Source organism: Propithecus coquereli, unplaced genomic scaffold (genome assembly GCF_000956105.1).
Source record: "Propithecus coquereli isolate 6110/MARCELLA unplaced genomic scaffold, Pcoq_1.0 Scaffold2, whole genome shotgun sequence".
Taxonomy (NCBI): domain Eukaryota; kingdom Metazoa; phylum Chordata; class Mammalia; order Primates; family Indriidae; genus Propithecus; species Propithecus coquereli.
The window spans coordinates 7,279,211-7,351,299 of record NW_012144966.1 but is presented as its reverse complement, the minus strand read 5'-3'; the positions used below and the strand labels follow the sequence as shown (position 1 = coordinate 7,351,299).

At 45.1% G+C, this 72,089-nt stretch overlaps 1 protein-coding gene across 1 annotated transcript; it reads right to left on the bottom strand.

Annotated features, from left to right (window-relative positions):
• Nucleotides 1–22,618: 22,618 nt before the first annotated feature.
• GDF6 (growth differentiation factor 6) lies at nucleotides 22,619–39,007 on the bottom strand. Its single transcript, XM_012643602.1, has 2 exons — nucleotides 38,490–39,007; nucleotides 22,619–23,811 (listed from the first exon to the last, which is right to left on the bottom strand). The coding sequence occupies exons 1-2, from the start codon at nucleotides 38,911–38,913 to the stop codon at nucleotides 22,850–22,852; spliced, it is 1,386 nt and encodes a 461-aa protein (XP_012499056.1). The 5' UTR covers nucleotides 38,914–39,007; the 3' UTR covers nucleotides 22,619–22,849.
• Nucleotides 39,008–72,089: the final 33,082 nt, after the last annotated feature.

Genomic DNA, 72,089 nt, shown 5'->3' with positions numbered 1-72,089 from the left:
TGACTGTCTTCTTTAACTTAGCTTATTGCCCTCCAGGTTTCCACGTCGTAGCATGTCTCAGAATTCCCTTCCTTCTTAAGGCTAAATAATATTCCATTGTATGTATTATACATACCACATTTTTTTAATCCATTCATCTCTCCATGAACACTTGGGTTGCTTTCACATTTTGGCTATTGTGAATAATGCTGCCATGAACATGGGTGTAGAAACATCTCTTCCAAGTTCCTGCTTTCTATTGTTTTGGGTGTATACCTAGAAATGGAACTGCTACATCATATGGTAATTTTATTTTTACTTTTTTGAGGAAATGCCATACTGTTTTCTATATCAGCTGCACCATTTTACATTCCCACCCACGATGCACAAGGGATCCAATTTCACTATATTCTGTCCTATGCTTCTTATTTTCTGGGTTTGTTTTTTTTTTAGGTGGTAGTTTTTCTTTGCATTTCCCTAGTGATTAGTGCTGTTGAGCACCTTTTTATGTGCTTTTTGGCCAATTGTTATCTCTTCTTCTTTGGAGAAATGTCCATTCAAGTCCTTTGCCCATTTTTAAATCAGGTTTCTTGTTATTGTTCAGTTATAGGAGTTCTTTTTATTAATATATTCTGGATATTAACCCCTTTTCAGATACAGGATTTGCAGATATTTTCTCCTATCCCATGGGTTTCCTTTTCATTCTGTTGATTGTGCCCTTTGATGCACAGAAGTCATTTACTTATTTATTATCCTTATTGTTTTATTGTCTGTCTCCCTCTCTAGGATGCAATCTCCATGAGGACAGGGCCATATTTATTTTGTTCATGGCTGTATTGCCAGTGTTCCGAACAGTGCTTGGCACTTAGAGGGATGTCAATAAATATTTGCCGTATAAATGAATGGGTGAATGAACAGATTGTGTGGTCCAGATTTTTTGCAGTTCCTAAAACCCGTGTGCAGTGCAAAAGTGAATGAAATCTGATACATAATTAATAGTTATTAAAAAAAGAATGCTCTAAAATAATAACTTACAGATAGGCGTCCTGAATGAAGGGCTTTTTAAAATATCCTTCCCTAGTATGCAACTGCTTTCCCAGGCTAGTTGGAGAGCAGGTCTGCCTCCTTCTTTGGAATCCATTAAAGTGACAAGTGACAACTCCGCGGATGTATGAACACAAACCGGGCTTCCCCTCAGCGCATTTCCCCTACCCCGGATTATTGGCTCTCTGTGCCCCCACCCGGCCCCTTAATGCCTGGCTGCTCGCCCGTCCTCTTCCCTTTTCTGAGCTGCGCCCTACGGCCCTCTCTCACCTTGCCCCCATATCTGTTTTATGTCGCAGGTCCCAGCCCGCTCTGTCAGGGATTACTTTGCTTCCATTGTTCCGCCGGGACCACACACCGGGGCACAGCTCAGGTACCCTTCACTCTAAGGAGGCCTGTGGGAATCTCTGAGAAAGGAATGAAAGGGGGCAATGATTGAACAGTACTTAGGAGGGGGCAGTTAAATGTCAACCCCGATTAATGATAATGGTAATTTAGAATCTGCTTATGGTTTCTATTGTTAGGCTTTGCCAAGAAGTTTCCAGTGTGCTGTTTGAAAGGGTTCCGGGGCTGGCTGATGCTGCAGACTTACTTTCCACTGCAGGGAGATCAGCGAGCAGGGTGTGAGTGGTTTAAGAGGCAGTGGCTTGCCTGACACTGTGCCCTGTCATTAACGCGGGTCCTGTCTGGTCAGGTGCAGCTCTTCATTCATGTTCCCCAGGACCCACCCACTCCAGTGCAGCGATTTGGAGACAAGAAACTTTGATTATTCTCATTACGAAGACAAATTGTTGAGATTGTCCCGACTCCCTCTTCTAGGTTTCTATGTTCATCCTAGACAAAAAAGAAGGAACTATACCGCCCAACTAAGAACAATGGACTTCAGCGAGATTTGTTGTCCAGGGCAGAGGTAAATATGCACTTGACCCCAGGCTGCTGAGATTTGGATCCTGACCCATCTGCTTTCTAACTTTGGGACCTGCGGCACACCACCTCATCTGTCCAGGTCTCATTCTCCTCATCTGAAAAATGGGGAGGATGGCCACCTAATCTTTGACAAAGCAGACAAAAACATACACTGGGGAAAAGAATCCTTATTCAATAAATGGTGCTGGGAAAACTGGATAGCCACATGTAGAAGACTGAAGCAGGATCCACACCTTTCACCTCTCACAAAAATCAACTCAGGCTGGGTAACAGATTTAAACCTAAGGAGTGAAACTATTAGAATTCTAGAGGAAGATGTTGGAAATACTCTTCTAGACATTGGCCTAGGCAAAGAATTTGTGAAGAAGACCCCAAAGGCAATCACAGCAACAACCAAAATAAATAAATGGGACCTGATCAAATTTAAAAGCTTCTGCACAGCCAAAGAAACGGTCACAAGAGCAAACAGACAACCTACAGAATGGGAGAAAATTTTTGCATGCTACAAATCCGATAAAGGGCTGATAACCAGAATCTACTTAGAACTCGGGAAAATCAACAAGAAAAAATCAAACAACCCTATCAAAAAGTGGGCAAAGGACATGAACAGAAACTTTTCAAAAGAAGACAGAATAATGGTCAAAAAACATATGAAAAAATGCTCAACATCTCTAATCATCAGGGAAATGCAAATTAAAACCACAATGAGATATCACTTATCTCCAGTGAGACTGGCCTTTATCAAAAAGTCCCAAAACAATAAATGTTGGCGTGTATGCGGAGAGATAGGAACACTCATGCACTGTTGCAAACCAGTGCAACCTCTGTGGAAAGCAATATGGAGATATCTTAAAGAGATACAAGTAGAAGTACCATTCGATCCAGCAATCCCATTACTGGGCATCTACCCAAAAGACCAAATGATACTGTATAAGAAAGACACCTGCACCCGAATGTTTATAGCAGCACAATTCACAATTGCAAAGATGTGGAAACAACCCAAGTGTCCATCAATACATGAGTGGATTAATAAAATGTGGTATATGTATACCATGGAGTACTATTCAGCTTTAAGAAACAATGGTGATATAGCACCTCTTGTATACTCCTGGATAGAGCTGGAACGCATTCTACTAAGTGAGGTATCCCAAGAATGAAAAGACAAGCACCACATGTGCTCACCATCAAATTGGTATTAACTGATCAACACATAAATGCACATATAAGAATAACATCTATTGGATGTTGGGCTGGGGGGGGAGAAGGGAGGAGGGGATGGGTATATGCATGCACAAAGAGTGCAATGGGCACCACCCAAAGGATGGACATAATCAAAACTCGGACTTGTAGGGGAGGGGCAAGGGCAACATACGTAACCTAAACATCTGTACCCCCATAATATGCTGAAATAAAAAAAAAATGGGGAGGATGATAAGACCAACCTCATAACCTGTTATGAGAAGTCAATGAACTATTGCATGTAAACCCTAAGAACAGCATCTGACACATAGTAAGAGCTTGACAAATGTTCATTATTACTATCATTGCTCGATTACGGAAGGCTCCGAGGTCTCTTCCATTAGAACACGGTTTCCAACCTCAGCACTGTTGACATTTGGGGCCTGATAATCCTTGGTTGTGGGAGGCTGTTTGTTTATTGAGGGATATTTAGCAGCATCTGTGATCTCTACCTACTAGATACCAGTAACAATCACCCTTCCCTTCTCCCCACCACCACAGTTATGCCAATCAAAACTGCCTCCTGCCAAGTGTCCCTGAAAAGAGAGGAGGGAGGGGGAGGGAGGACAAATCCCCCCTGGTTGAAAACTACTGCTTTGGAATAAGCAGTAAAAATCACATAATTGTGTGTGTTTGTGGCTATCTCCCACTGGATGAAGGTAGGTTTCCTTAAACTGGGAATTTCAATACTCTCAGAGGGGCTTGGAAGAGTTACAAGATCACTGAAAACGATCCCAACACACAGGTTCTATCCTTGCGGTCCTGATTGGCCACTCTGAGCACTTCCATACATCCTTGCTCCCTGCCCTCCAGAGGGAGATCCACCATTCCATCCACTGTTCCACTGTCAGTGCTGGGGGGGTTCCACACTGTGCTCCTCCCTGAGCACCAGCCAGAACTTGGTACCCACTTGATTGCCACCCTGGGCAGCTTGGATATACAAGATTTCCCTCAGGGCTAGAATTTATTTTTATTTTCTACTCACCTGAAAGTATGTGGAGAACAAGAGAGTAGTACATATTTTCTGCTTATCTCCCACCTGGCTCAGCTCTCACCTAAAGAGGAAGCAAGATCGGCTGCTGCAGGCTGTGCACCATGCCTGCCACACGCTGGATGCTTAATGAAGGTTAATTGAATGAAAACAACAGAGTTGAGTCTTGAGTGCTTTAGCTCAGTGTCTTTTCTTTCTCCATTTTCTGTTTGTTTTCGGCTTATAAACAACATCACCTTTTCAAAAAGCAGCAAATTTCACATGAAACAGAAATGTGAGTGGCAGAACAAGAAAACAGGAGGTAGAAAAAAGGTCCCCAGCATAGGAAAAAAAAACAGAGAGAGAGAAATTGACCAAGGAGTGATGGTGGGGTATCCTCTGATTCTCCTCTACCCACCCCTGAGGGAAACTTTATTCTCTTTTTAACTGACAATACCTTCGTTCCCATGTTTTAGGGATCTAATAAGCAAGGGAAGAGAAGGAAGCTCAGAGACCAAGGCTGCTATCTCCCTCCCCTCTTCCTGGCTGTCCCAAGCAAGGAGGCAAAGTATGGGAGCCACCTTGGCAGAGCGGGACAGTCTCCTCCAAAGGAAAATGCAGGCTCGGAGCAGAACTTAGAGACCTGAGCAACGCCATCAGCGCTGCACTCTGAAGCTGAGGTGGGCGAGAAAGGCAGGGGGTCACAAGAAAACCAGGGAGACACCGGGAGATGGTCAACGAAGGAGAAAGTCAGAATTAACCAGTGGCTTCCACTTGCTAAGAGACAATCATCCTGGTCCTCTTTCTCCTTGGATATCATCTTGACTCAGTGTCCATCTGAATTGTAAGGACTTGGTGGTAGACTTCTGGATGGAAAAAAGATCCAGAAATTCAGTTCCCAGGAGAAGAAAGAGATAAGTTCTCCTCTCTCCTCTGCAGAAAAACAAAGCTAGGGACCAAAAAAATGGTAATTCCTGCGGGGAAAATATGGTCATGTTGAAAGCTGGGTGAACCAAGCAGACCAAGGTGTTAGGTCAGGGAGCTTCCCTTGGGCCTTCTTCTTGGTCTCTTTGCTGAAATTCCTCCTTATCTTTCTTGGGACATCCTGATACCACTGACCTTATGAGACAAAGGTGTTCTTATTGCTCTCATCCTCCAGGAATTGCATTTCATCCATTCCTTCCCTGTGTTGCGGTGGAGGAAGCTTCAGATGGGAAGTAGCACTGAGCTCTCTAGATTGGGAAATTCACTGGAAAAGCTCTTGGATGGTGGAGTTTGCTAATGTCCGTTGTGAGCCCATGGATCGGAGTATTATAGAAAGTTGTCTTAATGTTGTTGGGATCCATTCTTTGTAGTAGCTGCTGCTCTTGTTTCTCAATTAGGCATGAGTTTATCCACTGCCTTCATAGATGCCTGCCCTCAGAAAATGATGGTGATAGTGACAACAGCCTGACACAGGTCACATGGTGCCCTCTGGCTTTGGCATTGAGAGTTTTCTGGGAGGACTTTGGTGCAGTCAGGGCTGAGTACTGCCAGTTTCCCAGGCTGGTGAGCGAGGCAAGGTCTGGCATAAAGAATTCAGATAAGGAATGGATACTGGGCAGACCACCAGTTTGTGGAAGTTAGTATTGAACTGGGCAGGGAAATGGAGACAGGCAGACCAAGATGAGGTGGCTCAGCTCACTTTCTGTTAGAAGAGTCAGCTTGAAGTTTTAGGAAAAATTAGAGCACCTCATTATTGCTGGTCTCCACTAACCAGTGGTGAGAGAAGACAATATTTGGCCATGGTGTCTAAACTTCGGGTGAGGGCACCATGCTAAAGGTTGTCATGAGGTGATGAAGGGTACCCATGTCGGAGCCCAGCCAGTGAGTCAATAGGAAGCCCTGAAGCCTGCAGTAGCTCAGATGCCTTAGATACCATAGCATGATGGAGACTCTCAGCTCTGCATCTTTCTGTGGCCCTAGTCTACTCCAGACGGACTAAAGACAAAGTTGTCTGGCCTGAAGATCTGGCCAGAAAGACTTGAGCAAACATTTTTCATAATCCCTGATTTATAATAATTCTAGATGGCAGGAGAAACAAATCAACTACCTGTAGCTTTATTGCAGCACCTGGAGATCTGGGCTGGCTACAGATCGCTGTTCCACTGTCAGTGTTGGTGGGTTCCACACTGTGCTCCTCCCTGAGCACCAGCCAGAACTTGGTACCCACTTGATTGCCACCCTGAGAAGCTTGGATATGCAAGATTTCCCTCAGGGCTAGAATTTATTTTTATTTTCTACTCACCTGAAAGTATGTGGAGAACAAGAGAGTGGTACATATTTTCTGCTTATCATACACTTTAGGAATGGCATATGGCCCAGAAAGCTGCAGTCACTGTAGCTGAGTCCAAAGATCCTGAAACTGCTGCAGGTCTGGTTCTTCAATTATTTTTCTTCTATTTCCTTTTGCCCATTTTAATTTAGAAACTTTTGAAGGGCAAAAGAGAGTGTCTTCTCCATTCTATTAATTGTCACTGTACCTAGAAGAGTGTTCAAAACTGGCCAAAAATTCAATGTTCATTGGCTATTTAAAAGAAAAAAAACTTTGCGGACTGTCAACAGATATTTCTCGTGCTCTTCATTTCTCAAACTTGATGCGTGGGTGGATTTGGCCTGAAAGAAGGAGAAATTTCAATGGTATCAGGACAGCAATTTTTCAGGGCTCCATTATTTTCTCTTGCTCACTTTTCTTGTTGTCAGAACTGAAGAAGCACCAGCTACACATACATCAAGATAAGAGCTGTGCTTCCATTAATGAAAGGGGAGGGTTTGCTGGGAATCAAGTTTTTTACATTGCAAATGGTAAAAGGGAATTTGTTTCAGGGCCTTATCTGGCTTTTGATCATCTGGACAGGCTTACAAAAGAGAAAAGTTGGTGTTTATTTTAAAGACAAAAATTGCTTTTTCATTGCATCAAGTATGTTTTGCAGCTGCTTAGACACACTGCTCTGAGAGGCAAACAAGGTGGACCTGTTCAGCCTAGGTATACAAGATAGTCAGTACATTAATAAACAAAACTGTACTCAATGCAACCAGTTTGTAAAAGGCAAGAGGACTTTCAAAATCCATGTCCAACTGCCTAAATGAACAGCATCCTACAATAACCAGAGGGTACCACAGTTAATAAGCAAGTGTCCATTCACATTAAGAGAAACAAAACAGGAAAACAGAGAGAAACGCATTCATCTGGTTCCTCTTTTCCAATGGGGGACCAAGACTCCAAGAGAGAACAGAGCTCATCTAGACTGCCAATGCCAAAACCCGGGGTCGTTTGAAGCATCCATTAGCTGCACAACTTTTACTAACCTTTTCTGTCTGTGTAGTTACCTCCCTGTGGCTCCCTCTGAGCTCAAATTCATGGACTTATCTGTAGTCTGCAGACCACCCAGCACTATAATTATAACTGCCTGATGCCATGTCTCAATGAAGTGCCTCTAAGGAGAAGATGCTGTCTTTTCTACCTTCTGATCCTTAACAAGTTGTTTTGCAGATGCTAATAAACTTTTTCTGAGCAAATAAATGAAACAATGAATGAATGAATGAATGAGCATCTATCAGTATTCCAGGGTGTGATTATCATCCCTACAAGTTGTTCTCTTTATGTACACAAGAAAAAAAAATTGAACACCTAGGATGGTTTTGATTCCTAGGCTAATTAATGTCCACCAGTGAAATATACTATGGCAAGAGCACCCCTGCACAGATGCTAAACATCTGGCTAGCCCTAGTCGGCAATTCTTTCCTCTCAGTTCCTATCAACCTCATCTTTATGGGCTCCAACAATCTCCTTGCTTCAGCCCCTCTTCTGTTCCTACACACAAATACCTCCTTTCTTCACTCACCTTTTTGTGCTTCCATAACATTCCCCCTACATCCTTTTATCAGTTGTAATTCTTCCTATAAAAAATAAGAAAACCCAATCCAAATGGCTTAATCAAAAAGAACCAGTCTAGTGCTCATGTAACTGAAAATCTTGGACCTAGGGCTGGCTTCTGGATTAGGGCTCAGATGATATCATGAAGATCCAGTTTCTCTCTCCCTCTAGTAATTGTGCATTCCACCGTGTTGTCTGCATTCTCTGATAGACCCTCCCCTTGAGTTTGTAAAATATCTGTAGTAGCTCCAATTTACATTCTTCTAAATTCAAGTCTAGCATAAAAGAAAGATTCTTGTCCCTCCTCCATAGCTCAATAAAAATACAAGAATTGAGCCTCCCTAGCTCTGACTTGAGCTAGGTGCATACTCAAGTACAAATCACTTGAGTATGTGAAATACACTATTAGAATTAGACCAATTTACTCCAGTGCTGGAGCCCAGAGTAATGAGCTAACCTCTAAGCGCTTGGGCTAAATATTGAATCAAGGTGGTTTTCCCAAAACAAAATCAAGGCATTCTGGCTTTAAGACATGTGCATGAATGTTGAGTGGCAAAAACAACAAACACACACTACAGTCCTAAACTCTGCTTTTCTCATCTCCTCTTGTGTCATTTGGCACCCACGTGAACCCAGACATTCCCTTTCTTCTCTTCCACCCTCTACTAATATCTCTATTGATACTTTGGTCCCTACCTCAAACACATTAGTTTGGTTTTTGTCCCTGACTGCTCTCTGCCTCTTCAGTAATTTCTCTCTTTCTGCCTTCCCCTAATTTCTACTTGGATTTTAACTTCCCATCATTATCTTCAAGAACTGGAGTACCTGCTGTAAGAAGCCTACTATCAAGAACTGTTACATCTGCTGGAACTGTTTGCTTTCTCTAGTGACCACGGAATCTCTCTCATTTTTCATCAGCTTTTTCCTTCTGTTTCTATAACCCCATCAAAACCAAATATACCCAGGCTTCCCCATCCATCTTAGGAAACAAGACAAAACCACTTTCATTTAGCCTTGGCAGCATGCCCGCCTCCACCTTTCTCCTTCCTGTTCCCTGTCCCCTCCCCACCATCAAACTATCACTCCATCTCAACCCTCCCCTCCAGGCTTAAGTTCTGTGAACTTGTCTCTGCTTTCTTTCACCAAACTCATTTCTTACATCCCTGCAGTTCTGTTTCTGGGCTGCCTCCTTTCACCACCCTCCCGAAGATTTCCTCATAGTCAAAATATTTGAGTCCTCTCTCTCCCTAACCTTCCACAGCCAAACTGCCCACAAGACCTTCCAAACGGATCCTACAACTGTCCCTTAACTCCATCCCCTCCTCTTTATCCCTTCCACTCCTGCCAGACCAGGAGTTCTCTCCTAGCTCCTCTGTGTCCCTCACCCCATCCAGTCTCTCATCCTTCCATATCCTTCCAGCCAATATCGGCGAGTTTGTGAAACACTCTCCTTCTCTAGCATCTGTCCATGGTGAGCCGTGGGGTAACATGCCTATGCTCTGGCTTTGAAGGCAAGACTGCTCGTCCAGTATCCTCACCTGCCCTCACAATCCTAAAGACACCATGTGTCCTCCTGCACGTGCTGACATGATCTTTCCACCTGGAAGAAATCTCTCATCCTCCCGCTCCCCACTTCTGCAACTGGGTAATCAGTTCCTGGGCTTTCTTCAAGGCCCCCATCAACTCTTTGACAAGAGCTTTGACCCCTCCCCAGGGGGATCCCGCCCCCCATCATTTAACCCCTTCCTGACTGTGCTCCTCTAACATGTGTCCCTAATTTATAACTATTTATTTGTGATTGTCTTAAAGTGCCAGACCAGGAGTACCCTGAGGGCCACCTCTGTGCATAATCATCTCTGTCCCCAAGCCTCGAAAGGTGCCTGGCACGCACTGCAGGTGAAATCTTCACCACTCCTCCACTCCTGAAGCTTCATCTGCTCCACATTTCTCCCGTTCTCAAAACCATTACCTCTCCATTGTCTCTCCTGTCCCTCCTATGCGACCCACCAGGAGCCAAAATGCACAGAGCCCTCCAGACATCTTTTCCCTGGAAAATGGAATCTGCTCCCAAGCGCTCACTCCCAGGCTTTGCTCCCTGTGCTTTCTTCACGTCAGGGGCTGCTTCCTCCACCTGCACAATTTCGTTCATCTAACAAGTACTGATTGTTTACTCCTCATGGTTTTATGTAACAAATATCTACCGGCCCTGGGGATCTTGCTATCACATGGTGGTCCCCCTCAGGGACTGCCCACTGCCCTTTGGACAGGGCATAGCCAGTTAGGACACTTTTCACTATTCCTATCATCTTGCTTTTTCGTTTCACAACAGTCTCTACAAAATCTATCCTCCCCCTCCACGTGTATTGCTAAGTATGTGATTTATTCCTTGACCCAAAGCCATATGTAAACTAAGGCTAGGGTGACTATGTCATTTACCGACAAACCAGGGCACTTGCATAGTGACCAAGAGAGCTATTGATAGTTTCACCTTGGCAGCAGGTATAAACTGGGACCTTCCCTGGCCAACCAGTGTACCTGGCCTCCCCGACTGTGCCCTTATGACTTGAATTGTCCCCCATCAGGAGCCACCACTTTAAATGTGCTACTACCATTATGTGATATTGCCCACATCATCTCCTTACCCTTCTTTCTGGCCTCAGTACTTTCTAGTAATTCCCACTGTTTTTGGCCTCAAGTTCGTACTCTTTCTCCTAGAGTTTGCCACAGGCTGTCTGATCCAAAGTGTTCGTTCCAATCTGCTCCCAGTCCTCACCTGTAGGAATCACCTCCTCTCCACAGTTCAAATTTACTTTTCTCCTCCTAATTAAAACCTACCTGGAAGTTCACCTTCACCAGAAATCTTGTCATGATTGAGAAAACTTGGGAGAGAAACAATTCCTATCCAAAGCCAAACGTTAATCTCCCCTTTTATTGCATTCTGCATTATCTTTAAGAAAGAGAAACAGAGAAAATGAAGAAGGGAGGAGATTACAGTGTTTAGCCACATAATCTCTTTCACATTTTAACCTGTAAGTTTCTTGCAGATAGAATTCATGCCTTCTACATGTTTCAGACACCAGCATCTGAATTAGCACCTGCCTATCTTGATAAAAATAATATCAAGGATGTTGAGGGCTTTCGAGTAACTAATGTATGCTTGGGGACAGCTTCTGCATGTTTTGAAATAACGGTGCCCGAAATGATACCTAGGGTCCCAGAGATGCCAGAAAACATTAGTATTTTCTGTTCTCAGTGGCATGTTTTAATTTAACAAATGTTTTTAGTCCTAAGAGACAGAGCCTTTTTGAAGATAGGTGCCCATTCCAACATGTGACTGTCCATTTTTCACCTTCCAACACAAGCTGCTCCCTCTTCTGGTCAACATAGACAGAAAGTGCAGAGGAAAGAAAGACCTCCCCCTTTCCTGGGAGCCCACAGTGTGAGAAAGTGTGAGTGTGAGAAAGGCAGTTCCTCTTACTTTCCAAGACGAGAGATAGGCTCATCTTCAACTCAGTTATCACATTTGGTTTAATCAGCTTTGTGAGACTTTCATTCTAATCAGAGAGTCAGAAAATGCCCACCATCATTCTCAGCAACTCCAGAGAGTGAGAACAATCACTTCCTTTCTCCCAAAGCCTGCAGCCCTGCCAGCGCGCTGCATCCATGAAGTTCTCGCACCACCCCGCTCTCTGTCAGCTCGACACCAGGGAGTCCTGCCAAGCCCAAAAGGAAGGAGATAGCAGTTGGGGTCATTAGAAAGAGTTGCCAAAAAGTGCTCAGAAAATGAACAATTAATTTCGGCTGTCAAAACAGATACTAGAGGAGCCCAGTTAGATTTCAAGCATTTTTTCTCTACCAGCAAATCCAAGGCTTTGTCGGTGATAAGAGATGGAGCAGATTCTGGGGATGTTTGTGAGACAATATTACACAGTGGTTAAGACTGCCCTGGGCTTTGCGATCAAATCGCCTAGTGTGGGTCCCAGCTGTACCTTTTTCTAGCTGTATCCACAGGCATTTTATTTAACCTCTCTGAGCCTCGGTTTACTTATCCGTAAATTGGGGATAGTGCAAGTAGAGAGGAGGAAATGCAGGAGGGGGTGTGGAATGTGTGAAAAACACTTGGTAGTGTAAGAAGTGAATAAATGGTTGCTGTTTGTTATTATTATTATTGCCAGTGGTGATATTATGTTGCAAAACCTCCTGCTCCTCTTGGAAGTTGATAGGTTCAATGTTGTTTTTGATCCCCCTTCCTGGATGGCTAGTGCCTTGCCCAAATTCAGAAAATTTCTTGAAGATCAATTCCTTTGGGGGAACACTCACTGGTAAGCAGCAATTTATCGACTCAGTAAAATTGTTCCACGTGAATGTAAAACCTCAAAGTAAAGAGAAATATTCTCTGTTGTTGCTCTCCCCCAGTGAGTCTGCAGTGTAGATGACACATACATAAGTAAAATGGAATTTGTAAAGCAAGAAGTAGAGTATTTTGAAAAATTAAAAGTTTCTTATAAATCTTTAAGAAAATGCATCTGTGTCAACATAATAAAAATAATATCCCAGCCTACTGGTTTTCATCTTCCAGTCCTGGGTAAGCACTAACTCATTAACCCTTCCACTGCTATTCTGTGGATGGGAAAACCCACTGCTACTGTTCTTCAGGGATATAAGTGAACACTCTACTCTCATCTCCCAGGACATGAGCTTTCTTCCCTCATGGGGGTCACAATTTTCTGGATAATTTGAGAAAGCAATATCTTAGAAGCATACTATGCAATAACATTTGATAATATTAAAGATAAGCCATCTTCATAATTGAAAATAGTAGGCCATGTTTTCTGGTTTGTTTAAACAAATACAAAAAATTCACCCTTCATTCCTGGATCCTCTTCCCTTCTCTGTTACCATTGACATGTCCCAAACTATTAGGAAGAATTTATGCCAACACTTTTCTTTAAAACTGTGGAGCCTGGTAATCTACACTCATGCAGATTGTCTCACAGGCTACTAGTATGTTTCCAATATCCAGTTGTCTCCCTGCTTCCATGGTTACAGAACCTCAGTTTTATTTGCAGCAATAATGTGTCCAGGCAAAAGACTACATTTCCCATCCTCCTTTGTAGCCAAGTGGGGCCACATGACTTAAATTCTAGCCAATGAGATGTAAGTGAAAATGTTAGATGAGATTTCCCAAAAGGCTCCTTAAAAGTGGCTGACTCTGCTGGGATTGGGGTGCCCCCTTTTTGTCTTTCCCTCTTTCTCATTGTTGCTTACTGGAACATGGATATAATGACCAGCACTCCAGCAGCTATGTGGCAAACTTGAAGTTGAAAATTATGCATTTGAATGATGAAAAAATTCTCTGATGGCTAAGAAATCACCATAGCAAAACTGAAAGGCCAAACTCTAGGCTTTGTTTTAGTTTTTGTGTTTTACAAGAGAGAAATAAACTACAAATGCTCCTCAACTTATGATAAGGTTATGTCCCAATAAACCCATCCTAAATTGAAATATCTTAGGTTAAAAATATATTTAATACCTCTATAAACCCATCATAAAATTGAAAAATCTAAGTTGAACCACCATAAATCAGGGACTGTCTGTGTCTGGTTTAAGCCACATTTGTTGGAGGTGGGGCTTTCTGTCTTAGGCAGATTAACCTAATCCTAATTGATACATCTCCTTTTTTCTTCTTTTTTGGACCCAGCGTGAATGCTCTGCATTGGCTCATTTGAATATCTGTTCCCTTGGTAGTTAATTCTACCGAGGGTAACATAGCAAGGTTAATCACAATGCCCCCTCCATAACCTTTAAGATAGCTTACTAAAATGTAGTGTCCAGGTGAGTTTGCTCAGCAGGGTTAATAAGATAAAACTTTGATTCTCCAAAGACATAGTTCATTTTAGGTAGAGAAAAATAATAATTTTGTGATCACACACTACACACTAAACTTGGCAAGTCATCTCACCAGTGTGAGAGATTAACAATGAGGGAAAATAGCTCACTAAAAATTAAGGGAAGGCCGGGTGTGGTGGCTCATGCCTGTAATCCTAGCTCTCTGGGAGGCCGAGACGGGCGGATTGTTTGAGCTCAGGAGTTCGAAATCAGCCTGAGCAAGAGCGAGACCCCCGTCTCTACTAAAAATAGAAAGAAATTAATTGGACAACTAAAAATATATAGAAAAAATTAGCCGGGCATGGTGACGCATGCCTGTAGTCCCAGCTACTCAGGAGGCTGAGGCAGTAGGATTGCTTGAGCCCAGGAGTTTGAGGTTGCTGTGAGCGAGGATGATGCCACGGCACTCTAACCTGGGCAACAGAGTGAGACTCTGTCTTAAAAAAAAAAAAAATTAAGGGAAATGTCACTTTTGTGTGAAGGAGATATGCTTCCTCTTCTTCTTCAACATGCTATTCAAATCTCTAACACTGTTTACCACATTGTACAATGATCTTAGCAAGTCTTCTCTTTTACGGACACATTCCTATTTAAATCTATATTCCTAGTGCTAAGCACAGTACCTACAAGTGGTGGATGCACGAAAAGTATTCACAACTGTTTAATGAATAAATTGTGTCCCCTACTAGAGGCTCATTTGAGATACCATTTCTATCACCAGTCAAAAAAGAATGTAGCTGTCAAAAATCTATCCAAAAATCATATAATAATGATGATAATAATTTATAATGACTGACTACTTTCTATATACAATTGTCCCTCAGTATCTAGGGGTGGTTGGTTACAGGGCCTCCCTCAGTAATCAAAATCCTGAGAAGCTCGAGTCCCTGATAGAAAATGGTGCAGTATTTGCATATAACCTACACACATCCTCCTATATACTTTCAACCATCTCCAGATGACTTATAACACCTAATACAACGTACATGCTATGTAAATAGTAGTTATACTGTATCGTTTAGGGAATAATGACAAGAAAAAAGTATACATCTTCAATAGAGATGCTTTTATTTTTTTTGCTTGAATATTTTCCATTGGGATTGGTTGAATCCACAGATGCAGAACTCATGGATATGGAGAGCCAGGGCAGACCATACTAGGTCATTTGTTAAGCCTGAAAAAAACTCTGTGAGAGAGGGATGGATATGTGTGTGTGTTTCTGTAGTATATCTAAGCTATGTTCCATGCCTCAGGTCACACAGACTCTAAAAAGAAGCCATTTAATTTGGTGCCACGGTCACTAAAAGCCCCTCTTCGCCTCTCCACCCACTGTCGCCATACCCACAGAGCCTGCACTGGTTTCTGGAGGCCCTGCTGAGCATGCTCTTTGGAAGAAATATTTTGACTTATAGTCTATCTTTGGGGAGAAAAATAACATACGGGGTTATAGGGCACTCAAAGCTTGGTCCATGAAAGAAACTCAACTATTAACATTCATACAAGTTTACCATCTTCCCCATCTGTAGAATAAAGATCAACATGTTAAATAATGAATGATGTATAATGTATTGGACATGGGGCAAAAGATGCCTTGAAGCTAGATTGCCTATAGTTGCACCCCCACCGCTAGACAGATAGCCCAAAGTCAAACGTGTAGGATAGTCTGGAGGAATTCTAAGATATAGTGGCTGTTCAGACCATGGCTCAAAGGGGTCTCTAATCACTTCACTGGCCCACTGTTCAATCCCAGGCACACTCCCTGCCAACTAGGGGACAAAAACTACCAAAATGCTGGCTATGAAGTCACTTTCCAATTAATACAGCTAGAGTTTTAGAAAACAAAAAATTGTGTTTTAATGAAACTATTATCTGTTTATTTCAAAATATCATTTGTTCACTGCAATGGCAAGAGTTCTTGGTCACCAGCACCCCATTCCCAAAAAACTTCAATAGTCAGGTTTTAGTAAGAGATAAAAACTGGCATGAATATACATAGTTTTGTTTAAGCCTAAACCAAACATTATTATAAGAATAATGTCATTCATTCTGGACAGCAATTTTAAAGTCAGCAAAATTAAAAGTTCTTTCTGATGTGAACAAAGCATGAACTGAGTCCCCTAACCAAGGTCCTTGAATAGCTCTAAATCTTCAACCATGATTTGAATGCTATTGGTATCCAATAAACAATAACCACTAGAAAGGGTAAAAATAATAATATAAGTCAGAGGCTAATTCTTTCTGTCATTTTCTCAGTTTATCAGATAGTTTAGGTATAAAACTAGAGATAAGAGTAGTTTCAAAATTGACACTGAACCTCTGAGACTTTTAAGCCTATCTCAACGTAGACAGGAGAATACTCCCCCACATTGATAGCTAGATTCATTTCACAGGAAAGGAGTGAAGACATTTGGCAGTCCTAGTGCCCTATTTTTCCAATAAATTGGAACCCACCATTTTCCTAGAACTTATAAAAGAACTCTAACAAAATACGGATCAAATCAAGATTTTTTTTTCAAACAAAAGCTTAGGGCTAAACTGAGTGATGTAAGTCACTTGGTGTTCCCAAGTAAATCATCAGGTCTTCTGGATAAAGACACTTGCCCTGCTCCAAAGAGGGGTGACCAAACATGGAACTGTGAATGGTGAATCTCTACAGCATAGGTGTATCCATCTGGTCATTGCCCCCAGGTTAAGGGTAAATAATCTTGTTATTCTTGTTTAAAAATTCCCTGGACATATATTGTTGGTTTCTTAGCTGTTTTGAGGGGAAGATGTATACAAACTAGTTTCATATTTTTGCTTCCGAATATTTATCATGATTAAGAGCTCCCAACAGAAGTAAAAGAATAATCACTTGGAAATATCAATTTCCAAAAAAAAAGTTGAATCAAGATTCTAATTTCCACTCACATGATGATTCTCAGAAATATTTTGGTGAATTCTGCATCTATTCACAGATGACACCAATATATAATAAGTATTTATTAAATTCTCTCTTATTTAAATCAAACATATTTTAGTCTGAACTTCTTACAAGGGTTAGCATGACACCTGTTTTGAACACTTGAATGGTATAGAGAACCCATGGCTATAAATGTTAACCTTTCCCCATCCCTCACACCCTAATCCTATTTTCCCTGCTTCCTCAACAGTTATGGGGAGCAGAGGGTGGATCCAGCTTTGAGAGAATTTGTGAGTTGGAAAGGAAAGGAGTGAGCCAGAAAAAGCAGAACTCAGGTAGAGGGAACAGCCTGCCTTTAGGATTCTAGAAAGTCTTGGAAGTTCACCTTCAATTTTGAATTTCCTTTATCTGAAGTTCTATATGTAAAGTTTCCCACAGCCTGAAACAGTGCCTGCCAGACCATGGTAACTCACTGAATAACTACCAAGTGACCAAGCAGATGAGAATGAGCTCTGGATCCTACCAGATTAACTCCTAGCTCCTCCTGAGCAAGTTATTGAGCCTCTCTAAACCTCAGTTTTCTCATCTGCAGAGCATGATAATAACAACTAGAGTTGTTATAAAGATTACCTAATAAAATAATAGTAATAATAATATTCCTCTGAACTCCTCAAGCGCAGGGACCATGCTTTCATTAGCACAATTTTAGTATTGTGACCATTGAATCAGACAAGGAATGAGGGACATGCAGTTTTCATTAGTTGTTTTTTTAATATCTGTAAGAGCTGTAGCTCTTCCAGACAGGAAGAATATAGAAAAAAATATACAGAATTCTCATTTCCAGAGTTTGATGATAAAGTCAAAAAAGGTTATGAAAAAATATGTAAGGGCAGACTATTTCAATGTAGTGACATTAAAGTAATTTTAAAGCCAAAGCTGAAAGTACAGAAATGTCCTAAGAGAGTTTAGTAAATGTGAAATCTAATTAATTAATGAGGAAAGTTAGCTACAATCTTAATAGGGAATACAGAATTCAATTTACTCAAATTAGGAGGAAAAATCAATTAAATGGCCTATCTTGAATCCAGGAGAGGCCAGCTCATAAAAGATATGGATTTGGGATTCCTTTTATTACAGTGATTTTTAAAAGGGACTTAAGGACTTAACGTGCTGGTCAGTGTCCCTGGGAAAAATCAATTTCCTTTCTTGTCCAAAGCTTCTGGTAGATTTGCAGCCACAGTTTGCTAAAATGGTCACCCATCTTGCTTGTGACACCACAATTTTTGGTAGTGGGTTAGTGCTTTTTAACCCAAAGAAATTTTATAATAGAGTACAGAGATTAAGTAAATCAAATCTAAATTATTAACAGGTTTGTATTAAGTTCAAAAATAGTTTTTGCAATCACTGGGACAATATCTGTATATTTGGTAGTTAAAATGTTTGCAAGCTTTAAGAAAATTTAGTTTATTGAGATATCTAACAGGTTAGCTTCTGAGATCAATTTCAGTGGGTAATTGAGTAATTAATTTTAGGTTCCTGATGTAAAGTCAAAAAGTACAAACAGTATTGGAATGCTTAATAGAACTTATGAATCACCATCTTTAGAAGTTTAATTTATTAGCTTTACTCAGAGTGGCTTAAGTATACAGGAAGGTTTTTCCTGTTAGAGAAACTTGAAGGGCTTAGAAAGAAATTGACTATATTAAATTGATAAAAGTAATGCACAATATTTAAAGGAAGTTTATTAAGTAGGTTTAAAAGTGGAATTGGTTAACTAAGAGAGGTTGGTCCATTCAACTTGCATTGAAGAGGCATTAATCAAAGGTTCCCTTAGAGTGACTGTTAAAATTACTAGACTGATCAGTAGAATACCATTTGTAAATTTATTCATCAACGTATTTACTGAGTGTCTGCTACATGTCAGGCACTATTCTGGGTGCTAGAAATACAGCAATGCACAAAACAAGGGCAAAAACTTATCTTAATGGGGCCTACATACATTAAACTTAAGACCTTTAGAAAAAAACTAAATTATTGAATGTTTTGCTTTAATACATTGGATACTAATGTTAAAACAAATTGGCCACAAATATTCTTCTCAATGCACAAAATTTCCTCCAAGGGACACTAAAACATTCACATTGACAAGTATCTCCATTCATTCTTGTATCACTAGTGCCTAATTCATATACAACTGTCAAAATTGTGTGTGGCTTGAATGTTGAATCTTCTCTATTGTCTGGACTTTTTCATATCATTCACAAGAAATCAAGTTAACAAGATTTTCTTCTCAAAATGCAAATGTCTCCAAGGTTAAGGGCTAGGAGATATTTACATCTTCATGTAATTCAATCAGATTGTGTTTTCCCTAACACCCGAGTTAGAGAATAAACAATTTGATACAGGGAAGAAAGGAAAATAACTTTGCAGATAGAAATATTTGTGCAAAAAAAAAAGGGAAATCTCTGGATTGGGGACATATTAAGGTACAAGGCTGGGAGTCCTCAGGGCACTTGGGAAGTTGGGGGAATTGGGGGTGGGGTATAGAAAGAGTGGTGGAAAAATGTGAAGAATTCCCAACTATTTCAAAAACAGTTCCCACCCAGAAAAGAGAGTCTCTTTTCTGCTTTTCCAGGTAATTATCTTTTCCCAAAACCCAGAAGTCAAAATTGCTTTCTTAAAAAGTTCCACTTGGGTAAATTAAGCTTTTGCAAAATGACCTGGAAATTCAAACAATCATCGTGTCCATGGAAAAACATTTCTCAGTTCAAAACAGTCCACTCACAAACAGTTTTTTGAAACATAATCTATTTGTACATTGACAATTATTTTGATAACCAAAACTCACAAAAATCACACTAAGGCAGTCTCAGCAAAATCTAGAGAACCTGCCAAAGCCCAGTAGTGATCTAAACTATGGGTTTCCTGGGCCAAGCCAGAAGCTAAGAATTCACTGACTTCTGTAACCCGTACCCACTCTTCAGCTGCCCTTATCCCAGCAGTCACAATTCACATACTCTAAAACTGCAGGCAATGCTGGTGGCCCTGTGGCAGCTCCTCCTCTACCAGCTGGCCACCCCGCACTGACATTTAGGGACCAATCACAGAGCAGATAGATGGTATGGGAGCAGAGATGCATAGTGGTTAACTTCTCAGGCTCTAGAGTCCAAACGAAGTAGGTTCCAATCCTAAGGACCACTCTCTGGCTGGGTGACCACAGGTGGGTCATCTAAATTCTCTGCATTTCGGTTTCTCATCTGTAAAATGGGGATTATAATAATATCTACCTCATGGAGTTTCTGAGGGTTTAAATGAGATAACACATGTACGATAACATCGCGCCTAACATAGTGAGTGCTCCGATTTACACCTGGGTCCCTCGATTTATAGCAAGTGAACAAACAGAACAACATTTGTATCTTCTGTTTCCAGTATGCCATAAATGTAAACAGTAATGCTGACATCTTGGTTGACATAGATAACTTACTACTTGCTTTTTCCAACATTAGAGGAACCAAGAAACAATCCAATCCCTATTTGGATTCTTGAAGTGCTGGGATGAAGTACAGGCTTATAAACACTGTTCTAATGGCTGGCAAGGATTTGGCTTTAATCTAGTGAATGAAAATGTCATAAAAAAGAGTTACTGAAGTTATGAGGGAAAAGTGCAATGTTCTCAATGATGGATTTAAAAACAATCAGCTTGTTTTCAGATGCTGGAACAAACTACCACTGATAATAACTCCTTGAGAAAATGATTTTTCTAAATAGAGCCATATAAACCAGGCTGAGTTATTAAGGAGAAAAATGAATTTAATAATATAATATTAGATTGAGTACCATCCAGGAACGGTGTACCGTAAAAAATGTTTGGGATATTAATTGACCTCTGGTAACTTTAGTGTTGTAAATACTTCTATTATAGTGAGGTAGACAGTTAAAAAAAAACTCTCCATTAGACAGACTTAAAATTTTGTAATAATATTTAAGAAAATGATAACATTATGAAAGAATGAAATATCTGATTAATGCTTAACTTTGTACAACTCGAATATAAACTTTAAAAATATTAGAAATTATAACATTTGAGTGCATATAACGTTTTGTACATTAAGATGAATTGCATGCTGTCCACTTCCTTTTTGCACTTTCAGTCACCTTAAATAAACAAATATATACAGCCTTAACAGAACAACAGTGCATCCAAAGCAAATGTGCATTTTAAATTATTTCTCCTGGCCAAGTCTTTTTTTTTTTTTTTTTTTTTTTTTTTTTTACTTAGCTTTTTATATTAGCATTTATCGTTCCCACTCTTTCTTTGACAGTTTGTCGTTCTCTGAACCGAACAAGCAACAGGTTTAGATTGGGAGAGAGCAAAACCACGTAGGAAAAACCAAAACTTTTTTTAATGGTTGGTACAAGCTCCTCTGATTAAACCATTTCATGGTCAAAGATGAGAAGGAAGCTAACTTCAAAGGGCCTACTCATGGGCAATGACTGAAAATAATACTGGTGCAGGCTGGGGGAAAGTTCATGTTTTCAGACTACCTGGGAATGGGTATTTCAATTTCGCTGTGTGCTCTCTCCTGCTTCCTTCTGGAAGATGAATCCCACCCCTGCCTCCTTCCTTACTGCTAGTTCCCATCTCCCACCCCAAGCTCAATGTAACACTTGGCTCTTTTCACAGTTTCTCATTACTAAGCTTTAAAAACATTGCCTAACTGGTAATTACAATCTGAAACAATTCTTTTGGGGGAGCCCTGGGCTATTGCTGGCTGGTAATCTTTCAGGAATGTCAGAAAGAGGGGAGGGAACATAGATTTTACAGAAACTTCAGAGACAGGGACTCCTGTCCCCTTTCATCCTTCCCTTCCCTCTCCTGGCCTGTCCCTTATCCCCATCCTGCTGTGGGGCTCACCTTCTCCCCTCCTGATGTGGCTCCTTGGACTTCTTGGGTCCTGTTCCCCTCCTCTGAACCTTTTACCTTCATTGTATTGTTCCCCATCCCTACCTATATTTTTTTAAGCTGGGAAATCACCATCCCCTTAGAAGGAGATGTCTGAAGTTTGGCAAATTCTATCGAAAGAAATCAATTAGAAACAGATATCAGAAAGGGCTTTGGGGTGGGCTATCTCCAGCCTGGACGAATGCACCTCTGTGTCAGCCCAAGTCAGAGGCAGGCCTTGTGGTTTCTCATTATCCTTCAGGGGGTTCCATTTGGAGTAATTCTTGTCATTCCATCCATACCAGCTCCCCTTTCCCCCACCAGAAAAAGCAATAATAAAGGCAAGGACCTGAGCCCTGGGCATTGAGATGGCGGTTGCCAGTTGTCCATACTGGAAGAGGCCAGGGCAGAGCTGGTAAACTCTCAGGAGCACGCAAGTGGGTGAAAAAGGCATGCCTGGGCCCACCTCTCTCAAGCTGTTCTAAAGGCAGGACCCTTCCTGACTTTCCTATTCCTTTCTCCAGTTCCTCTATCTAATACTTTCTGCTTGGGAGGTCACCAGATATGGGCTATGTCATGGCCAGAAGGACCCCACCTTCCTTACGCAAGTAGAAAACAACCAAACCAAGATGTGGTCAAAGATGATTCATTCTCCCACACTTTTTCCCTTTTTAAACTATTACTTTTTCAATCCATGGAGCAGTTGAGAAACAGGTATGCGTCTCCCCTTCCCCCACCTCCTATCAAAACCTGTAAGACACACAAGGAAATCCAAAGCCACAATAATAAAGAAAAAAAACGAAAGAAATCCTCCTTGGCTTGTTTTTCCAGGGTGGCCAGGCAAAGTGTGAAAATCCGTCTCTCCCTCTGGGCTGGCAGGTGGAAGGTTCTGGGAAGGCTGCACTCCCTCTTCTCGCACCGCTCTCTCGTCCGGGCTGTTCCCCCACCCGCAGCCTCCCCCAGGGCCTGCTTCCTCCTCTGCCTCTCTGCAGCCAGGCCTCCCCTGCGGTCCGGGCCAAGGCGGCAGGAAAGGCGCCGCTACCTGCAGCCGCAGGACTCCACCACCATGTCCTCGTACTGCTTGTAGACCACGTTATTGCCCGCGTCGATGTACAGGATGCTGATGGGAGTCAATTTGGTGGGCACGCAGCAGCTGGGCGGGGTGGAGCCCGGGTCCATGGAGTTCATCAGCGTCTGGATGATGGCGTGGTTGGTGGGCTCCAGGTGCGAGCGCAGCGGGAAGTCGCACACGCCCTCACAGTGATAGGCCTCGTACTCCAGGGGTGCGATAATCCAGTCGTCCCAGCCCAGCTCCTTGAAGTTCACGTGCAGGGGCTTCTTGCTGCAGCGCAGCCTGGACTTCTTGCCGTGCCGCTTGCCGTGGCGGCTGGCGAAGGCCGTGCGCCGCCGCCGCCGGCCGGACGAGGGCAGCCAAGTCCCGGCGTCCGGGGCGCCCGACGGCGGCGGCCACGACCCCTCCGCAGCCGCACCCGGGCCCGTGGCCTCGGCCGAGCCCAGCTGCTCGCGCATCTCGGCGAACAGGTTCTTGCGCTGGGATCTGGTGAACACCACGAGCAGGGCGCGCTCCTGCGGGGGCCGCACCCTCCGGCCGAAGCCCACACTCCGCAGGTCCGGGGGCAGCGGCTGCTGGGGGCCCCGCGCGTGCGCCTCGGCCTCCCCGGCGTCCTGCTCGCCCCACGCGGCCCGCAGCTCCAAGCACAGCTGCTTCCAGGGCTGGTGGCGCAGGCCCTGCCACACGTCGAAGACTTCCCAGCCGGCCGTGGGCGCCCCCTGCGGGTCCAGGGTCCGCGCGTCCAGCAACAGGGGCGACAGGCAGGAGAAGAGCTGCACGTGGAGCGGCCCGGCCGGTGGCCCCCAGGGCGATGCCGGCGCCTGGCGAAAGAGCCGCAGCTCCGCGCCCACCAGCTCTTCTTTGTCTGAGAGCGTGGACACATCAAACAAATACTTCTGTCTCCGGAGAGGAGTGTGCGAGAGATCGTCTGCGAGATAAAAAATAATTACAGTCAGTTTCACTTAAGGGGGAGATCAGCCCGGTGCTCTTCGGCCGCCCCCGGGAGGGTAAGGGCGGGGAGCGGGGCAGGCCGGCCGGGGAGTCCAGCTCGGCCGGCCCCGGGCCCGACCACCCCGGCTCGCCATCCGGTGGTGCACGGCGCGGGGAGGGGGCGCACCAGGCAGGCCCCCTCCTCCGGGGCAGCTCCGGACTCCCAGGGCGGAAGTGGGTGGCTGCTGGCGAGGCAGCCGCGGTGGCGGCCTCCCGGGTATTTTCCCCCGAGAGGCTTCGTAACCACTAATGTGCCCTTTGTGGTAGCGGGCCTGGGCCACGCTTCCCCTAGACCTCCTCTAGGCTGGCTCGTTCTCATCAGTCACGTCTGAGATGTCACCTCCTCCAAGAGGCCATCTCCGACCACCCCGATCTAAAGTAGCCTCTCTCAGTCACTGTTTCGGAGGACCCTGGTTTGTTATCTAACTGGTACTTAGAATTATCTACAATTGCCTGGTTTATATTTGTCTCCTTAGGGGTCTGTCTTTCCCAGCAACACTCCGCCCCGCCTTCACCAGCGCATAGGAGCTAAGACGGCGTCACTGTCCCTCTTACAAAGCCCTGCACCTAGAGCTGTGCCTGACCTAGAGTACACGCCGGTCAGTGAGTGAGAAACTTCCACAGCAGCGAGTCTCCATCTGGCTGCCCACCAGCGCCAGCCAGAGAATTTCACAACCACCAGTGCCGGAGTGCCAGGGCTCGCTACAGCCAATTGAATCAATATCAAGACAGGGCCTGGGCATGGGGGTTTTGTTTGTTGTTAGCTTTTTTTTTTTTAAGCTCCCAGATGATTTAAAGGTGCAGGTCTCCTTTAGACCCACTAGTCTGGGGATAACACCGCTGCCCATCAGGCGGTTTGCTGAGGCATTTAGGCCCAACACGGTGCAGACAGAATGAAGAGCTGCTAAGTGATTTTATTTCTTTATTTATTCATTCGTTCACCAATCATTTAACAAGAAACAAAAGAGCGCTGAAGCTTTCAGAAGTATGGGAGGGGGCAGCAAATGAACAAACATATCCATTGAGAAGATCCTGCAGTCGATGAAAAATAGGCATACCTGGAAGGAGACCTCATTGGGGAACACTTACACACACACACACACACACACACACACACAGTGACATTCCCCCATCCCTGCCCCCACCACACAATCTAAAATTCTCTTGCTTTACAACAATCCTGAAGATGAATTCTTTGGTTTCAAGTGAGAAAAAGAAATTTAGGAGACATGGCGGTAGCAGTCTCTTAAAATCCAAGGCAAATGCTTCAGAACCAAGGCAAAACTGGGCTTCTTTTTTGACACATTTGTGCACGAAGCCAATCCCACTTCGGTGTGCAAGGCGGAAAGCTAACCAGATTTTCCTGGGCTGCCTTCCCATAAAATATTTACAACCCAGCAAATACAAAAATCCCCAAAGCCCCCAGCTTTCCCCAGAAGCTAGTAAAGTTTGGGTCGATTTCAATAGTAAAAGTGTCACTGGGTCCCTCCTGCGACCCTCACTGCCAGTCCAGATGCAGCCCTGGGGCACTGGCTCTGGAGCCTCAGCCACACCTAGTTTGTACTCCGGGCTGACCGCAGGGCGGGCTGCCTCACTCTCACTCTCACACACATGCCCCGACCTGAGATGGAGTGTGGGAAGGGTGAGAGAGGTGAAAAGGGAAAAGCTGCTGGAGGCAGTTGATTTATGGAAGTCAAGACCTTCAAACCAACCAGGGTCACATTAAAATCAAGGAGAATTCAACACACTTTCTTCTCCTTCTTTAAAGAAACCTGTGTCTGACAGTCCTTAGCCACCGCCCAGATCTCTGGACCTATTGCCTTAGGATACACTTTCCTGCCTCTCTCCCCAAACCAGGAATGTGGTGAGAGTGATAAACCTAAGGCACTTGCTGCACTAGCTAAGTGGTTTGAGGGCTGACATGTTTCTAATCTTTATCCACATGCACAGAACAGTGCTGTAAGGTAGGTACTCCTATTGTTCCCATTTTACAGATGGGAAAACCAAGTCTTGGAGAAATTGGGTTAATTACTGAAAGTCACACAGCTAGTAGGTTGTAAAGGTGAGATCCATCCTTAGGTCTATTTAATTCTAGAGTTGGAGCATTTAACCCCTAAGCCACATTTTCTCTCCACTGTAGTGTAGGTACTGGAGTCTCAAAGCAACCAAGAGTAGCCAGGGAAGGGGGATACAGTCCAAAATGTCTTTGTAGGCCTTGCTAGGAATAAAACCTGGACTCCCTTAGGAAATCATTTCCATCTCTTGTTACATAATTCTCGAGATGATTTGCCAGTGGCTGGAGAGCATTAGGCAGGTGTAAAGAATAATGATTTCTTTATTTCTCTCTCATGCAATATGGGGAAATCAGCCTGCTTTTGTTTTCACTTTTTTTTTAAGTGTGAGCTAATAAATGGTTAGTCTGCACAGCTGACACTGAGGCAAGCAGCTGTAGAGAGAGGTCTTTACTGATTCTACAGCCTTAAGATTTCTGCTGATCTTTCTAGCAAAACCAGCGCAACTCTGCCCTTTCCAGGTCTCAGGGCAAAAGTAGAAATGGGGGCTTCGGCTTCCATCCTTCTCCCTTCTCTACCCACAACAGCTCCAGCCCACACTTCAAGGGGCCTCACCTGCATGCATGTGGACACCCCAGCTAACCAATCCAGTGTCCCAGGCCTACGGGTGCACACATCAGTGCTGTGATCCACTCTTGTGAGGACAGACCTGATGAAGGAGTGTCCAGGCCCTGGAATCGGGTTCAGGGATATTTGGACAAGAATTCTGTGGCCCGGGTACCTGAAACTTGGTCTAGAATAGTGACTCTCAAAGCCACTAAACATGCAGTGATCCTTAAATCTACATCATCAGCATCACATAGGAACATGCTAGAAATGCAAATTCTCTCCAGCCCCAGAGGTTTGTGGTATGGCCCACAATTTGTGTTTCTAGTAAGCGCCCAGGGGATGCTGATTTTGCTAGTCCAGGGAATCACACTTTGAGAACCACTGGTCTAGGTGGGCTTGTCCCCTAGTTTCTTTGGATTTCCCATCTAGTAGGGAGGGGCAACATTTGAGGAGGGACAAAACAAGGCTCCCCAAAGCACAGGGCCCAGGGCAGGATCTAAGGTAGTACTCACCAGAACCAAGTCACTACCTCTCCCAGCTTCTTCCGGGCCACCCTCCTCAGGAAGCCACTCCCACATTTTTTTACCCTTTCAGCTACATGTTCTTTCATTGGGTCTCCAGAACCTCTAACCCTAAACAGAGGGTCCAAGAAGGCTGCTCTGTGCAGGTCCCCTGCAGACCACATTCCCCACCTGTCTAAACCTGCTCTGGAGCCATGCATCACAGAAATAGCCCAGAGGAGGCATCCGACCTGGAGAGTGTATACACCACCATGTGACCCTCAGACCCTTCCCTGCTGACCTGGCATCCCAGAGCCTGGCCCAGCTGCCACAAGCCAACTGTAGGCAAAAAGCCAGCCCTTCACACTCCCTTGCACAAGCCTCTTTTCTCATTAAGTACTGTATAAATGAGGACTGACGTCATCAAATGGCCCTCTCCCATCCCCTTGACTAGAAACTTGCACTTTTCATTTCAAAATCTGTTTGTGGCACTTTGTTACATACCGGAAGTGAATCCCATGCTTTAGGCCCTTGAATTGAAATTGATCAGTACATCATGGGAGCTTTTTATGTTTGCTTTTAATTTGCATCAACCTGATTTGTTACAGCTTAGCTCACACCTCAGTTAACTCAGTGTTTGCTGACTATTAGACATGTAAATCTTTCATGTTACAATTGCTGCCTTTGTGCTTATCCTTTTTCCCTGGTAAGTTGGTAGAGCAAGGAGGGGAGGAGAGAAAGAGAAGGAAGGTACAAACCACTGGCCTATTTGAAGAAACTCCTTCTTAACTAGGTCAGCAAATTGTAAAAGGCTGAGAGCACCTCATACATACATTTCTGGTGCAGAATTTGTATAAATAAATGAATGAATGAATAAGGAGGGGAGATGTTGGTCAAAGGGCATAAAGTTTCAGTTCGGGTGAATGTAAGTTAAAAAGACAAAAAAAGAAAGCAAGTAAGGGAATGAGAAAAAGATTTAATTACTTGCAAGGTAAGTACCATTGCACTCATTTCAAATGAGGAAATTGGCTTAGAAAGGTAAAAGCATCAGTCCAGGATGAGTGAGGCTGGAGGAAGGAGAGAACCCAACACCAGAGGTGAAAGGAAAAGGTGCCCTCAGCGCCAAATACCTTATGTGGAGAACTGAGCCCCAGGAGGGCGGCCTGAGGGGGCCACACGCAGAGGCAGGATTCGTGCCCCGCCCGGTCGCCCCTGCGAGGGCTGCTCCCCTGCATCAGTCTATAGAGGGTTTCCGAAAACCGAAACTTCTTTGGGGGCAGGAAGCTCCTCCCCGAGACACAGACACACACTGCATTTTCCCAAGACATCTCTGAGATAAATACACGTAGCTTGAAGTCCCTCTTGAGGGTCCTAGTTGGGTTTTCCGTCACTCTCAGCGTGTGCACCCGCGACTCCAGCTCTCCAGACTCACGCGGCTCTACGTGCCAGACTCTGGGCTCCCTGACGCTCCTTCGCGTGCGTGCCGCCCCCCTCCTCTGAGCTCACAGAGACCCGGTACTGTTACTGGGCAGGGATCTGGCTGGGGTCTGGCCGATCCCCACCAGCCTCCTTCAGCGGCTCCGCCACGCCTTCCACACACGTCCTCCGGAGGCACAGGCCCTGCGACTAGGCGACTGCTCAGAAAGCCGAGAAGACCCCCGGGCTTTCCAACCCCCACCTTCTAAGCTAGGATGGGGGTGCAGGGATAATCACCCATCTTAGCAAGGGAAACTCTAGCTGTCTTTGCAACTAAGCCTTTCCCCCACCTCGTCATTTCCCCTCACCTGCCATTTCAGAGCCAGCAGCAGCATCCAATGCTTAAGAGGCACCGCCTTTGTGCCAGGCACGTGCTGAGGGCACAGATGGCCGCTCTCACTGTATCCTCACTGCTAGCGTCCAAGGTCAGTCCTACTGTTATACTCATTTATAGATGAGGAAACTGGGGCTCTAAGAGGTATCTTAACTTGCCCATTGTCTTGCAACTAGTAAGGGACAGGCCTTGAAGGTCTTAATTCCAAGTGCAGGGTGGGGAGTGGGGGGAGGTCGGAGGTGGGGGATAGGGGTGCCAATCCTGCTGCCATGCCCCTCTAGCAGGGTCCTGTTTGGGCAGTGGCCAAGAGGGAGCCAGGAAAGAGGACATACATTCATCATCAGTGTAATAACACAAGGTGGGCTGAGTTTCCCCAGAATTCCACCCTCTTTTTCTTTACTAGGAAAAAGACCTCCAAGCTCAGACTTTATGGCTGGGTTTGGAGTCATTTCTCACCTAGGTCTCTCACCTTCAGCACTGCCCTGAGGTTTCCACATCCATCGGGTTGGAAATAGAGCCAGGTGTACTCGGTGAATAAAAATCAGCCACCAGCTCTTCCCCCTGGAGTGTGAAGGCCTCCCAGGGTAATCTGTGCTCTATCTACTTAGTGTCCCCCTGGACACGGGAATACAGCGATCTCCTAGGGACCCACCAGGATGTACTCCTCCTGAGGCAGGCCCCTGTTGACATGTGAGCCTTGCAAATTGCTGTGGCTCGGTGAGCCAATCCACACAAGTCACCCTTTCTAGGGCACTCTTGCTTTATTACCCAGGGTAATAATGGCAAGAGCAAGCACTGGTGTAGCATTTACTATGTGTTGGGCATGATCTAAATTCTTAACTTGTAATAACTCATTTAATCCTCAGAACCACCTCTGAGAAAGGTATCGTCATAAACTAGAGCACAGAGAGTTTAAGAGTAACTTGCCCAACATAGTGGTAGGGCTGGCAGTCTGGCTCCAGTATCTGTGCCACCTCCCTAGACATCCCAGCCCTGCTCCCTGCGCCTGGTAGAAAAACTGAGAAACACTTTCATGCTGTCTATGCCTGGAGGGAGGGCATCAATCCCTGCTCTCCAAGAGTCACTCCTTCAGCAGAACAGAAGGAATGCCAACAATTGGACTTTTGAAAGAGGACTTAGGAGGAAACTTAACAGGGCCACTGAGGGGAGCAAATGAAATAAGGTGTGAGAAAGACTTCTGAAGATGGTATGCAAATGTCAGTTGCTACTGGCAATGTGGAATTTAGAGTCTAAAAGACATAAATGTGAATTGAATCCTGATCTGTGATTTAGTGGCTGGGTGACTTTGGGTAGACTGGGTCACATAATCCCTCCCAGCCTCATATGCCTCATCTGTAAAATGGGAGAACCACCTCTACCTTGCAGGGTCATTGCAAAGATCAGAGTCAAGTCACCTCCCCTGTGCATGGCACATGGGAAACCCTCAAGGAATGCAGCCAAGATTATTATAACTACCTACATCCTCGTAGAAGAAGGTGTACCTGTCTTCCTCTTGGCCTCCTTTCAGGTGACGTGATCCAGATCTCTCTATGAGATTTACAGAAATGAGTGGAGGCAAGATGTGGGCAGCATGGGTGAAGAAAGAAGCAGGGGCTTCCAGTTCCTACTTATCTGAGAGCCAAGCAAATGTTGAGGCTCATAGGGGCTGCAGCCTCACCCCCTCACTGAGATTCTCCTTAGTCCTGTGAGGCCATATCATGCTGTCGCCTCCCGCAATGCCGGGTGAACAGACGGCCTTCACCCCAACTTCATCAGGGATTGAACCTCTTCTTGAGGTTTCCTCTTCTGCAAGGTCAGGGCCAGCGATAGCCCATGTGCTAACCTATACGATTCCCTGGCAGGTCAGTGCAGCCCTCAGAGGCCTGGGGATTAGTCTCTTTCAGCCCTTTGGTGCCCTTTTGTGGGGCACAAATCTGTCCTCAGAGCTAGTCTGGGGTGAGGATAGGAAGGCCCATGTTCCCAATCTTTTCTCAGCAAATGGCCACACACATGTTGGGAAGATGGCAATAAATGACTCCCTGGGCTGCAGCCCAAGGCTGTGCCTGTGACACCTGTCAGCTGTGAAGGTACTCTCCATGGTCTGTCAGTTTGTGTGCCCCCTGACACACACTCAGCAGCCCAGCATTTCTTGGGTCTCTTGGCTTCCCCAGTGCCTTCTCGAATAGCTTGTCCTGCATTTCTCAGCTTCTTTTCTCCTTCCAAAGACCAGCCAGGTCCAAGATAAATCCTTCACGTAGTCTTGGAGAGGCTTTCCCACACTCTCTCAGGCCTGCAGACCAGTGCCCTCCTTTTCACAAGGCTGGACCTTGTGGACCCCGCTAGTTAAGCGAGTCTGGTGGCCTGCCTGGATCCGGCAGAGAAATCTCCGTGTCCGCACAGCAAGTTCTGGCTCAACATGAGGAAAGTGAGCGGGGCTGGGAGAAAGAAAGGGAAGGAGAAACTCCAATCCCACCCCACCGAAAGCAACTTCTGCGTGCGCGCTCGCATCGGGGCCTCAGCGAGGCCTTTAACTGCAGTAACTTCAACCCCGAGGGTGCGGATTTCTGGAGGGCACCTCCAACGAGATCTCAAAGGCGCTTCAGGGAGACTCTTTTTGTTTCTATAGGCTGAAACGGAATTATGTACAAAGTAGATTTCACGAATTTAGTCGGAGACCCTGGTGCGCTCTCTTGAAGGGCCAGAGAGCCAGAGAGCCAGAAAGGCAAAGCCAAGATCAAGGACATATCACCCCGGGCGTCTCTCTTTTCACAGCGGTTCCACTCTGGGCTCCTGACCACAGTGGCTCAAACCTTAACTTGACATCACTGTGTATGAAACCCAAACTGAAGCTCGGTACTGAGCCTGCGCGCCGGACCCTCCCTCCCCACCTCTCCGCGGTGCGGAAGCAGCCTGCGCTGGGTGTCCACCGCTGGTCGCAGCCCTTCCCCGGGGGCCCGTGTGCTGGGCCAGGACAGGGTTGATTTGCTGGGGGCCTTTCCTGCACTGCCGACCAACAGGGTCACCCAAGAGCCCAGAGGAACGACACAGGCCCTCTAGGAAGGCTGGGGGAGGGGGGGACGAATCGTGAAGCCGCCGTCGGGGCTGGAACATGATCTGGCAGCTTGGCTTGAGAGCTTAGAGATCAAAAGTAGAAGGGAAGGTGCCCATCTTACGCGGTTTTCTCCTCCCCGACAAGCTCTGAGGTTGCAGGTGGGGGAAGGGGTTCAAATTGTCGGGTAGTCATGGGCAGGATATTGGACTCCCAGCGCCCAGGGGACCTGCGCAGGAGAAATCGCTGTGATATTTCTTTAAAGTGCTGGGCCAGGGGCAGCCTGTGAAGAAGGGATGGCCACAGTCCCGCTTCGCTGCGTTCGCTTTGGTCTAACTTGCGAAACAACGTGGCAAAATGGGATTCTTGGGCCCAGTTCTAGCTTAGCATCGTTCACTTTCCCTCTCCACGGCGCATCAGAGCGGCAGTGGGCTGGGAAGTGGAATCTGGGCTGGACCAATCCGCCTGGAAGCCGGGTTTGTAAAGCAGGCGCACGGATTCCTCTTGGCTCCTACGTTACTTAGGGATGCCCCTGCCCCCCACGAAAGCCAGCCCTGTGCGCTGCTCCAGTTCCCGCCCTCTGCCCCTCTCCCCAGGCTAAGTCCCACCAGCTTGGGCCAGAGGCCCGCCCCTCGACTGTCTTGCACGCCCACTATCGGGTCCCTAAACCATGCCCCGCCCCCAGGCGCCTGGGCCACTAGCTGCGCCGCGCGCGCGTCCCTAGGAACGCGGTCCCGCACCGCCCGCAGCCCGCCTGCTCCAGGCTCCTGCAGCCCCTCTCCCCAAGCCACCCAGTCCTCAGCCTCCAGCAGTGCTAACCGCCTACCCTGGAAGGCAGAGAACGGCAACCCTGGAACCCATTAGGCCAACGAGGACCTATTTAATTCCTGTAAACAGGAGATACTATTTAACCGACTTTGAGCTTAAAAATAAACAGCCAGGGCTGGGAAGGGGGGCGGGGGGAAGCAACGGAATGGCGCGGTAGGTCCACAATCCTGCACTCCATACCTCAAGGGCTTGCCTGGATTCTGTCTCCTGGGCCAAAGAGCGTCGTTTGACCCGGGTTATTCAATACCCGAAGGGTTATCGAACTAAAGCCTTTCACTTTACTTAAAAGCCCCCAGGGATTATTGTTGATTTGCTCAGGCTTGTTTGACGCACGCAGTAGTCCTGGCAGGAAACAAAAGTTCTCATTCTGCTGTATTTCTATCATACCATCTTCCCCCACCTCTCCATCCTATTCCCTTCTTCCCCCTGCACCCACCGCCCCTAAAAGATGTCACCACTTTGGAGGAGGAGTGCAAGAACCCCGAGAACACCAGCTGGGAAAAATGGGTTGCCCTAGGGCCTCCAATGCAGCGCCCTGCGTTCCCTGCGGATTCAGGTGACACGCATCCTCTCTGGTAGGAAAGAGGAGCTTTCTTGTCTCCATTCAGTTTGGGAGGAGGGGAGAAGAGAGATTCACAAGGCCTGTCGCGATCTTTGGCTTGGATGCGTTTTTTTTTTTTTTTATGCAGAAACCACAATGATGTTTGAGCATGTTTTTTCGATCCCCTCCCCCACCAGCAACTCCACCACCCAAACTCCCAGAGGCCTGAAAGCCTCCTGCGTTGAGAAAAACGCTGTGTCCTCTCAGACTAGCTTTCCTTGCCAAGAAAACTCGCCAAGAATCCCTACACAACCTGCTCTCTCGATGCAGAAGATGCTAGGTGTTCTTAGCGTCTTGCTTTTCCCTGCAAGGCAGACCTTAAGGCCTTACGGATTGGGACGACAATCACTAATATTTAATAACAAGCCAATGGCTAAGGGGTTGATTTGTGTCCTTAAACATGTCTTAATTATTCCAACCAGAAGAGCAAAACAAACTTCTAGTTTAAAACTCTTTTCCCCTACCCCGGGGCTTTTTCCAGGTTTACCCGCTGGAGGAGGACCCTGAACCTGAACTGTGGAGCAAACTCTGCACCCGCGCTAGTGCAGGCGCACCCTCACACACACACACTTGAACGCTTAGCAAGCCTTTTCCAAGGCTGTTCCCTCTTTCCGGGGAAATAAAGCCTAGATTGGAACCTTCTGCCCGGCTTCCTCATTTGGCCGTCTGGTCTGCATTAGTGTTTTTATAAGGGACTCAAACAAATCGAATACAAGGTCACCAAATAATTAACAGTTGTGAATTCCCTCCGTCCCCATTAAAATACTTCCCTGCTTATATTTCATTTTCCGTTTGCCAAAGACAACAGGGTCCCGGGCAAAAGCACTGCCGCGTTGATTACACCACTCTGCAGCTCAGGTCCACCCAGAAACCCGCTGTTTTGCATAAACATGACGTACCAGATGAACTTCAATCGCGAGAGAACCTTGCGACTCTTCAAATGTCCTCCCCGCAGCGGGGCTATCCCCAGAATTGTCCTGCTCTGCCCTCTGATAATCGCGACCCAGAAGGTAAAGGGACAAGCCAACAAACGATTGGTGGCAAACTATCCTGAGAGTAATTTCTAGGGTATCAAGTTCCTCAAGGATGTTCCAATCTCGTTTTGGTTTTTATCTGTTCCTCACCACCTTCTTTCTGAGAGTGCTATTGTACAAAAAATACTACAAGGTATTCTTATTTCAAAGTCATCTGGAAACCTAACTCACAGCAATAGTCTTAGACTCACTTTGGTTCCCTCATCCTTGAGAGTTGTTTTTGTCCCCTTGTTAGCATTATGTGGCACTTTAACTACATAAACTGAAAGTCTGAGTTTCTCTCACTAACACACACTCTCTCTCCCCTACTTTCCTCCATCCCTCCCTCCCACCTCCCTATCTCTCAGGCCTGTTGAATTCATAGAGGTTCTAATTATCTGCCTTTTCCAGGCCCCAGGGTTGGGGGTCCAGGGCCCCAGTACTAGTGGCTTTTTAATGAGTTATTTCATGAGCTAACTGTAATTTCACTGTATCCAACCCTGTCCATTCTGATCCTATGACTGCATCAACACACATGCACACACCTTCTCATCATAATGGATCCAAAATCATTTTAAAAGTACAATATAGGGGCTTTTTGAAGATCAGAGGATAACATGGTTTGTGCCTCTGCAAAAAGAGGCACAGGAGGCACAGCACAAATCCAGATTCTTAAATCCAAAGTTCAACTCAAACACCTAACTGGGTCTTATAAAGTTACAGGGAAATATTAGACTGGGGGGAAAAAAACCCTCAATTATTTGACTTCTGTTTCTTGCCACCATCCATTAGAAACCTCCTCACCCCTTACCCTACCTAGATAGTGCCCTAGTTAAATATGCAGGGTCTAGAATCTTAAATGAGCTTCACCTCTCACTAGCTGTGTGACCTTGAGCAACTTGCTTAATCTCTTTGTCTTCATTAATTCACCTATACAAAGGAGTGATTATAGCACTTTCCCCAGAAATGGTTGTGAGATAATTGAGATAATTCATGTAACAAATTTTTGTGCAGTACTTGGCACAGCAAATGTTCGATAAATCTTAGTTATTATTATTACCCCTAGATATCTGGAGAGCAAACAGAAAGGAGGGACATATTTAAAACAAAAAAACTTGCCGTAAGTCTCATGGTGGCAGGGGGTTGGGTAGTACAGAACTTGCTTTCTTCATAGACCTAAAGCACCCTTCATTTACTTTGGGCATAGTTTATCCCTCCTCTCCCATTCTCGACCAAGGGCTTCAGGTGTGATTTCTGAGGTTCCTGGAGTGGAGAAGGCTTTTTTTTTAAAACAAATATTGTACATGAGTAAGTCGTTCATGCCTTGTGAACCGGCTTCAGGGTCCCTTCCTTTTCTTTGCTCCTCCCGTTAAGAGACCTCTGGCTTCTCCGAGCCAAGCCTGCCCCACTCGACGGCGATTTAAACATCCCCTAGGCGAGGCGCCAAGTGAGCACGGTGGGCCCAGCTCTAGGCAGGCCGCTGCTCTTTCCTCTTAGCCAGGCCATCCGTGGGTTGGGGGAGGGGATATTGGGGGTTTGGCGCGGTTAAAAGGCCCACGTGAGAAGGGCGGAAGTCCTCGCCAGGAGCCGGGGATGCGCGGCTGGCGGGTCCCTTCCATCACGGGAGACGAGACACCGTTTGATGTGTTATGACATGAACCCTCAATTAGATCGCTGAGTTGAAACACTCCAATCAGGGGCCCGATGCTAAGCAAGCCCCGGAAGGTCCAGCCCGAGGTCACCGCCGGTGACACATCAAATCAAAATCAGTGAGAGGGAAAGTGAGGCTTTCCCTTTATCAAGCTGGGGCTGCAGCCAGCAAGGTACCCCCTCCTCTGTGCCCCCCTCCCGCCCTCGGCTCCGCACTCCTTTGCCCCCGCGCGGCGTGCGACAAGCGGCACCGCCTTCCCAGTCAACGAACTGCCTTTCTTCGCGGAGGAGACCGTGCCTTTGAAGCTGCGGTCCGGGTGGTCACGCCTCGCCTGGTCCAGCCGGGGACCTCTCGCATCCCCAGCCCTCGACGGCGTTCCGGGGTTGAAGCCGGACATCTGGATCTCAGTCCGGCTGGTCTGGAGACCTTGTCACAGGAACAGAGGGCCCCCAGCCCGGGTACACAGCCAATCCCTCCTCTACGTCTGGCGAACGGGGCTCACAGTGCAGTGCCCGCTGTGTGGGGGAGGTGAGGCTTGCAGGACGAGCAAGGGTGAAGCGAGCTCGCGTCTGCGCGGTATTTGGGATTTCCAGAGATCTCCCAGCTCTTGCCTGAATGCGGAAGGCTTCCCAACGACACCTCAGAACAGCCCGCAGGGTCCCTCGGTCCAGTGCCAAACTCACCGGGCGCTGCGAACCAGTTAGGGTGCCTGCTTAGGGGAGGAGAGGAGATTCTTGCCACTTCCCTCCTGGGGAAAGAGAATGTGTGCCCAAAGCCAGCCAGCATAGGCCTCTGGGACTTCTTCTCTTGAGCAAAGGTCTCTTGAGTAGTTTTCTCGGAGCTTCCTTGGCCTCTCTCTCCTTCAGCAAGGGTATTAGAGAGGGTGGGCGATTAACCAAGGACTTGGAGGGAGACAGACAACCGTGGCTGGGCGGGGTGGGAGGAGGGGAAGGGGTTTGCAAGCTGCGCTGGCAGCCGGGAGGCTGGGGACCCAGTTGCAGTACTAGGAAGAAGCCACGTGTCTTTGCAAAGGTGACTTTAATAGTCCTAAAATCATCATAAAATACCCGGCGTTAATTTGCTGTCCGGACCTTTCAGCAGCTCATGAACCTCGCTGACCTCGGGCTGCAGCCGCAAACCCCGCGGGGTTTAGAGCAAGGAAGGCGACTACCAGTGACAGGCTGGGGACTAGATCTGGGGCAGAGCCCAGGGCTGAGGGGCCGTTAGCCAGCTCTAAAAAGCTTGGAGAACGTGCGAGCACCCAAGGCAGCTCTGGCAAAGCAGCTTCTTCACCCGAGCCCCAGCGCTGAAGGGTTCCTGGGCCACCCCACTTTCACTGACCTGCAAGTGGGAGGACCTGGAACCGGTCAAAGTCACGGAACTAAGTCTGGAGAGGATGGGGAAGAGGATAGCTGCCCAAATCTCTTTTATCTCCTTCCTTTCTTCTCATCTTACTCCCTTTCCCCCTCCTTTCCTTCTTCTTCCTTGCCTATCTCCTTCCACATTTCTGTCTCTTGGCTTTAGGAGCTCACTTTCCGACGCCTGTGGATCCCTCCCCAATTTCGGGGACCGGGGGTAGCTCGAGGCTTTCTTGGGGGTACTGGCCTCGCTGCGGACCAACGCCGGTGGCAAGAAAGGGGCGCAGGGGTTTCCACAGACACCGCCATATGTTCGCGCTCCGAGGGGACAAGGGATGGCGTCCCTGGGAGAAGGGCAGAGGAGCTGACAAAGGTGGATGGGCACACTCACGTACCCTTTTGGATTAAGTACCGACAAACCCCCAACGTTAGCCAGCCCTGATTCTGCCCCGCCCAGCCAGATGCTGCGGCTGCCTCTGCAGAAACACCCATTGAGGCCTCGGAGCCGCCGAGAGCGCGGCGCAAAACAGCCGGAGGGCGCTGCGCTCCGGCCAGGCTGACCATCCCCACAGCCGGCGCGGGTACTAGCGGAGAACCCGTGCGGCGGCTGGACCAGGGCGCTGCCAGTCGCTGCTAGCAGACTGCTCCTCGGACAGCGGGGCTCGCTCGTGCCGGCTTTTCCTAGAGCGGACCGGAGTTGGGGCTTCCAATGCTCACTCGTGCCTCGGGCCCGCCCGGTCTGGCCCAGAAGCTCAGGCCTTGTACCGCGCATCCGGAACAACCTGGGACCCCCGAGGCACGGATTCCATCAGTCCCTGTCCCGAGCCCTCTCCAGCCCGGATCATCTGCCTGCCGCCTCCCGTCCTCCGCGTCTCCCCTACCAGCCACCAGATGAGCGGCCACCACACCGCTTTCTGCAACAGATGAGAGGATGAAGGAAGGGAAGGAAGAGGGAAAGAAAGGAAAAGAAGGAAGCTAGAAAGGGAGGATTACAGACTGGGATAAAACCTGTAGCTGCATTCAGAAACTTACTCGGATTTGAGAAAAAGCAACTTAAGCAGAGAAAAAGGGGAAGTGTCCAGAGAGGGAAGGCAATTCACAAATGCAGCCTCCTGCGGGAGACGGAGCAGCGCCCTGGCTGCGGAGCTCCAGCAAGAGGAGTCGGGCGGTTTCTTTGCCACTTACCTAATCCCCTGTCTACAAAGCTGGTGATCGTATTAGCCGACTTGGAAGACTGGAAAAAGCTGGCATTGATGCCCAGCTTCTCGGCGATGGAGTAAGTCCTGTAGATTGACAGCATGTACTCGTGGGGCACCACGCGCGGACCCCTGCCTGGCTGCTCCTGCGCCTGGGGCTGCTGCGGCGACTGCCGTTGGGGCTCGTCCTGTGGCCGCGGCTGTGGCTCCCGGCCCTCCCGGGGCGCCCGGCCCGCGGTACTCTCTCGCGGCGCCCGCGGCATCTTCCCTTCCTTGCGGCTCCGCATGCCCTTGGGGGAGCCCAGCTCGGCGGACGAGGAGGAGGAAGAGATGGACGCCTGCTGGAAACCCGGCAGATCCCAAAGAAAACTGATGAGGAAGACGGCCGAGAGCAGGACCCTGGGAGTATCCATGGCGTGCAAGTGGCTGCGTCTCCCCAAGAGGCGGCGGCGGCGGCGGCGCAGGGCGCGAGGGGCAAGGAGAGGCTGGACAGCGGCCGGGGCCCGGCTCCTCGGGCGGACTCGGAGTGCAAGGAGCCGGGTCCCAGCCACACAAACCCCGGCCCTGCCACGCCCCCTCCCGCCCCTCGCCGGGAGGGGAGGGAGGGGATGGAGGGGAGGGGAGAGAGGGCAGAGGAGGATTGGGGAGGGTGGGAGGAGAGGCCGGTTGGTGCGGGCAGGAGGTGTGGGGGAGAGGGGCCGCGGTGCGCCCGTGTGGCAGGAAGACGCAGCGCCCCCGCGGGACGCGTGCGGGGTTGCCAGGCGGTGCGCGCAGCGCGGGCCACAAGCGCTGGCCGGGAGAAGGCGGACGCTGCCGTCCCGTGGCGAGGGAGCACAGGCCAGCCCGCAGTGCCAGAGTACCCCTCTAACCCTCGTAGCCTCCGTCCCTCCGCGGCACCGCGCGGGCTCTCGGTCCTCGCCAGCTGCCTGCACTTTCCTGGGAGCGAGCGGCCCGGGAGGAGGGCAGCGGCGGCGGCGCCCCGAAGAGACGGCTCGGAGCAGGCGCCTCTGCACCAGGCTGCGCGGGGGCTCGGGGCGGTGGTACCTTCCCTCCTCGGCCCCAACCGCCTGGCCGGCCGTTCGCCCCCTTCAGGGGCCAGCCCAGAGCCAGAGAAGCCTCGCCGTGGGCCAAGAGCAGGGCCCAGCTCTGAACAGCCCCATTTTCTCGGTGGGGTACCGCTCTCCACAAAAACAGGCGTCTATTCCCGACCCTCGAGGTCAAGCAAAGGCCACGAGTCTTTAGAGTTTGGATCGATGCTAAAAGCTGCTGTGCTCCCCTGCAGGCCCCGGCCTCTCCTCTCGCAGTCCCCAACCTCTTCTGGCGCTGGCTTTAGCCGCTTCATTTCTCCTTGGTCTGCTCCCGGGCTCCTCGTCCCTCTCGCGGCCTGCCCCCACCTCCACTGCATCCCCATTTTTCCTCTCTTCTTTCCCTCCCGCCTTCAGGACTTCCTCCTTGCCCAAGTTCCTTCTGCATTCCAATCCCTCTTTCCCCAGCCTGCTTTTCTTCTCGAACTGCCCTCCCATCTCTGTCTTCCCACCCTCTCTCTTCCTGGCCTCCCCCCTCCCCTTCCACTGGACCCCTCCCTTTGCAGCTCTACCCCAATCTGTTTCTCTTCAGTCCAGCCTCGCCCCATCACGAGTTTCCTTTATCTGTCCCCAGATTCCCGGTGCTTGTCTTCCCCGCCCACTGCCTCGCTCATTCCTGGGCCTGAAGGCAGGAAGCCCAGGCGCAGTGCTACTTCTGTCTCCCACAGTGGTCCGTGCCCTGGACCGCTCTGGACAGAAGAGTTTTCCTGCGCATTTATTGAGTGCTCAGGCACCAACCATAAAATGCCCTCCTTTGATCGTGCCAACAGCTCTGTGAGGTTGGTGTGACTGTTTACACTTTCACGGATGAGAAAAATAAGACTCGAAGGGGATAAGTGACTTTTCCAAGGCCACTCAGCCAGGAGGCTATGCAGCCAGGGACAGGACCCAGGCTCTGACCCCAAGCCCAGTGTTCTTCTCATACAGCGTAGAAGAGTCATCCCTGAACCAACATCTCTATTTCATTTCTTGCTTTTTCCTTTTCTTTATGGTTTCATTTGATCTCAGGCGATTTCCTCCTCCCCCATGCTGCTCTGTGTACAGTGTGTGTGTGTGTGTGTGTGTCTGTGTCTGTGTGTGTGTGTGTGTGTTTTCCCCAACTCCCTACTCTCCTCCCGCTCATTCCACCCCCCTTCTTTTGCTTTTTCAACCCCTCTTCTGTCACCTGACAGCCTGCAGGGGGAGGCAGTCTTGTTTCCCTGCTCCCTTCATGCCTTTAATTTCCTGCAGGTCTGGACTATGCCCTCCACTCTGGACACTGGCCTCCTCCAGGTAATGCAAACAGTCACAGAGAACTCATGTCAGGCATGGTTCTAAACCCTTTACAAACATTATTTTATTTAATCTTTGCAACAATCCTAGGCTAAGTGCTGTAGCATCCCTATTTTACAGATAGGGAAACTGAGGCTCCAGAGTCTGGGTTCTTGGCTACTTTCCTCTTGATCTCTGTGGATGCCCCTCTGGCCCTATCCCAATTCTATGCAAGTCCCCTAGTTTTGGTTTCATGGTTGTCAAGTTCTGAGACCTTATATTTGAAGGTGTTTTACTATAACCTTTCTTCCTCTCTCTGTGCTTCAAAGTGGTTTATTATTATCTACAAAAATGAAAGGAAATGGAACTGAAAGAAAAAATCATTTGTCAGATTTTTACCACTGCAACAAATTACAATGTTTTTGCTTTTGGGTTCCTTTCTACTCCTTCTCGATTTTTGTCCTGTTCATGTTGCAATGCAGGGAGAGATACTATGTTGTGTTCCTCCTTTGTCACTTAACATTTTACTACTAAGTCCATTGCCTTCACCCTCTCTCCTCTGTGTCCTCTACCTGTCTCTGCATGTCTTCATCACCTGTCTACTGGCCTGCACATGCCATCTCTACAAAACCATAGATTCAAAACTCCTCGTTTCTCACTTTCAGAAGCTACATTTCCCCTCTGCCTACCTGTCACCGCTGGCATGCACGTGGTCTTGTTTGGCCCGCTGTGTCTTACTCTGTGTATCCACCTCTCAAGTGTCATCCAACGGAGGCTTCCTCCTTGTGGTCTGTCTGTATCCCTTCCCCCAGGGAAACAAACCCTTGTGGTTTGTGTTATCAGTATTTTAATTTCTATCAGTATGGTGTCTGGTTAATGATGATTCATGGTTTCAGACCCTCCATCCTGTAAGTACTGTCTGTTTCCTGCCTGCAAAGGGAGCCCTGTGTGCTCTGTCTTCATTTTGCCCACAGCAATTATTATCTGCTACGAGTTATCAGTAAACAGGAAACAAGGTAATGAGCCTATTGCCTTGGCTTAGGACCTCTCGACATGCTAGATGGAGTCATATGGAACCGTAAATGACACTGGGGCAGGGACCACAAAGGATGTGGTCTGTCATCCTTCGGGATCCCCCTAGGGCAGATACTACCTTCCTTCATTGCTACCAGCCTCAGGTCTTTGCAAGGAAAGTTCTGGCTGTTCTTTGCCTGAAAGAACTGCAGTGATCATTCTACAGATGAGGAAACAGAGGCACAGACAAACTCAGTGGAGGGGGCCTGAGGCTGTAAGCTAGTCAGAAATAGAGCTAGGACTAGGAACCAAGACTTTCTGACTCCTAACCCAATGTTTCTCCTATATTAAAAAAAATATTGCAAATATCGTGACAATGATCCGCAGTAACTTATAATGTCTGATCTCTTCCTCCCCAGCCCAGTGGGCATATTTCAAATAGGAATCCACCCCAGTGTTAGGGCCACACCAAAGCTTCTGCTGTGTGTGTGTGTCATAAGAATAAAGATACAAAGCGTGAACTACAACTCAAAAGCCGCTTTTAGATCTTCACAGAAGATTTTGAGTCTTTGAAATAGTGCTTATAGATGAAGAACATAAAAAAAGAACGTTGAGATGAACTGACAAGGTCTGATGCAGGCACCTTTAGCAGCTTGACTTTGGCATGCTTTTAGTGGCCAGGCGCCCCCCCTCACCTCCATAGCTTTGAAATACAGACAACTGTGCAGGATGGTATCTCCTGCCCCCCTGTGGCTGCTGAGGGAGTTGCCGTGGAGAACCAAACCAGCATTCGGCAAGGGAGTTCACAGGCATTTTCCAAGTTGAGCAAGGGATAGTGACACCTATCAACAGAATTTTAAGAAATTAGAGAGTCATGCCTAAAGTGCGTATAGCATTTGGCAGCAAAACATCCATAAATGAAAGATCCTCCCACCCAGAAATATGGGACCAAAAGCAAATAGAATTGCCCCGTTATTATCTCAAATCTGTGCTGCTATTGTTTTAAAGTAATTATTTTATATTAATCTAGGCAGAGAAGATTCTATTAAATAAGTAAAAGAGCTTATCTCTTTTATCTTATTTTCCACTAAAGCGTCACTTAAAAAGCAACTGTTATAAAAGTGACTGAGGATGCTGGACTTGGGAATGGGCACTACTCAAGTGAAGTAACCATTCTTTAAGGGGCTCTAGAAAGATATCCTAGGATGATTTCATAGCACCTGAAATTTTGCACAAATGGAGTCACTTCTTTAAAGACTGTCTTCATAAAGTCCCAGTTAAAATACAAACATCATCTAATAGAATCCATACTCATATTTTACTACCATTATTATATTATTCCAAATAAATGGATAAATTAATAATCTGATAAGATCACCTAACTGTCACCTATGTGCCCCAAAAGAAATTAGACTTAAGACTGGCATATTATGATTATAAGACAAATAAGAATCTAGGGAAGTGAGTTTTAAATTCTGTTCCTTCACACCCCTAGAGTTTCAGGCAAGAAGGATAAGGAAGAAACCAGTTAGCTGGAGCTCAAGTTGCCCACACTTGCTTCGGCCTGAGCAGTCCTGCTTTGATCTGTTTTTGACATTTTCATAAAATTTCATCTGCAGAGAAGGTCCCTCAAAAAAGGAAAGAACATTAAAGCTTTTGGCTTACAGTACTGAGCATCCTCAAAGGGTAGTTAAGGGTGGGAAATCGGTGCAGTCCTGAGCAGCAGAGGGAAAGGTGAGGACTCTGTTTGCTTCAGGGAAGTGGAGAAGTAGAAACAAAAAACCTGGAAAGGATATACCTAAAATAAAACTTCTCCTTCACCACTTAGGCTGGGAGGTACCAGCCCTGTTAATGGCCTCTGCTTTCCCCAGTTTATATTGAGATTGATTATTCCATTTCTTTGTTTATTTGTTTGTTTCCTGGACAGAATAATTTGCAGAGAAGTTAAATGAAATGAAATGAATAGCTGCACCAGATGACATAATACTCTGGGCCCCAGCTGAACGAGAGATCAGAGGTGGGCCCATCCCATGCATGCCACCGGTATGACAGCACTAAGACTGGTAGGGAATTGGAGTCCCCGCTCCGGATATTGAAAGCAGCACAAAGACTCACTGGGCGAATCAAATCAATCCAATCGCTGCTCTTCTTCAGTTCCACTGCAGGGCACGTTGATGTTCAACCACATTGTAGTTTGCCAACGCCAGTGGTTCTCAAAGTGTGGCCCCCGGAGCAGCAGTATCAGCATCACCTGAAAACTTGTTAGGAATGCAAATTCTTAGGCCTCACCCCAGGTCTACTGAATCAGAAACTCTGGGGCTGGGGCCCAGCAATCTGTGTTTTTAACAAGCCCTCTGGGCATTCTGATGCATGTTAAGGTTTGGGAACCATTGGCCTATACCATGAAATAGAGGCAAGTTACCTGCCAAGAACTTCAAGAAATGCTTTGATTTTTAAGGGAAAGCTGTAAAGGAAATGCATAGTATGCAATTTTATTTTCAAATTAATGATTCTCATTCCTAATGAGCAAATAATTTTCATTCCCCATGTGAACCAGGTGTATTTAATTGCCTACAGCTATACCAGGCCAAATGTGGCTAATCCGGCCTGATCTCTAAAAATAAGTGGCTTGGGCCTTCTTAGAACCCAAAAGAAAGACAGAAGCCACATCAGAATGGAGCAGACTGCAGTCATCTTCTTATACACTATGAATGTTAAACAAGGGGCTGAGAGCTGGAGGTTTGGATCTCAGCTCTGCCACTTCCTAGCTATCTGAACTGAAAATCTTCTAACTTCAGTTTTGTCACTTCAGATGGAGGTGCAAACATGTTCCACTGGGTTTTCTGTACAGATTACATACAACAACATGTGTCATTCTTTACCACTGATATTAGTATGGTGATCATTAATTAGTCAATTATTTGGATTTTTTAAATATCAAATTTTCTCTGTTAGTAGTTCTCAGTCTTTACACTTTTGTTTTGGAATTACATTTTAAAATTTCAATTTAACTAAATTTTATACTCTCTTAAAAATTTCTTTTTGTTAGTAACTTCTCTAAAAGGACTAAGTTTGTTTGACACAGCAAGCTTTTACTGTATTTCACTGTGAATTTGTGGCAACACTTTTCTTCTGTAATGATTTGACATGTTTTATGTTTGTCCAAATATTCTAGATTAGAAACACATTGCAGTTTGCTAATAGGTATTGGGATACCTAAATTGAGCAGACGAAGTGCCTCCTCAAATGAGCGTCTAGGATGCTTATATGAGAGTAAAGATGATTAAATTCTGGAAATGATTTGATCCTTGCCAAATCTTGCATAGAAAATAACAATTATATAGGAAATTGTCTTTCCTGTTTAGGATCAGATTTGGTTTGAAATATTACTACCAACTTTGTAAACATTAAAATAGAAGCAATAAAGATGTGAAATTTCACACAGGGGATCTACAATGTTTGGATAATTATAAGCATATGGCTACTTTACATGAGATCTCTGTTAAAAGTATATTTACTAGGGCTCTGGGAAAACAGAGGTTCTCAAATTCAGGGTTTATTTACATGCACTGAGAATGTCACATTTACTATCAATTTATCATAATCTATTTTTGCTTCAGAACTCTAAATAGTATTAGCTAAATGATCATAGTATGTGTTGTTTATCGCTCTCCTGTCCCATTTGTTAATATACCAGGTTTTACTCATGAAAGAAATCACAAAGAGCAATTAACTACTCAATCAAAAGTGTTGAATGTTTTCTCAATAATTTTAGAAAAAATTCATATAATTTTTGTTAATATTTAGGGCATATGCCGCACTGACTAGTTTCAATATATATATTCTAGTCTCATAGAAATGATTGCTGTGAATCTAATTTATGTGCTTTTTAAAAACAGTACTCCAATGTATCTGTTCCTAGGAATCACTAAAAACTGCAAATTTGTTATCTATTCATTTAGAATTAATTAAATCAATACTTTAACTATTAGAATGGTTGGAATTTTCTTTTGAAATGAATAAATATAGGATTTAAGAGTTTGAAAAGTCAGTGTAAACCCTACCTTTCCTCAAAAACCTTCCCTCCATGACTTTGCTTCTCAAATGCTATGATTATGAAATATCCCAGCTACAAGTTATAATAATAAATCGCTTGGGTGAGGCAAAGACATAAAATGGAACCAAAATGTTTGCACCCTCATAATACCCTGAAATAAAAATAAAAAAATAAAAGAATAAAAATAACAAAGTACAGAGACAGAAAGTAGAATAGTGGTCACTACGGATTGGGGGAAGAAGGAGTGGGTACAGAGTTTCAATTTGGGAAGATGAAAAAGTTCTGAAGATGGATGGTGGTGATGGTTGCACAGCAATGTGACTGTACTTAATGCCACTGAATTATACACCTTAAAAATGGTTAAAATGGTCAATTTTATGTTAAGTATATTTTACATAAATAAAAACAAAGGACAAAAATTTAATAAAACAATTCAAGAAAAGTCCATTTGCAAAGTAATATACTTAAAGACAAAACTTACCTAGACAGCTTTGTTGACAATTTTGGGTTTTTAACCTCACTGCATAGACTCTATAAATAAACGTAGCTGAGTGTGGTTTTGTATTTATCAACACAAATGTCAAGGGGAATATTTTATCAGTCCCTTGAGATTAAAATCCAACTCTTTGTTACCTCTCCAACTTTATCTTGTGAACTGTCCTCAATTCCTCATCTTATTTTTTCCTTTAGATAAGACCATTTCAGTAAAGATTAGAATTTCCTAAATTAATTCCATTTTAGTAAAGCACTAATACGTGAAGGAAATTTTTAAGCATTGTATGAAAACTTGATTCTACAAGTTCCTGATGTTACCATTCTAATGTTTAACAGCTCTCGAAGGAAGGAAAAAATCTGAAATAGTTAAAATTAATATTTTCCTTTTTGTCCGCTCTTTCCAGAGTCATCATTTTGCCAGTGTCTCTTTCTCTCAGCTAACTGTCAATTAATGCCTAATATCCACTTAAGAATAAGTTAATTCCAGGCTTATGTTCCCAAAAGTGTATGTATTTTTTTAAGTATATGTATTTTAATAAACTATTCTTTTTTAAAATTTCAAAGTATTATGGAGTACAAATAGTTTTAGTATTTTGGTTACATGAATCACTTTTATAATACTTGAGTCATGGTTATAAGCATACCCATCACCTAGATAGTGTTCATTGCACCTGTTAGGTAGGTTTTCACCCGTCCCCTCCCTCCCCCGCCCCCCAGGTTGATTTCCGTTGAGTTTTACTTCCCTCTGTGTATATGTGTGCTCATTGATTAGTTCCAGTTTAGTTGTGAGTACATGCGGTGTTTGTTTTCCCATTCTTTAGATACTTCACTTAGGATAAGGGTCTCCAGTTTTATTCAAATTGCTGCAAAAGGCATTAATTCATCCTTTTTATAGCTGAATAGTACTTCATAGTATACATATATCACATTTTGTTAATCCACTCATGAATTTATGGACACTTAGGTTGATTCCACATCTTTGCAATTGTGAATTGTGCTGCAATAAACATTCAAGTTCAGGTGTCTTTTGACAAAATGTCTTCTTTTCCTTTGGGTAAATACTCAGAAGTGGGATTGATGGATCGAATGGTAGGTTGACTTTTAGTTCTTTGAGGAATCCCCATACTGTTTTCCATAGAGGTTGTACTAATTTGTAGTCCCACCAACAGTGTATAAGTGTTCCATTCTCTCTGCATTCACACCAACATATATTGTTTTTGGACTTTTTAATAAAGGCTATTCTAACTGGAGTAAGGTAATATGTCATTTGGTTTTAATTTGTATTTCCCTAATAATTAGAGGTGCTGAGCATTTTTTCATATGTTTATTGGCCATCTGTCTATCTTCTTTTGAAAAGCTTCTGTTCATACCTTTTGCCCACTTTTTAATGGGGTTGTTCAATTTTTTTCTTGCTGATTTGCTTGAGTTCTTTGTAGATTCTGGTTATTAGTCCTTTATCAGATGTATAGCTTGTGAATATTTTCTCCAATTCTGTAGGTTGTCTATTTGATCTGTTACTTGTTTCCTTAGCTGTACAGAAGCTTTTTAATTTAATCAAGTCCCTTTTATTTATTTTTGTTGTTACTGTGATTGTCACCGGGGTCTTCTTCATAAATTCTTTGCCTAGACCAATCTCTAGAAGAGTTTTTCCCACATTTTCTTCTAGAATTCTTATGATTTCATGCCCTACATTTAAGTCCTTTATCTATCTTGAATTAATTTTAGTAAGTGGTAGGAGATATGAGTCGTGTTTTATTCTTCTACATGTGGCTATCCAATTTTCCCAGCACCATTTATTGAATAGGGATTCTTTCCCCCAGTGTATACTGTTGACTTCTTTGTCAAAGATCAGTTGGCTGTATGTGGATGGTTTTATATCTGAGTTTTCTGTATTGTTCTTTTGGTCTATATCTCTATTTTTGTGCCAATACCATGTTGATTTAGTTACTGTAGCCTTGTAGTATAGTTTGAAGTCTGGTAATGTGATGCCTCCCAATTTGTTCCTTTTGCTTAAGATGGCTCTGGCTATTTGGGCTCTCTTCTGGTTCTACACGAAGTGCAGAATTATTTTTCTAATCTGTGAAATATGATGTTGGTATGTATTTTGATGGGAATTGCATTGAATCTGCTCATGGATCAGTAGAATCCACGTTGTTAAAATGTCAATAAAATATTCTTGAATACCAAAAAGTATTCAGGTCAAAAATCATGATTCTTGAATAGTGGCAATCTAGACACAATGACACAAATTGGTCCCATATGTCCATGGGGCTATATTCCTTTCTTGGACTCCTGTCATACTTACAGCATATATGTTATAATCATAGCTGGTTAGAGCAGGGCAGGACTCTAAAGATTAGATACTCCAGCTCCTTCTTTTAGAGATGAGGAACTATGGCTCTAGAGACTGGTAAGAGATTTACTTAAGCTTGCCTAGTTCATCCAGTCTAGAGTCCATGTCCCCTGACCACAAATCCAGGTCTCTTTCTAGAACACCAGCATTTTTTCCTGTACTGTTCTCCAATGAGTGTTCATTTGAATGTCTTCCCTTTCTAACAAAGTTGAGGACTGTGCAGATAATGCATATGCGTTGTATACTTTCAGGTATTCCCCATTGGGCTGGGTAAACATGATATAGATATTTAAGTACTCTAATGTGGAATGTAGGTATTTAAATACTTTTTATCCTTTTAGTTATAACCCCCTGGTGAGGCACACATGATATAGTTATCAATCTATATCATCTATATAAATATTTCAGTTGAAATGGGTTAACTTTCTCGTGTTCTTTTTCTCCTGCAGAGCAAAAACAACAGGTATTATAGTCCATATAGAGCATTTTGTTTACTTGAAAATCATTATGAACTCATGGCCAATTTTCCCTTTTGAGTCCTGAATAAACCTGGCGAAATTTGGCCAACGTGCTGTGCAGAAGGGAGAGAGGAAATTTAATCTAGACAGGTGTCAGAAAAACCACATGTTCCTTTAATCCCGCCTTCAGGAATTTTCTAGCTCTCCTCCTTACTGCTTCTCACTGTAGAAAACAGTCACTGAGGTTGACCGAGGTTCATTTCTAATCATTGAGAAAGGCTAACATTTTAATATTAAAGAACAAAGCTGCACAAATAGTGATTAATCCACCAGCAGCAATTTTAAAGAGAGTAACAAAGGAGTGAGAAGATGTCAAAGCCTGCTAATGAAGCAGGAGGTATGTTAGGAGTTTGCCTCCAGCTAGTTTTCACTTTCTCCACTCCCTGGACTTTCTGGTGGGTCACAGACTGGCTGGTTATTTGCGCTCTCTCTCCTCTTCTCAAAGACCGGCTCTCATTGTTTCCGTGCCTGGTCTTCCTCCGTTTTCCTCTCCCTCTTCATTTCCACCTCTTCCTCTTTCTCTCTGCCTTTTCATTTTTCTCTTCCTCTTCCATCACTCTTCCTATTTCTTCTCCTTTAACTAGCTAGAATTTGGAACTGAAGCACATTTTAAAACTTTCCATTCACATTGGTCCTAATTTAAGCACCAAATGAATTGAACCTTTTATTTTCCCCTTTAAAAAAAAAACCTACCACTTGAAACTAATCTACTTTTCCTTTTATTTAAATGTGGCCCTTGATAGATTTATTTTCCCACAGCAGCCCTGAAAGGGAAAAATAAAAAATCCCTATCTCTCCCATAAGGATTTTATTATTTGGTATTTGTTTAAATATGGCATCAAATAAATACTGATTCCTTCCCTGTATTGGTGCATTTTTATGGTTGGGTGGAGCCAACGCTACAATTCCCTTGCTGCATTTTTTGAAGGTTCATATGGCTGCCACGGATTTGGTTTGACCCTCTCTTAGAAGTTAGCTCATATTTTAGCAATATTAGGTACTGCCTAACTTGCCAAGAATATCACTTTAGAAGTGTGATATAATAACATCTGAAATCATAATTTTAATGCTAAAGGTCTCTTCATTAAGAATTTTAGCTTCTGTTGGCGTCCAAGGCATGCTATGTTCTAACCCTAAGTTCATCTCCCCACACACCTGAGCAGAGATCTGGGATTTGAGCCACATGGTGAGGGTCCTTCTAAATCTGCATGTGTTTTCTCACCACCTACTTTCCACAAACACATGTGCTTCATCTGGAAGCCTCGTCTGCCTTGCCTCCCTGCCCTTTACCATCTTTCCTAAGTATAGTAGACACGTTTTATTGTGCCTGCCTCTACCCCAGCCCCTGGTGTGTCCTGCAGTAGGGGTGTATGTGGGTCTGAGAGATGAAGAAAAAAACCTTCTTGGGTGATTTCATCAGCTTTCCTGCCTTCCATGTTATCCGACCACCTCTGCACATTCACATACCTCTTCCTAGAGTAGAAAACACTGGTTGTGGTTTGTGCTATAGAAGTAATATTTCTCTAGGGCCATATATTACAGAAGTCTCCCAAAACAACCACAGGGAGGAACATTTAGTGAGACTCTATTTCGAGAAACTCCTAACCTCTATGACAAGGAGAATCACAGAAAGTTAGATCCAAGAAAGGCCTAAGAGATCACCCAGGTTAATTGGCTCAAAATAGGATGGTGTAGAATAATGGTACAGGGTTCCCAGGCACAAATCCTGACTTGACCATTACAGCTATTCAGCCTCAACATCTTACAGAACCTTTCCTGGTCTTAAGTCCTTCAGCCATTAATATAATATAGGGGTCAACATACCATCTAACTCTGTGGTCCTCAACCCCCAGGACATGGCCCAGTACTGGTCAGTGGCCTGTTAGGAAACAGGCCATGCATCACCATCAGAGCTCCACACCACACCCCCACTCACCCATAGTGCCCCCATCATCCCCTCTGGTCCGTGGAAAAATTGTCTTCCATGAAACTGGTCCATGGTGCCAAAAAGGCTGGGGACCACTGATCTAACTCACAGGTTTGCAACAAGGGTTAAATGAATTAACATGTGTAAAACACTCAGAATACTGACTGACACACAGAAACATCTTACTGTAAATGGTGTTATTATTTTTCAGATGAGAAAAATGAGGCTCAGTCTGTTCACAGTCTCTCTGTTAGCACAACATGAGTGGGATGGGAAACCATGTGTCCTGACTTCCATTAAACCAGGTTAGAAAGGTGGAAGTTCATGAACTTCATGAAGTGCACAGTGACCTTTTTAAGGATGACTAAACAGATCTGAAAGAGGACTGATCAGAGATCAGAGCTATCCAGGCATGCTGCATTAAAAACAAATCTTCAATGTCAATACTGTGATGCAATGCCAAATGCTCTAGATTACAGAGTTTTACAAACTGTGGGTTGGGACATTATTGTGGTTATGATGTCAGAGTAATGAGTAATGACCAGAAACTTATGAAATGAAAGAATGGAATAGAATAGAATAGAATATATCAGAGTGCCTTGTACATAGTACAAGTATTCTCTTGGAAAACTTTTGAGTTGTGTTTGCATATGTGTGTGTGTGCATATGTGTGTGTGTGCATGTGTGTGAGTGTGTGTTGTGGGTTGCCCCATAAAATTCTTACTAAGGGATGTGGTTAAGTTTTTTTTTTTGGAAAAACACTTTTTTAGAATTATTCTCTAACACTTTTTAGCATGGATAGAGCTATAGCTAAAAAATAGGAAATTGGTGAGGAACAACAACCCTCATAATTCCTTTGAAATAAATGATTTCATCAGCAAAGGACTTTTCTATTCATTCCTCTCCCCAGATACTCATCTACTACAACCACATCAGTCAGTCCAGGTAAAAGGACCAGGAGAAAGGAAGGGTGAGGCAGGGAGCAGTGAGGCTGCGGAAGGGGCTGCTTATTGCTGCCATTCTCTGGGAAACCATCCCTCGGGTCAGCTGGCCAGGCCACAGCCCTGATTACAGCCTCCAAATTTCCACCAGGACAGGTTGCACTGGCCACATGATTGATGGCTGAAAAAATATGAACAGCATCAGCTTAAATGAAAAGGGGATTAAAAGCTGGAGTAAGTATCTCCGAGAGCAGAGCTCACCCAAGGAAGCCCGTTAAACAAGCTGATGTTTCCTTAAAAGTTGTCTGCAAAATGTGCAAACTGACAAAATGTTTACAGAATCTCTTGTACTTCACCAACTAGGTTTACCTTTGGCAAATCACTCTGATGACTCTATAATTACTACAGTCCTGTGGTTATCTTTCTTACATGGCTGGAGATGAAAGAAAACCAAAGACCGAGGCCAATTAATTCAAGCTGCCATTCTCCCCCACAAAGAACTGGAAGAGGTCTTCAGGGCAACTGTTCAACTGTTCAATGTGATTTTTTCATTGAAGATTCTCCTTTACAGAACTCAAATACATAGATAGCAAACTTAACCTGGTTATTCCCTGCCCTTCTCCCCTCCCCCCATCAAATCACTATTTTTGGAATTTATTGATTTAGAAAAAACTCAGTCAAGACCATTTAACCTCAAGGTACACTCACATGCTTTAGCACCAGGTAGCTGAACATCTTTAAGGAAATTAATGAAGAAGCCTGTGGGAAAACATTAGCAGGGTGCCTGAGAGAGAGAGAGAGCAACGTGACCCAAGGGCCAACCATCTGGGTGCTGGTGAATCTTGCCATCTTAATCTTTCTTTAACTTTAAAAGGTCTGGAGCCTCCATCCCACATAGGTGGGGAAACCAACATTCTTCCTGTCCCTGTTATTTCTGGTGATCTTGGAGGAGTGTGTTTGCCCCAGTTTCCTCTTATTCCAATATCCTGTTTGTGCTGAATTTTCATCTTCTCCTGTCTTTGTATGACTATCGCCTCTTGCAACCTTGCCTTGAATGCAGTTGTCATCCTCTTGGCCTCAGTTCCCCACAGAACACAAGAGTGTCATATGGCAGGCTGGTACTGAAGATGGAGGCCCAGCAGATGACTCAAGGCAACATGAGATGTCTTTGTTCTTAAACAGAGCTCATGTGGGCCACTTCTGCAACCTTCTCATGGGCCACCTCTACTCTCCAACCCCTCATCTCTCCATGTTTCCATGCACCACCCCCTTCTCCACAGACTGTCCAGGAGATCTCAAAATCTTGCTTCTTTGTTATATAAATTGAATCAGCTCCCTGTTTCTTCCCCATCTGGTACCCAAGAGTCATGAAGCCCATTGCAATGCCTTGCAAAATAACAGGCTCAACCGTGATGGCCAGCCTCCATTCATTATATACAGACACCTGCAAAAATATTGAAGTTAAAAGCTTATTTTTTTCTAATCATGTTAAATTATTGGGGAAGGCACCCTTACCCTAATATGGAATATACTGCTCAATCTTTAAAAGCAGAAACAGATATAGTCAGATTTTCTAAAGCTTTGTTTCTAGCAGTGTTTTTCTCTTCTCACTATTATGGTTGTTTAATAAACATTCTTAACTCAGAAACTGATTTTTAAAATATGTGGCATTTAGAGTTTGTACAAAGCAAGCATGCTGAAAGAATTTTCTGAGCAAAGAAATATGCGCTCAGACTTCCAGTACTCTTCAACGCAGCATTTGTTACTGTTGTTGTTGATGGTATTTACTGGCCAGCCCAGTGAACTACAGTGCACTGCCAGTCCAACCACACCTCCAGTATGAAGTTAAATATAAATCGCATGGGTAACTTCATCATGGCTAAAGAAAAATCCCTTAAACCAACAGCTTTGGCTGAGTCTATAAGTCTTTAGCGAAATTAGTTGGAGGTACATCTGGCTGGCTTGATTCCTTCCAGGCAAAAAATGAGAACCGGACAGAACAATGTGCTCTAGTATGTATATATACACACCCAAGCAGAATGCCAGCATAGCTGCCCCATTTTATCGGCTTCTATTCTTGAATTGTCCTGAGTAGATATTTTAGAGGAAGGATTAGAAAAGTTAGTTCGAAGTTTATTCTCTATTGAATTCCATGTGGTCCCTAAGGAGAATCCAACAGGTGATAACAATTTTTTTCACAATAGCTGTGTTAGTACAACATGGCATTAAACATTTCTAGAGGCGATACTTCAGGTTCCACACTGGGAATCTTATTCCTAAAAAATAATTGTTTTCAAAATCCGTGCTCCAAATCTTAGGTGGACTATAAATCTCTTTTTTGTCATCAGTTTACAAAATTTTACTCATTCCAATGTTTCTGGTGTGAATTGCCTGATCAGCCTGATGTCCATGTAAGGTCTCCTCTCTTTGTATATTCCAGTAATTGTATGCTCTCCCATTTCTCCTTGTTCACAGAATATCCAGTTTCACTTGTTCTCTACTTCTACCACTTTGCCACCTCCAATTCAATGGCTCAGGAACCTAAGACTTATTGAATACAAAGGAGCCAGTCTTTCCTTCTCCCTCCTGCATTCCACTCTCACCCGGGGCTGCTCCACACTTGTGTTCCCCGGTGTGCAGCTTTCGTGTCTTGCTCGCGCGCTGTTCCCAGCGCTGCCCCATCCAACAGGATGTCAGGGTCGAGAGTGACTCCCTGACTCAAATACACGCAGGACCAGAATAAACTCAACCTCCCCCTTTTCTTCATGTGAGTTCTCCTGAAGGGCCTCTGGGGTCCTTTCTACCAGTGGACTTTAGCTGAGAGCACCTCAGCCAGCAGAAAAGCTCTAATCAGAAAGGAAAGGGGTGAGTCTTGGTGTCTTTTCTTCCTAGGAAATTCCTTTACTCCTGAGCATATTTCCCACCCTCCTTCCCAACTGCCAGATCTGCTTATGCGGGAGTATTGGAAAGAGCATCCAGGAATGCACCTTCGTTTTACACCAGAGTCTGCGTCTCCCCTTTAAGAAAAAAACAAAAACAAAAAAACCCATCTAAGACAATGGGTGTCTACTTACGTTTACATATCTGAGAAATACTGACCAAGGACTCTGCCCTGGAAAAGAAGATATGCTCCTCAATGATAGCTCTCAAGAAGCACTATGCAAGTTCTCTCTCTGAACAAAACATACTCACAAAATTTTAAGATTAAATTCCCTCTTATCATACTACATTTTAAACTAAACACTTATTTGTAAATGGATTGTACCCTTAAAGTCTTTATTATTGTTCCTCTCCTTCTCCCCTTAGGATCAACTAAAGCCCACATCAGAGCTTTGGGGAAGAAATTCTTAGTAAAGCAAATTTTAGGCTCAAATACAAAGGTTAATGTGTGTGAGAAATAACGTATGTGTCTGGCACTTACTAAAACTTTGTACATTTTGTTAATTTCCTCCCCAATCTATTCCTCCAGGTGTAGTCGTCTGTTATTCTGTTGACCCAGAGCCTTTGCTCCTTCTTCTGGTGACAGACCTTCATCCTTGTGGGAAATCCATCTGCCCCCGACTCCAGCACCGCCCACCCCAGCCACAGGGAGGGACACAGGACCCCTGCTGGGCCGGTCCTAGTACTCCACCCGCCCTCTGGCCTCTGTGATTGGTCTAAGTTTGGGGAAAGACAGGTGATAAGCCAATCGGAACCCTTTGCCAAGATATTTCTAAATGGAGTTGGGGAAGATGACCCCTTTTCTCTCCAGTGACACAGGTGACAGGATTGTCAGTAAAGACCTGCCAGAAGCCTTGGCTGTAGCCCCTCAGGGAAAGCTGGCTCTCCACAAGAGAGAATGGAGCCCGCCTTTCAGAAAGGCTAACGTGAGAGCAAAGTCTTGGTGGCATGGAGTCCCTAGTTCCATTCATCTAAGAGTCACCGCTGCCCTTTTTGGCCTAAGCTAGCTTTAGTTGAGTTTCTATCACTCGCAACCAAAAGAGGCCTGATTAATACAGAAGCTGCTTCCAGCGTCTGACGTCCCCAGATCTGCTCCTGAAGCTGGGATGATCAGATGTTTTTTCCATTCTGTAAGCCACACCAAATGTCCCAATCTCTGTGCCAATAAATCCCAATTTCTGTTTAGGCTTGTTCAAGCTGGATTTCTGGAACTTGTTATTTGACTTTCTGGATTCATTTCATCTTTCCTCCACTTCTCCATGGATCAGTGGCCCTTAGGAAGGAAAAAATGTCCCTGCTCTCCTCCTTTAGAGACATATGACCTATGTGGTTCCATGAATATGGTCAAGAAGAGAAAAGGAAACTCCTCTCTTTCAGGTCAACAGCAAAGATGGGAATGTCAGCGCCCTGTGGGTAGGAAGGGCATCTGCCCTGTGCACTGTTGAGCTCAGAGCCTCACCGTGCACTTTACCTAGACACTGAGTAATAAGTACACGTCGAAGGAATGATTACGTACAGAATTTTCGATGGAGAAGAGTGTCTTTAACCCTTCATACTGACCGGGCTCTCCTATGTCCCAGTTGTACGGCTGACGTTCCAGTCTTTATTCTATGGTGTAGCGATTCCCTTTTACATATATTTATCTCCCACAAGGCCATGAGCAGCCCCAGGGCAAAGGACCACATCTAATTCATCCCCCAGTGGGGCACACTTGGGACACAGTGGCAAATAGCCAATGTTTGATAGGTAATTACTGGAGTGTCAGATGAATGAACATAGTCTGAATTATGGATTTTTAAAAAAGCATTTTTATTATTTTCAAAACCATAACTTTTATCAGTGTTTCTAAGTGAACGCCCTGCAGCCCTGTGAGACTCATTGATGATAAGCTTAATCTATTTACACACAACAAAAAAGCCAAAAATTTGGTCACACCCCCTGACATCTCATTCGTGGTTTTCATTTGCTTACCAAGTGCTCTCTCCATCGCCTGCTCTGGCTGTAGCCAGATTTGAAAAGACGATGGGTCCCCAGTGGAAGGTCCCCCGCGGCTCATGCTGGTCCCTACGCGGGCCGCTTGTCCCCAAGCTCAGGGAGCAGCGCGGGACGGGGGTGGCCTGAGGGCTGCCCTGGTACAGAATGAGCCTCTCCCGCTTGCTTCTGAGATGATTAAAGTGGCAGAGCCTGGGAACGCTTCTCATCGAAATTATTTATGACTTCCTCATCCTTCGTAGAAGGTTGAGTGCTTCTTGTGCCCAGAATCACTGTTATTCACCCTTATGTCTGGAATGATCAGAGGCTTGGAAGCCGTTTAAATCAGCCTTTCAGTTACTTACTCATCTTGAGATTGGGCAGAAAGTAATTAAGGAGAGTCTCGTTTTACTGTTAGTGACCTCAGTTCGCAGCAAAGAGCCAAGTACTCTACGTCTGAATCTAAAAGACTGGGTTTTAGTTCACTGTTGGGGTCTTGCGCTGATCGCACCAGCAGTCGAAGCGTCCAGAAACCAGGCTGCTGGCGCCCTCTGCTGTTCAGATAGCGACGTGAGCCGCTTTAGTCGGTTCACGAAGGTACCTGAAATACTCCCCCTTCACCTCCGAACGCCTGGGCTTGCAACAGACACATCACGGGAGGTGGCCCGGAGGAAGTGGGTGTCACCAGGGGAGTTGCCCATCTTGGAATGGGCCCCGGCATTGGGACAACGGGCACGTCCGTGACAAGCACAGTGGAGCGCTCACCAGAGAATGGACTCTCTCTCCTCCATTTTTTCTAAAAATTGTGACTCCCAGGCTCTGATAGTCCAAGAAATGGAGAGGGAGCCACAAAAAGTAACTTACACAGAACTTCTCACCAGTATCAGAGAATGGGACCCAGATCCGGTGTTCATTTAAAAAAGTAAAGAAATGAAAGGCTCTTTCACCTTGTGGCGTGCAGCAATTCATACCTGCTAGATGTACTTACTGATTTACTCCTAACCCACTACGTTCCAGAAAGGCCTTCAGGTGTATTTGAAAAAATCCATAGAATGAAAACAAAGTCTAATGAGCAGTTATATTTGGGGAGCTAATATCTGAACTCTTTTCCCATGTTAAAGGAATTCTCTGCTGTTTGAGTGGATGGCAGGCAGGGCTGTCTCTCACACAGACATCTTGAAGGCCAGCCACTCACTTTGCATTGCTCCCCTGGCTGTGAGAATCTGTGCATGTGCCTGGCCTTAGCCAAGTGGATGCTTCCACTGAGGTCTCTGCATTTGCAGTGGCGGAGACTCATGTCCAAAGGCCATGGTAGCAGTGTCCTCCCCAGGTAGTCTCTGTGATATGACAAGGCTGTAGTTCTGACTGTCCAGCCTCCCTTGGTACCTGCCCATTTCCTGAGCCAAGTGTTTTTCTTCCCAGAAATTAATTATGGTGAAGATGAATACAGAACATGAAATACAAAGGAAAAAAAAGAAATGCAGGCCATTAAAGCTTACAAAGTTGCTATATATGAGTTAAATATTTGACCCTGAGTTTCCTGGCAGCTGAAGTGAAAAGAGAAACATGGTCTTTTACCCAACTCTTAAAGACAAAAATACATAATAGCTTTCCAAAGGAAATCAATTTTGCCCAGGGTTAAATTTTGAAAGGAATTTCTCACACTGGAGTTTCTCATAATGGCTCCTAAGGCCGTAATATACCATCTCCCTAATGATTCTTAAGGCAAATGATTCTTAAGATGGTTTCTCATAGCTCTCAGTGAAAGCTATGGACAGAACAAAAACTTAACTCAGTTTAGGACAGTCTTTGAAATGGGCAAGTTTTTACAGTTTTTCTGATGGTGTTGCATCTGAATATTTAGAAAAATGAGGGAACATGCCTCTATAGATGTTTTCCATCAAGGGTGTGTTTTTATAAGAGTCGAATAGCACATAGTTCGAAGTTATTATTTATTATAAAAAGCCTAGAGAATGCTGAATTGTTGGAAATAAAACAAGAACATGGTAAAACTAACACCCTTTCCTGGTAAAATAATAATAATAGCAACTATATCGAGTTTTAGGTGCTGACTATACAGGTGCTTTTAATACATTATTCATTCATCAAACGTGCCAAGCACGGAGCATATGTTGATGATTATGCACTTGTGGAACTTATACTTCAGTCAGGGGAGACAGATAACAATCAACTAAACAAGTAAAGATAATTTTTAATAGTGATATGTATTATATAAACAATAAAATGAAATAAGGTAATAAAAGTGTCAGAGGATGGACATTTTTGATGGAGCAGTCAGAAAAGGCCTCTTTGAGGAAAGGACATTTGCTGTGAGCCCTGAATGATGAAAAAAAATAGCCACACAGAAGTCTGGTAGGAGAGCACTCCGTGCAGAGGAAATAGCAAGTGCAAAGGCCCTGAGGTGGGAACAAACTTTGCTTTCTTTCTGCTTCTCAGACACACAATTATCTTATGAATCCTCACGAACACTCATGACGTATTGTTGCTGTTGCTGTCATTTTACAGATGAGGACACGACAGCCGGAGAAGTTAAGTAAGTATTCCCAGATCCTGGAGCTTAAGAGACAAAGCTGACGTCCCACTCAGGGTTCCCTGGTCTCCCCTAGAGGAAGCCAGCCCCTCCTCTGGGCAGCCATCCCGCCTGCTCCAAGGAAGGCCAATGTCACAAAGCCCTCATATAGCAGGGCTGTCCCTATCCCCCCAGCTTCCATTTGCCTGCTCTTCTCTGCTTGTTCCGGAAATGTTCACCTTCTCTCCTTTCTTGAGGCTCTGCCCCATGGGCCCTGAAGATGACGCCCTATGGCTACCCTCTCTGCAAACCCAGGGGCAACTCCAGGACACTGAGAAGCGATCCTGCATTTATCATGCAAAGGGATTGAGATGCATGTCAGGGAAGAAAGCTGGGAGGGCTCTGTGTAGGACAGCGACAGGAATCTGACCTGTCAGAAGGGTCATGGTGATATCGCTTCTAGAAAAAGAATCTTTAGGGTGGAACGAAGTCATTTTGCCTACCCTTCTGCCCCAGAGCAGAAGCAGACTCAACTGGCTTTAGGCAGACAAAGGCCCAGTCCTATGGAGGAGGGTGGAAGGGGCATAAATATTTCTTCATAGATGGAAATTGCTGTTGTATATGTGAGAATCTATAAATGCAAAAAAAAATGATTAATACACCCAAAGTAAACTTCAAATAAAAATGCAGCAAAGTGAAGTTCATGGTCAAGTAGATTCACTAAAGCAGAGAAAATATCCTTCCCATCCACAACTTTATCTCACCCCTTGGGTTTGCCCTGGGCTCTGGGCACCTGCTAAAGTAGTAATAGTAGCACCTAACTTTATTAAGGGTAATATAACAGACATTGCCCTGAATACTTTCAAGCTCACAATAAATTTAAAGTTGGTATAATTATTTCATATTTTTTTATTTTTTTCATTTTTTAAAAATTTATTTTCTTTTCTTATTTTTAATTTTTTTCTTTTCTTTTTATTCTTTCATCATGAAAGAATATTTCCTTTTTTGGTTTTTGCTCCATTTTTATTATTTTTTTGTATGTGCCTTTTATTCATGTTACATATATTAATTAACAATTTTGAATTTAGCACTTACTGTGTACCTGGCACCATTCTATTGCTTTCCATTAGATATTAACTCATTTAATCCTCATAGCCATATTATGTGGTAGGTATTATTGTTGACCCCATTTTACGGATGTGGAAACTAAGGCCAAAAGAGGTAGAAGTTAAGTAACTTGCCTGGGTAACAGGGTTAGTGATTAAGAGAAGCAGATTTAAATCCAGTCTGCCACCAGCACCCTCATCCTTAGTCTATATAGAGCTATTATGGGAAGTTTTCCGTCCAAGAGCCTGCACTGGGGACAGCAGGTTCCTTTCGGATGATTCTTGCCTGCCACTCCTGTGCTGTAGACAAGCACAGGCAGAAGGAGGTGGGTATCTTGCCCCAGCCCTCTCCACCTCCTCCTGAGGCAGGATGGCAACAGTTCTTGCCTGAGGTCCCTGTGCCCCAGCCCAAGGAGAGTTCCCAGCCCTGCCTTCGTCTCCTTGGGCGACTCGTATTCACCTTGCACTTTGCAGATTAGAATGAGCTTTCTTCACACTCAGTATTTCATTTGATCTCCCCACACCTCTGCTACCGTCTCCCTGCCTCAGCCCAACCTCCGTGAAGCTGCCAGAGACTTCTTTCCCCCATAACCCTCCACCCTCTCACCACTGCCAGTGCTGCCCTGGTGCTCGGGACAGGAGCACACTCCTCTGGGCACCTGCAGGGCCTGTTGAGGTCCTGTCCCCACCCTCTCCCCACACTTTAACAGGTCCTTGACTCCTGTCATACCTTCAGTCCCAGACACGTCATTCTCTTCCTATTTCTGCCTTTCCTAGGCCATCATCTGTGCCTCACGTGCTCTTCCCCAGTTTCTCGTCTCTGCTAGAAACCTTCTCTTTACCGTTTATTCAATAATGAATGATGAAGGCTGGGTTTCCTCTGTACCAGGCCCCGTTCTGATCATTTCACTTGTATTATCTTAGTTATCACCTATGGTATGTATACAATCATCACCCCCATTTCTCAGATGAGGAAACAGAGGCACAGAGAAGTTAAATAATGCCCCAATGTTACACAGCTAGTAGGTGGCAGGGCCTTGATCCAGGCTGGCTCTCTGGCCCCAGGGCTCCCAGCTCCTGTCCAGATGCTGCCCACTGACTCCAGCACTAGTCATTAAGTGACTGTGTCCTAACACAACATCCACTTCTGCGACAGTCTCCCCAACAGCCCTTGGCAAACTTAATACATTCCTTCCACTTGTCTTATGCGCCCTTTGTAGGTACCTCTATAAAAGCATGGGATGGAGCATTTGCATCCCTAATAAACACTGTTCTCCTTGCATCCCCAAGCTCAGCTAGCCCAGCCCTGGAACCCAGAGTATGTCCAATAAATGTTGGCTGATTTAATGTTTCAAATAAAGACACAAGGTTCAGGCCAGGCATGGTGGATCCTCTAGGAGGCCTAGGCAGGAGGATCGCATGAGGTCAGGAGTTCAAGACCCGCCTCAGCAAGAGCAAAACCCTGTCTCTACTAAAAATAGAAAGAAATTGGCTGGACAACTAAAAATAGAAAAAATTAGCCAGGCGTGGTGGCGCATGCCTGTAGTCCCAGCTACTCTGGAGACTGAGGCAGAAGGATTGCTTGAGCCCAGGAGTTAGAGGTTGCTGAGAGCTAGGCTGATGCCACGGCACTCTAGCCCGGGTGACAGAGTGAGACTCTGTCTCAAAAAAAAAAAAAAAAAAAAAGACACGAGGTTCAGGAAGGTCAGGTAGATCGCCTGGGCCACACATTGCTGGGTGCCCGTGTTCCTGACTCGAACAGCATGACCTTTCCTCTGTGCCTCTCCGTGGCACCCTATACAGCCCTCTGCGCAGGCCTGCACCTCGGAGAAACAGAACCAACTTCGGACAGTCCTTGACTCAGAGGCATAGGAAGCGGCCATCATAATTTTTTCAATTCTCTAAAAGCCCCTTACAAAAGTTTCTTTCTTTATACATCTGTCTCTGGTCTAAGGGAAGACACCTTCAATCCAATATAGAACTTTTTTTTCCCTGTAGTATTCTTCCCTATAAAAATGCAAATATACTAAAAGGAAGAATAATACATTAAGCTTTTCTAAGTTTGTCACACCTTGGTGTAAATTAGTTCATCCACCCTTCTCAAGAGGAAAGTTCTGGAGGAGGAAGCAAAGGCTCCTGAACAAGGGCACAGCACAGCAGTCTCTGTCACCAGCGAGGGCAGGAGCGGCTCCTCAGAGGGAGGTGCCCCCAGGAGGGAGCGAGGCACGGTTTGGCTTGGGAAGCAGCAACTAAAGCCAGGTTGGAGAGGACTCCAGAGGGCCCAGTGCCTGCAGACAAGAACCCATGGTGGCCTAAAAGAGATCAGTGGATTGATGAAATCAGCAGCTTCTGCTAGCGGAACTATCTGGGATTTCAAAAGGCAAGTAATTTAGCACGTACAGATGATAATCGTCCACCTCACTCTGGCTCCCGCTTCCCCTACAAATGCAGGCACATTGGCCCATTTGACCAGTCTCGCTCCAAGACCCCTTCTCCTTCTCTGTCCCCCCTGCCTCCCCTCCTGCCTACTCGGTGTCAGGGCACACTATATGGTCTCCACACCTTGGTTCCGGCTCCAGAACCCCTGGCTCTTGGACTTGTGACCCCAGCTTCAACTCACCACTCCTCAAGAGCACAATTCTGAGTCCCTTTGCTCCAGCTTGACATAGCACAACATCGAGATGTCGCTCAACTTTGTGAGCTCTGCTCAAGCCAGGCTGGCTCTGCTTCCCGGAATAAAGGGTACCATATCTTGATAAATAATGGCTATTAATCCTGAAGTGGACTTGACTAACCCTCTTAAGCAGAAGGCCATTAGCAAGTTGTGCAATATGGTGCCACCCAGTGGCTCAGAGCAACCTTAAGGTGCTCTTAAAATCAGGGTCCCCTCCTTCGACAACATTCAGCTGTTTTACATTGGTTGAATATGGGGGAATCTGGAAATTGATTGCCATGACTCCATTTACACATACACATGCATGCATGTATGCATACGCCCATATGCACACAGAGGCATTTGGGGATTCCCATGATAATCTCCAAGAGAACATACCTTTAAAACATGTGTACATGTGGGTGCACTGGCTGCTTCTGAGTTAGCCTTTGACAGAGGTGCAGGGAGATGCGCCCACAGAGAGCACAGGGCAGGCAGCTCCCAGGAGGTGCTTCTTCTCCTAATGCCCAGCAAGGTGAGTGAAGCTCAGGGGCCATCCTCGCAGTCATGCGACAGCAGGTAATTTGGGTCCAGAGGATAAAACTTCTCTGCTAGACTTCCTTCATAGGGGTGCTAGAGCCTGATCTTGGCTTGGCCATTGTCACTGAGGATCTGAAAGCCACAAGAAGCACCTCCATACCAGTAGTTCTCAGCCTTGGCTGTACATTAGAATTACCAGGGGGCATATGTTAAAAATCCCATGTCCCAGGCTGCACTCCAAACCATTTAAATAAAAATTCAGGGGAGTGGAATCCAGGCATTGGTATTTTTGAAAACCATCCAGATGATTCCAATATGCAACCAAAGATAAGAACCACGGCACCAAGGAGAGCTGTGGTTCAACCGATCACTCTCATTACTAACAGCATCATCTCCACCCTCATTTAGCTAACGTCTTGACCCACTCTCTTCCCAAACTACATATTTTGGCACAGTAGAAAAGTCATTTGGCTGGGAATTGGGTGGTAAGGTTTTGTTTCGTTTTGTAGATTCCATCACTACTTAGCTGTGTGATCTTAACTAATACAGCAATTACTGATATCACTGATGATGATGATGATAACAGCTACATTTATTACACACTCACTATGTACCAGAAATTGTGCTAAGAGCTTTGCATGCATTATTTCACTTAATCCTTACCCAGTAAACATTAGTTTAAGGAAGAAGAAACTGAGGTGTTCAGAGAGGTAAAGTCAATTGTCCAAGATCACAGAATATGTAATAGAACCAAGATTCTAACTCAAGATGTCAGACCTAGAAGCCCACGTTCTTAACTACTCTTTGATACCACCTCCGACGATAACTTGTGCCCAATTACAGAACCGATAAAGTAGAGAATACAAGATTCCTATCCAAGTCTGCCCAACTTCAAAGCTCACCCTTTAACCAGTACGCTGTACTGCCATACCATCAATACAAAAGTTAAGTCAGGGTGACATCTCTCCTCCTGACCTATTCCCTTTTCCAAAAGAAATATGATGACAAGGAAAAACTTCTCATGGCTGGAGGGATTTAAATAATCTAATCCCGTGAAAAGGGTATCTACATGAACTATAATTTAAGGGACAATCAAGTGAGTCCTCCATTTAAATGTTCAAGGGATTTACATGTATAAGAAGAAAAACATAATTCATAGGTAAGATTTAAGACCAGAAACTGCAGCTTTGCAGGCTGGTAAATTTTTCTCGCACCATATTCCATATGGCAATAGCAAACGCAGTTTCTGATTTCTTTCATTTCTTTAGGGACCATAAAAAGTATACATTTGCAAAAATCAATGTGTTTCCTTTTCTGTCATTTCACATGATAGATAAACACAACCCCAGCCCTACAATAGAAATTATATTGTACTTTTAAATCGCCCCAGAAATATGTACATAGCAATGTCTAAGTTCACTAAAACTCAGCAGGCAGTTTAATTTCATAGTGTTCTGGTGTCTCAGGCCAGATTCTCACAAGAATGCACATTCAGATGGTTCCTGGGAAGCTTCGAGGACATCCAAGGCAAGGTCTGAAATTGATTAGAGCAATATATTCCAGGATAAATGTTTTGCGTGACCTTCTTGGAAGAGACTGTCATCACACTCAGATGAGACCTGCGAGCCCACAGTAACTCACACCTGCCAACAGGACCCGGTACACACTGGCTGAGAGGCCCATGGTCATCCTGCTGGAATGTGGCCAAGCCATGGGAGTCTCTCTCTTGCAACCAGGTGAAGAAAGCACCTTCAAAGACTATACGCCCACAGACTGGTTCTGAGCAGGTCAGAGAGAGAGGAGGCATCTTAGGAGGGGATCCCTCTGAGGTTTATTCCCTCAGGGCCATTTGTCATGTGAAAAGTGTGAGAGATGGAGCAAGAGAGATGGGGGAAGAAGGGAATAAAGAGGGGAGGGGGACGTACAAGACAGAAAGAGCTAAAGAGAAAGATGCTTGTTTTCTTGAGGTGCTTTATTTCCACCAACAGGTGGAAAAGTTGCCTAAAGTAAGAAAAGAGAAACATTCAAGTTGTGCTTCATTAAAGGCAAGAATTAAACCTGGGCTCCATTATTTATTCATGTATTCATTACACATTCAACCAACACCGAGTTCCTAGTTTGGAGGTACTGGAGATATAGTGTAAACAAAAGACCCCATCCTATGAAGTTTACAGTCTAATGAGGGAGATAGAAAATCAACAAAATAACCTACAAGACATATAATATAATGTCAAGTGGTGGTAGATCTCGTAAGTTAAAATAAACAAATGAACAATAGAGTAAGGGGTTGAGAATGCCAGGCCCAGGAGGGCATGCATTCTGAGGGCATGAATTTTGAGCAGAGCCCTGAACCAAATGAGTGAGTGAGCCGTGCTCCGGCAGAAAGAGCAGATTAGGGAGAGGGCACCATCAGTCTTACCAAAGGCCTTGAGGTGGGAATGTGCTTGGCTTGCTCAGGAATAGCAAGAAATATGAATGAAAATCACCCCAATCAGGAACTGACAGAACCAGTTCACAGAAGCTGTGTCACCTGGATCTAACATCCGGGCCCCACTTACGACTTCTTGTTATACCCTCAGTACCATATCGCTAAATTGTCCACAGATTATATAATGATGATTGGGTGTCACAAAAACATGACTGACTTGCAACTAGGTAGTTTCCGTGGTTTGAATGTGTCTCTCAAACATTCATGTGTTGGAAACTTAATGCCCATTGTAAGAGGTGTGAGAGGTGGTGCCTTTAAGAAGTGGTTAGGCCATGAGGGCTCTGCCTTCATGAGAATATCAATGCCATTATCAAAGGAGTGATAAAAGATTAATGCCATTATCACATTATCTCCTTTTTGATAAAAAGGAGAGTTCGGCCTCATTTCCTCTCTCTGTCTTGCACACTCACTTGCCTTTCTGCTTTCCACCATGCCAAAGCCTTCCCCAGATGGCCAGCCAAGCAGATGCCAGTGCTATGAGCTTGGACTTCCCAGACTCCAGCCTCATGAGCCAAATAAACTTCTATTGTTTATAACTTTTCCAATCTGTTATAGCAAAAGAAAATGGACTAAGGCAGTAGTGACGATCAACCTATGGATGTGCACAACCAGAATGTGGCATTGCAACACCACAGATATGCTATTTATATGCCATATGTCTATTTGTGCTGTGTACAAAAATACATGTGGTATATATGGTACATCATAATGCTGTGTGTGCATTTTAAATGTACAAGGCTTACTTTTTATCCAATGCAAGGTTAAAACCCCTATTAAAATGATAATTCAAGTTTATGCATTTAGATAGTGCAAAGCTATTTTTATTTGATTCTCAAAGACAAAGGCACTGAAGATCAAGCACGAACAACACTCACAAGGCAGCTTTGGCAACCAGCAGGCACACACAGGCAACCTCTCACAGTAGAACTTAAAGATTACAAAAGTCAATTGGGGGAAAGACCTCCAGTCACACCCATCTATTCACCATAGTTTTGTAGCCCTGATCTTACATGGCACTATCTTGCATACATTTTGTGTATTTTTTATGAACTCAAGGGCAATGCTGCTAATGCCCAAGAAAAGCCAACGAGAGAAATTAAATACTAAGGAATAAGATTTTCAGCTTTGGAGGGCTGTAAATTATTGCATTAAAATTTTTTGGTCCCCAAGAACCATTTTTCATGCCCTGGAGGGGGCTATATTGTCCTGCTAAGAATGCATGTTCTTAACTGTGAGCTCCTCAATCTTAAGGTCTATGACCTCTTCATCTTTTTATTCCATCCTTAGCACAGTGAATTGCATATAGCTGATAGTCTTTATTTTTTATTTTTTTGAGACAGAGTCTCACTTTTTTGCCTGGGCTCAAGTGAGTGCCGTGGCGTCAGCCTAGCTCACAGCAACCTCAAACTCCTGGGCTCAAGTGATCCTCCTGCTCAGCCTCTCGAGTAGCTGGGACTATAAGCATGGGCCACCATGCCCGGCTAATTTTTTTGTTTGTTTCTATTTTTAGTTGATTGGCTAATTTTTTTTCTATTTTTAGTAGAGACAGGGTCTAGTTCTTGCTCAGGCTTGTCTAGAACTCCTGACCTCAAGCAATCCTCCCACCTCAGCCTCCCAGAGTGCTAGAATTACAGATGTGAGCCACCCCGCCTGGCCTAGCTGATAATCTTTAAATGTTTGATGAGTGAGAGAAAGAAAGGGAGGTAACGAGTAAATTAATGAAACAATAAACATTAATCTGAGAGGCCATCGTACACTGAGTACTCAGCAAAAGAATTAGGAAGAGAGAGAGAGTGGGAGGGCCTTCTTGGTAGGAGAAGCAGAGAAGAGAAAGGCATGGAGTGGGTTTCAGATAGAGTGAGAAGAGGATAATAAAGTTCTCCGCTGGAGAGGCAGCACGGCGTGGTAGGAAAAGTAAGACATCTCGTATTGGAAACTCTTTGTTTCATCTCCAGATCTACCATTTACTGGTTTATGATTTTTGGCAATTCACATAGCCTCTCTCCGTTTTCTAACCTGCAAAATAGGGATGCTAATATCAATTTTATGTGGATATTATTAGAAAAAATAAGATATGCCAGAAAGCTCTGTAAAGCAACATAATTATTGCAACATATAGCAACATAATTATTGTGCCTTAAGGATGGAGAGAAAAGGCGGGGCCAGATCATGAAAAGCCCCCTGTGCCAGGTGGAGGTGTGGAACGGATGCAGTGGGCGGCAGAACTGTGCCGTTCGAGGTTGTTGGAAAGGGTCGGGGATGAACATTCACTGAGCCGCTGCTGTGCCCTCAGCAGGCAACTCTCACGTCTATCTCACTTAAACCCATGGCCAACCTGGAAAGTAAATCCTAATATTTTCCCTTTACAGGTGAGTACACTGAGACCCAGGAGGGTTAGAACTGATAGAACGTGCTCATAGATTGGATGAGGGGTGGCAGGGAAAGGAAGGAATTGAGGATGATTCCCGGTTTTGGCTTAAGCACCCGGTGAATGGTGGTACTACTTATTGAGATCAGGAACACTTGGCAGGAGAGGTGGACAGCAGGAAAAAGAGCTTTGTGGGGAACACGCTACATGATGGCTTGGAGACATATGGAGCAGCAGAGTAGGAAGGTGAAATTTTTAATGGGCAGCTCAAAAGAGAACTGAAGGTTGGAGCTGCAATTTGGGGACTCGTCGGAACATAAACGTTGCTGTAGTTTCATTTTAAACTGTATTACTGAGACCACCTAGGGAGTTATGGATAGAGAGGAGAAGAGACGGGGAGGGGCAGGTCGTGCCATGTTTAGAGGTTGGGAAGAGAGAAGCAGATGAAGGGATGGTCCTGGCGGCCAAGTGATCAAGTGTTCGAGAAGGGGAGGTAACCAGCGGAACGGTGCTGTTGAGAGACAGAAGGTGAAGGTTGAGAATTGGCCTCTGTGGGAGCGTGGAGGTGACGACAACCTAGCAGAGAGGGATTTCGGAGGAGTGACGGTGACAGACCCCAATTAGGGAGGATCGAGAAAAGGCTGGGAGATTAGCACATAGAGGAAGTGAGTATAGAAATTCCTTTGTACTTCAAGACCAGCCTGAGCACGAGCGAGACCCTGTCTCTCCTAAAAATAGAAAAATTAGCCAGGTGTCACGGTGCGTGCCTGTGGTCCCAACTACTGGGCCAGCTGAGGCAGAAGGATCGCTCGAGCGCAGGCGTTTGAGGTTGCTGTGAGCTCTAATTATGCCACTGCACTCTAATCAGGGCAACCAAGCGAGACTCTGTCTCCAAAAACAAAAAAATATTTTGAAGAATTTTGCTATGGAGGAAAAAAAGATATAAGACTATATTTGGAGGAGGAGGTTGGGTCAAGGGAGAATTTTTTAAAAGCTGTGAGATTGTACAGAATATTGGTGTTCAGAAGGGAATGGTGAAGAAGAGGAGGAGAAAATAGCAGCAGCAAAGTTCCTGAGTCGGTGAGAAGTGGTAGGATCTAGCGCACAAGAGGAGGGGTTCACTTTGGACCTGAGACCAAAATGCAAAAACAGTTTACCTTTTAGAACAGGGGGAAAGGTTGTTTTTCTAGTGGCAAAAAGATGAAGTAGTTCTTTCCTGACAGCTTCTGCTTTCCCAGTGATAGGAGAACAGAGGTCCTTGGAGAGAGAGAGAGGAAGGGACAGGATGGATGGTTGTTGAAGGAGGGAAGAGAAAGTGGGACAGAGTCGTCTTAAGGAAAGGAAGAGTGAACTGAGAGAAAGGAGGTGATATCACCAGGGGGTGCGGGGGCCCACTTGAGATTTATAGTCATGCATTTCAATGAGGAGTAATCAGCACGGCGTGTTTCCCCCCAGCTGAGTTAGCTGCTTGAGTGCAGGCACAGAGTGGCCAGAGAGGTGGGTTTAATTAGAATCGGAGGTTTCCAGGTGCCTATAGTAGAGATCAAGCTGGGCTAGGGAGTTGACAGTGTAAGTAAGAGAGAGACCACCGCGATGGGCTGCAGAATCCGTGCTGGGTAAAGCGGGAAATCAGGAGATTGGGCAGAAGTGGTCCTGGTGAAGGACAGTGGATAGGTGGATAGGAATAAAGAATTTTTATTTGTTTATTTGTTTATTTATTTATTTTGAGACAAAGTCTCACTCTGTCACCCAGGCTAGAGTGCTGTGGTGTCAGCCTAGCTCACGGCAACCTCAAACTCCTAGGCGCAAGCGATCCTCCTGCCTCAGCCTCCCAGGAGCTGGGACTACAGGCATGCACCACCATGCCTGGCTAATTTTTTCTATTTTTAGTAGAGATGGGGGTCTCGTTCTTGCTCAGGCTGATCTCAAACGCCTGACCTCAAGTGATCCTCCTGCCTTGGCCTCCCAGAGTGCTAGGATTACAAGCATGAGCCACCACACCTAAAGAATTTTTGGGGTGGGAATACTAAACAAAGGAATGTAGGATCCTAGAAATCAAGATTTGGGAAGTGGTGCAGTTATTAATAATGGCAAGATTTAGGGAAAACTGTGGGAGTGAGGGCTAACAGGGCCTGCAGCAAAAGGTCATTGGAAGTGATAGGTCAAGGGACTGAGACAGAGTGTTGGGTGGATTGTCCAGCTATGTGGATGCTGAAGCCACCAAAGGTGATGACAGGAGTGAAGACTCTGAATTCCAGCTCCAGAGATGCTCTGAGCCATCTTTGGCTCCCTGAAGCCTGCTCATGCCACAGTGTTTTGTGATTCCTACAATGTTCAGTCTTCTTTACTATAGAAATACCCATTTCTGGAGCTACACTGAATTTCCATTTCTTGTAGCCAAAAAGCCATGGTCAGAGTTCGACAGGAGTTTCCCCTATTTTCTATTCAAAATTCAAATTTCTATCTTATTTCCCCTGAGTTACGGTTACAGAACCTGGGAGCTAGTGTGAGAGATGAGATTAGATTGGACAAGAAGAGGAGAGCAGACAGCAGACTGGCCAGGTAGCTCTAGAATTGCCCTGACCTCTGTTGTTACAGGATACATGAAGTCTCCTGCATTGCACGCTCTAGCCAGGGTGGGTGCACACCATGGTCTACACATGCAGGTTGGCCATATTGTGTTTTACAAATTCTGCTTTTCAAACTCTGATATGTCCCAGATTCCTAAACTCCAACTTTTTGTGGAGGAATTGCAGAAGGTTCCAACATGCATTTAACAGGACTCTCATGACATTGAATCAAGATTTATGATGAGTTAAAACTCAATTGAATCACCTAGAAAGATTTATTTTCAAGAAAAAAAAAGAGAGAGAGAGAGAGAAGAAGAAAGAAAGGAACAAATGAAAAAATATACACAATAACATCATTTGACAGATTCTGCTTCATTAAAACCCATTGACACATCATTGAAAGTGATCTGAAATTTTCAACAATGCCTAAGTTTGGGCTGCCTTTGCTAGAATATGACCTGTGGGGAAGCACAGCTGTAGCTGTCTTCCCAAAATGAAATCATTTTCAGAAATGAGCCCCTGAAATGGTCATTTAATCTGTGGCAGATGTGCCCCACGGGCTAGAATCTCATCAGAACACTGGTCTTTTCCTTGTTTCTCTGCAGAAAAAAACAATGTAACAGAAAGGAATTTATCTGGTGTATTATCACTAATGTTCTCTGAATGCTTAAGTGTCTCTGTGGATTGGCCCAGAGAGCTTGAAAACAGCTGCTGGCTAACGATTAGGACACATGGAACAGATGAACAAGTGCAGCACATCACAAGAAAGAAACAAATCCCAA

Excerpts from the sequence above, each read along its gene's own strand:
- GDF6 (XM_012643602.1), bottom strand. The coding sequence starts at position 38,913 with ATGGATACTCCCAGGGTCCTGCTCTCGGCCGTCTTCCTCATCAGTTTT. Across the intron at positions 23,812-38,489 it reads CTTTGTAGACAGGGGATTAG|ACGATCTCTCGCACACTCCT; the intron begins GTAAGTGGCAAA and ends TTTATCTCGCAG.